General features: G+C 41.8%; 1 protein-coding gene across 7 annotated transcripts; it reads left to right on the top strand.

Annotated features, from left to right (window-relative positions):
- The first annotated feature begins 17,681 nt into the window (after positions 1–17,681).
- Positions 17,682–67,192, top strand: LOC138740708 (interferon-inducible GTPase 5-like). 7 transcript variants are annotated; one of them, XM_069893761.1, is made up of 4 exons: positions 17,684–17,895; positions 27,866–27,974; positions 36,552–36,627; positions 40,419–45,484. In XM_069893761.1, exon 4 carries the CDS (start codon positions 40,426–40,428, stop codon positions 41,608–41,610), a length of 1,185 nt encoding a protein of 394 aa, XP_069749862.1. In that variant the 5' UTR covers positions 17,684–17,895; positions 27,866–27,974; positions 36,552–36,627; positions 40,419–40,425; the 3' UTR covers positions 41,611–45,484. The 7 variants fall into 7 exon arrangements, 5 of the variants coding, with proteins under 5 accessions (XP_069749862.1, XP_069749859.1, XP_069749863.1 ...); XR_011343125.1 differs by lacking the exons at positions 36,552–36,627; positions 40,419–45,484 and adding an exon at positions 65,778–67,192 and having other exon boundaries at positions 17,682–17,895; XR_011343126.1 differs by lacking the exons at positions 36,552–36,627; positions 40,419–45,484 and adding an exon at positions 65,590–65,758 and having other exon boundaries at positions 17,682–17,895.
- The last annotated feature ends 4,897 nt before the right edge of the window (positions 67,193–72,089 follow it).

The raw sequence follows: 72,089 nt of genomic DNA, 5'->3' as shown, positions 1-72,089 counted from the left end.
GTGTGCCCTTTCTATTTCCATTTCTTCCTGTAATTCTGGCCTTCCTAGGACCCTGGGGATCCATTCTTTTATAAATCCTTTCATATTTTTGCCTTCTTCATCTTCTTTAAGGCCCACTATCTTTATATTGTTTCTTCTATTATAATTTTCCATTATATCTATCTTCTGAGCTAACAGATCCTGTGTTTCTTTAACTTTTTTATCAGATTCTTCTAATTTCTTTTTTAAGTCATCTACCTCCATTTCTATGGCTGTTTCTCGTTCTTCCACCTTGTCTACTCTTTTTCCTATATCTGTCATGATCATCTCTAATCTATTCACTTTTTCTTCTGTACTTTTAATTCTTCTTTTTATTTCACTGAATTCTTGTGTCTGCCATTCTTCTAATGTTTCCATACATTCTTTAAAAAAATATATATCCATGTACTTGCCCTTCCCTTCATCTTCCATTTCTCTGTGTTCTTACTCCTCTTCTTCTGAGTCCACTCCAGGATCTGTGTCCTTTACCTCTGTCTCTTCTGGTTTTCTTGTTGGGTTGTTTATCTCAGTTTGCTGGGTATTTTTGTTTTTATTATTTTTATTAGAGGTGTCTTGGTGTTGATCTTTTTCCTCTGGGTTGGTCATCTGTTGTTTCTCTGATTTCCTATTTTTATTCTCTTCCTTCTTGTTCCCGTTATTTTCTATAACGCTCCTGTTGAGAGTCTTGCTGTTGTGTTGTACTTGTCAGTTTCAGCTGTGGAGATTTACTCCTCAGCTGGTCCCCCCTCCTGTCAGTGTTATTTTTGTCTTGTGCATCGCGCATGTGTGAGGATTCGCGCATGAGCGGTTGCGAACTTTTGTTTGGCTCCATGAGACATCTTTGTAGTCCTGAGTTTGGGGTTTCCACTGACCTCAGGGAGCGGACTTCTCTCTCCACGGCGAGCCTCCTCGTACAGGTAAGGCCTTCACCTTCTTCTTCCGATGTCCTTCCTTCTTTTCTTCCTGTTGTTTTTGGTTTTTCTTTCTTTGCTGCCATTTTCTCCACACTTTCACTTTCAATTTGTTATGGTTTCTGTGTTAGTGACTTTGTTTTTTCTCTACCTTTTTTTAACTTTTCTGGAGAGGGCTGGTATTTTCTTACCGGTCACTACTCCATCACGTGATTTCCCCTAAAATTTAACATCTTGATAAACAGTCCACTATTATATTATTTAACCCTCTGATATGATCAATTTGCAGATTATTTTCTTGTAATATCAAACTCCAGTTTAACAATCTTCTGTTCTTGTTCTTCATTTTATTCAAAAACACCAGAGGATTGTGGTCAGTAAATGCCACAATTGGTTCTTGAAATGTACTGAGATACACATCAAAATTCTGCATAGATAATACAATTATCAATAATTCTTTCTCAATAGTAGAATAGTTCCTTTGATGTACATTGAATTTCTTTGAAAAGTAGGCCACTGGATGGTCAATTTCAATATGTTTTTGCAATAAAACTGACCCTGCTGCTACCTCAGTTGCGTCCACTGCTACAGAAAAAGGTTTATCAAAGTCAGGAGATTTTAACACAGGATAATGACATAGCATCTCCTTTAAATTTTCTAAAGCTGTCTGACACTCTAGTCCACACAAATTTCTCCCCTTTCTTCATAAGGTTGGTTAAAGGAAGAGCAATCTCAGCAAACTTTCTGCAAAACTTCCTTTAATACCCTGCCATTCCTAAAAACCTTCTCACTGCTTTCTAACCATTGGGAATAGGAAACTCAAGAAATTGCATTCATTTTTGCTTGAATAGTTGCAACTATGCCATGACCACCTACATGACCCAAGTATATCACATTGGCATTTGCAAATTCACTCTTTGCTAAGTTAACAGTTAAGTTTGCTTTGGATATAACCATATAACCACTTACAGCACAGAACAGGCCAGTTCGGCCCTACTAGTCCATGCCGTAGCAAATCCCCACCCTCCTAGTCCCACTGACCAGCATCCGGTCCATACCCCTCTAGTCCCCTCCTATCCATGTAATGATCCAGTCTTTCCTTAAATGTAACCAATGATCCCGCCTCGACCACGTCTGCCGGAAGCTCATTCCACATCCCCACCACCCTCTGCATAAAGAAATTTCCCCTCATGTTCCCCTTATAATTTTCACCCTTCAATCTTAAACCATGTCCTCTAGTTTGAATCTCCCCCTTTCTTAATTGAAAAAGCCTATCCACATTTACTCTGTTTGTCCCTTTTAAAATCTTAAACACCTCTATCAAGTCCCCTCTCAATCTTCTACGCTCCAGAGAAAAAAGCCCCAGTCTGCACAACCTTTCCCTGTAACTCAGACCCTGAAATCCTGTCAACATTCTCGTGAACCTTCTCTGCACTCTCTCTATTTTGTTTATATCTTTCCTATAATTTGGTGACCAAAACTGTACACAGTTCTCCAAATTTGGCCTCACCAATGCCTTGTACAATTTCATCATAACCTCCCTACTCTTGAATTCAATACTCCGATTTATGAAGGCCAACATTCCAAATGCCTTCTTCACCACACCATCTACCTGAGTATCAGCCTTGAGGGTACTATGTACCATAACTCCTAAATCCCTTTGTTGCTCTGCACTCCTCAATTGTCTACCATTCAATGTATATGACCTATTTAAATTTGCCTTTCCAAAATGCAGCACCTCACATTTATCTGTATTAAATTCCATCAGCCATTTCTCAGCCCACACCTCCAGCCTTCCTAAATCACCTTTAGGATATCTTGCAATTTGTCCAATTCCTTCAAATGTTCTTCCCATGTGTCACTTTTTTTGTGACCAAGTCATCAATATAAGTATCTGTATGTGTTAACCCTTGGATTACTAAATTAATCATCCTTTGAAATGTTGCAGGGGCATTTTTCATGCCAAAAGGTAACACATATAAGTCAGATGGAGTAACAAAAGCTGAAATATTTCTTCCTCTCTCACACACCAGTAACCCTTCAACAAATCCAACTTAATAAGACACTTAGCTTTTCCAATCTTATTAATACAATCATCTATTCACCGATTAAGCATTACCACTTACACCCATCCTGCTGGATGGCTCTCAGATGAAACGCCTACATAGACTCTTTGTTCCAGCAGGTTTTGGATGAGCTGTATGGGATGGGCCGAATGGCAGCCCACCACCCCTGACATCCCCATTCAACACTACCCCTTCCACCAACTGCTGATGGGGTGGGTGCTTCAGGAACTGGTATTTCCCTCCCTATAATTTGACCTCCACTTGAGTCTCGACCCTCCGCATCATCCCACACCCCCTCCATAAGCCAAAGGAGTGTTGGTGCAGCCTCCCGGACAGATACACCTCCAACCTCCCAGTCAGTGACAGTGACTGCCTGCACAGAGGGTACCCAGGCTCCGTACTCACCACCTCCAACAGTGTCGCCAAGCTGGGGAGCCCCCTTGACCTTGAATGGTACCCATTGGCTATGTGTCCACAATGCCTGTCTCTGGCTCCCTGCCATCTGGTACAGTGGCTGTTTCCCCATATTCACGGTGTCCTACATCCACTCTCTCGGCGACCTGGGAGTGCACCCAGCATTTGGTGACCACTGCATCAAGAAGGCCATTACTGCGGAGGAATGATTCTGGATGATCACTTTCCCTTAGTCTGGTACCGCATGGCTCTCCGACGAAATGACTCTGATTACTGCCCTCCTGGAGCCGTTTGCCAACGAGATGGCAGTGTCCTTCCATAATACACAGGACGCTCTGAACCAGACAGATGCAGAGCTGACGGCAGTATGTATGGTGACACTGCAAAATCGAATGGCCCTGGACTACCTGCTGGCGGTGAATGGTGGTACCTGTGCAGTCATTGGCCAGGAGTGCTGCACCTTCATACCTGATGAATCCTCCAACATCACCCACCTGGCTGACCACATTCCGGACTCACTGGCCTAAATTTTAAAAATCCAGGGACCAGGTCCTCCAGCATCACCACCTCGTGCAGACACTGGGGGCCATTCAGCTCCATGGGGGGGATTTGGGCAACTGGGGGATTGTCATCAGCATAATTATTCTTTGTTGTGCTTGTCAAATAATTGTGGTGACTGTCTGTCAAGCTCCCTGTCTCCACTCTGGTGAGCCTTGCTGTACTAACATTGCCTGTGCATTATCTCTACTGCTAAGGACACTCCCCTTGGATATAACTGTATATGCACCCAATATCTTTCATTATTGTACCATGAGTTTCTGCTAATAAAAGCCATGATTATTGTTTGACCACATTGTCTTTGTCAACTTCATCAACTGGCACTTCAATTATATGTATCTCGTCATTACTCCCTTAGACTGAGTTATTATCTGTCATATATTATTGGCGAGCAGTGTGTCTTCTGAAGAGGTGGATTGTAATGGAGAGGCAGCGTCCACAAATGGGTAGCCCCACTTGTCATGATAATGAATATGTGTGAGATGTATTCACCTGACCGGAAGTCAGATGGTATGAGAGAGAGAGAAGCACGAAACGGAGGAACAATGAAAACTGGAGAATAAAGACACGGAGATATTTAACTGGTAAAACCTGCGGTATTAGTGTTATTAACTTCACATTTCGGGCCACAAATGTGACATTGGCGACAAGGATTAAAACAACAACATTCTGGAACTTCAATGTGATAAGAATTTTGATTTTTGAATCGGTGGCTTTGGGCTGAAAAAGTTTCCTCATGGCAGGCGCAGAAGCTGACTTTCTAACACTTCGAGGTGTAACTCATTTTGACCCGACGGGTGATGCAAGCACTGTGAGTGTGAAGTGGAAGGCATGGCTGGAAGAATTTGAAGCCTACGCCGACAGTCGTGGCCTATTTCTCGATAGCGGTACGGTGGAACAAAAAGCGCAGAGGAGGGCGTTACTTCTTTTCACCGCAGGACCCGCAGTTCGGGAAACTTTTAAGACACTTTTGAATACAGGAAGGAAGGATGAATACCAGAAAGCGGTCGATGCATTGAATGCACACTATGTAGTAACACCGAATGCTACATTTCAATGCCATTTGTTTCGGAGAACGAAATAAGAAGATGGACAAACAATTGCTCAGTACATGACGATATTGCGACAGCTGGCTGTTGGATGCAATTACATGGCAGCTGATTTGGACAACCAATTATTGGATCAAGTCGTGCAGCACTGCAGATCAGACAAGCTCAGGAGATGTCTGCTGGAAAAAGGGAGTGAGTTGAAGCTCACTGATGCTTTAGCCATTGCTGCTGCATTCGAGGCTGTTGAGGGGAAATTTCATACCATGACCCTGAAGGACAACTCAAGCCAGCAAGTTAAGAGGTTCTTGCATCGCCATAACCAGCCAAGATATACGTCGACACATGACGTGGAGTGTTATCGATGTGGAAACAGAGGTCATTTTGGAAAAGACCCATGCTGCCCAGCAAAAGGCAAAGTTTGCAGAAAGTGCGGAGGTAAGGACCACTTTGCAAAGAAGTGCAAAAGCAAGTCCAATGCAGACCAGAAGGGGAAGAGCACAGCTTCCAAAGGCAAAGCTTGGGGGAAAGGAAAGTATCCTGGAAAGAAAGACACTATTCGCCATATAGACGGTGACCCAGAAAGTGACGATGATGATGATAACCAAGATGGACAGAGATATTATCAATTTACATTGAATGATGTACATCATGAGAAGGTCCCAGTGATAATTGGTGGTGTGACAGTTCAGGACATTGTAGACTCAGGCAGTGACAGTAATGTAATTGACCGACATTTATGGGAGAAATTGAAAAGGAAAATGATCATCTGTACATCAAAGAAGTGCTCCAAGAAACTGTATCCATACACAGCAACCAAGCCATTGCAGACCATTGGATGTTTTACTGCAACTGTTGAAGCTGGTGATAAGTACACCGAAGCAGAGTTTGTTGTCATAGACGAGAGGGGAGAACCATTGCTGAGTAGACGCACAGCGGAAGACCTGGCAATACTTCATATTGGAGCTCGTGTCAATTCAGTTCAGTCATACGATGATATGAAGCAAGAATTCCCTGCAGTTTTCCAGGGAGTAGGAAAGCTGAAAGGTCGACAACTAAAGCTAGCGGTGGACAAAACGGTCAAACCCAAAGCGCAACCGGTGCGCAGAACTCCGTTTGGACTTCGTGGGAGAGTCGAAGCCAAAATTAAAGAGTTGATTGTGCAAGACATTATTGAACCTGTGGTAGTGATTGTGCCCAAACCAAATGGCGACATAAGACTGTGTGTTGATATGAGGATGGCCAATGAAGCTATAATTCGAGAATGACACCCTATACCAACAGTGGAGGAAATACTTCAGGAGTTAACTACCAGTAAGATATTCTCAAAAATTGATTTAAAATGGGGCTATCATCAATTAGAGCTGGACCCAGAATCCAGAGACGTAACAACATTTGTGACTCACTGTGGATTGTACCGATACAAGAGACTATCATTCGGCATTAATGCAGCTTCTGAGATCTACCAGTATGAAATCCATCGAGTGATTCAAGGCATTCCTGGAGTTGCCAACATTTCTGACGACATCATAGTCCATGCGCCTACAAAGGAAGAGCATGACAGACGGTTGAGGCGTGTACTATCTAGACTACAGGAGGCAGGCCTTACCGTGAATGGAAACAAGTGCCAGTTCGGTGTGTCAGAAATGGACTTCATGGGACACAGACTTACACGGGAAGGACTAATCCCAGCAGAGGCCAAGGTGAAGGCTATTGCAGATGCACGTGCACCCCAGAATGCAACGGAGGTGAGGAGTTTCCTGGGATTGGTCAATTATTGCGCAAAGTTCATCCCTAATTTTGCTACATTGGCAGAACCACTAAGGAAACTAACCAGGAAAGGTGTACTATTCCATTTTGGATCTGAGCAGAAGAAAGCGTTCACAGCGCTGAAGCAAAGTCTGACGGATGCTGATACTCTTGGATATTATGATCCGGCTGCACCAACCACAGTCATAACAGACGCTAGTCCTGTTGGTTTAGGAGCTGTGTTGGTCCAGATGCATGATGTAGGACCAAGAATCATTGCCTACGCCAGCAGATTGTTGTCAGATGTGGAAAGGAGATATTCCAGACAGAGAAAGAAGCACTCGGACTTGTATGGGCCTGTGAGAGATTCCATGCATATTTGTATGGCATTGAATTTGAACTCATCACAGATCATAAGCCATTAGAGGTGATCTATGCCGCTAGATCCAAACCGTGTGCCAGAATAGAGCGATGAGTGCTCCGACTCCAACCCTACAAATATAAAGTAGCTCACATTGCCGGGAAAGCAAACATTGCTGATCCGCTGTCCAGATTGGTGAAGAATGGATGCCCACAATCCAAGTCAGAATTGGGGACAGAAGCAGAGAGCTTTGTACGCTTCGTAGCTATTCAGTCGACACCGAAAGCTGTGACCACAAAGGAAGTCGAGAGAGAGTCTGAACATGACCCAGAACTCATAGAAGTGAGAGAATGTATCCAGAGTGGACAATGGGACAAGTGTACTCACAAGGCTTACATTCCCATTAGAGACGAACTTTGTTGCATCGGACAGTGTGTATTGAGAGGTTGTAGATTGGTGATACCGCAGAGGTTGCGACCAAAGATCGTATCCTTAGCTCATGAAGGACACCTAGGTATTGTTGATACCAAGCAAAACCTCAGGAGTAAAGTATGGTGGCCAGGTTGTGATAAAGACGCAGAGAAATTAATCAAAACCTGCCATGGATGTCAAATCACAAGTAGGAGTAATCCTCCAGAGCCGATCTGGAGTACACAACTCCCGACAGGACCGTGGATCGACGTAGCCGTTGATTTTCTTGGACCTTTACCGACTGGTGAATCAATCATGGTAGTGATAGATTACTACAGCAGATACTATGAGTACGCTGTGATGAGGTCAACGACCACTGAAAAAACAATACAAGCATTAGCAGAGATCGCCGTAAGATATGGATTGCCTGTTACGCTATATTCTGACAATGGTCCACAGTTCATTTCAGAGACATTTGCTGAATACATGAGGACCACAGGTATCATAAAGTAACTCCAAAATGGCCGCAAGCCAACGGGGAAGTAGAGAGACAAAATCAGTCCATTGAAAAATGATTACGGATTGCTCACGCAGAAGGACAAAATTGGCGAGAAGCATTGCTATCTTATGTGGCTGTCTATCGGGCAACGCCTCATGCAACCACAGGAAAAAGTCCTGCAGAAGTACTTTTCGGGAGGAAAATCCGCACAAAAATGCCCGAAATAAAGGAAATCAGGGACGACCAGGAGATGAGGGACCACGACGCTGAAAAGAAAGGAACAGCAAAGCTGTACACAGATTTGAGACGTGGAGCCAGGTACTCAGACATCATGCCTGGAGATAATGTTCTGGTGAGGCAAGAGAGTGGTGGTAAGCTAGACACACCTTATTACCATCAACCCTACACTGTCGTATCCAGAAGTGGCAGTATGGTAACAGTCAAGTCTCCGCCTGGAGTCCTGTACAAAAGAAATGTGTCTGGTGTAAAAACGTACCAGTCCAGAGAGACATCGAGCAAGGTGGTTGAAAGTCCAATACGAGATGCTCAACCTGAGGGACCAGATGATGTTCCCGAGGCAGTTACCAGCATTCCTGATGAAGTGACCAGTCTTTGTTAAATTTATGAAAGAACAAATTAACTTTTTCTTTTCAACAAATTACACTACGGAAATTTCTTATGGAATATTGTGGGATACATTCAAGGCTTATATTCGTGGTCAAATTATTTCTTACTCAGTAGCTTTGAAGAAATGCATCAAAAACAAGATTCATCTATTGGTTGAGAAGATTAAAGACATTGATAAGAAATATGTGACTGATCCTACTGAAGAACTTTACAAACAAAGAATTGAACTGCAGATGGAATATAATTTGTTACTTACATCTTCGATTGAAAACCAGCTAATTAGATCTAAATCTGATTTTTATGTGCATAGTGAGAAATCGGGTAAACTGTTGGCTAATCATCTGAAGAATACTTCAGCTAGACGCCAAATTGTGGAGATTCGCAAACAGAATGGAGAACTGACTGCTAACCAGGAAGAGATAAATCAATCTTTCCAAAATTTTTATACATCCTTATATAGTACAGAATCCCCTCAAGACCTTAGTAATATGTTTAATTTTTTAGAACATTTGAAATTCCCAAAAGTATTACCTCAAGATAACTTAGAATTAAGTAAACCCATTACAGATTCGGAGATCAATAATACTATTTTCTCACTGAACTCGGGGAAAGCACCAGGTCCCGATGGATATTCTGTGGAATTTTATAAAGCTTTTTCTTCTACTCTCTCTCCCTGGCTGATTAAGATGTTTGATGAATCTATCACATTGGGTAAACTACCACAATCATTTTACAGAGCTACGATTTCTCTAATCTTGAAAAAAAATAAAGACCCGACCGAATGTTCTTCTTATAGACCTATTTCTTTGTTGAATGTTGATTCTAAGATCTTCTCTAAAATTCTAGCGACAAGGCTAGAGAAGATATTACCATATATTATCTCTGAAGACCAGACTGGATTCATTAAAAATCGTTATTCCTCCTTTAATATTAGAAGATTGATGAATATTATTTACACTCCTTCACATAAGTCTTCAGAATGTGTTATTTCACTAGATGCTGAGAAGGCCTTCGATAGAGTAGAATGACCTTATTTATTTACAGTTCTTGAAAAATTTAATTTTAGTCCGATATTTATATCTTGGATTAAACTTCTTTATAATTCCCCAGTTGCCTCGGTTTTTACTAATACCCAAAGATCGCCATATTTTCGATTATTTCGGGGCACCAGGCAAGGGTGCCCCCTTAGCCCTTTATTATTTAACTTAGCTTTAGAACCTTTGGCAATTGCTATCAGAGAAGCACCCAATATTACTGGTATTATTCGTTGCAGGGATATTCATAAAGTATCACTATATGCAGATGATTTATTGTTATATATTTCCAATCCTGAAAATTCTATTCCTGCAGTTTTATCTTTATTAGCCCAATTTAGTAATTTTTCGGGATATAAACTGAATTTAAATAAAAGTGAATTATTCCCTTTTAATGGATGGGTCCCTATTTATGATAGTTTACCTTTTAAAATAGCGAGAGACCATTTTATATATTTAGGGATTAAGATTACTAAAAAACATAAAGATTTGTTTAGGACTAATTTTTTCCCTCTATTGGACCTGATCGGCAGTTTACTTACCAATTGGTCACCATTATCCCTATCCATGATAGGCCGAATTAATGCTATTAAGATGATGATCTTACCTAAATTTTTATATATATTCCAAGCTATACCTATTTTTGTTCCTAAATCTTTTTTTGATAAGGTCGATTCTAAATTGTCCTCGTATATCTGGCAAAACAAGAATCCTAGATTGGGGAAAAAATATTTACAGAAATCTAAACTAGAGGGAGGGTTGGCATTACCCAACTTTAGAATTTATTACTGGGCAATTAATATTAGTTACTTAAGGTATTGGTTGAATTATTCAGAATTATCTCTAAATCCCCATTGGGTAAATTTAGAAATTAAACCGATACAAAATTTTTCAATTAGCTCTATTTTGGGAGCTGCTCTCCCTTTTACTCTTACTAAATTATATAAACAAATTGATAATCCAATGGCTAAACATACACTACGTATATGGTTTCAATTCCGGAGATTTTTTGGCCTAAGTCATTTTATCTTGGAAACTCCTATTGTACTAAATTTCCTTTTTCATCCCTCTCTAATTGATCAAGCTTATTTACTCTGGAAAGTTAAAGGTATAACATGCTTTTCGGATTTATTCTTGGATAACTCTTTCATGTCATTTGAACAATTATCCATGAAATATGATTTACCTCGATCTCATTTCTTTCGATATTTGCAGATTAGGAGTTTCTTAGTTCGACTTTACCCTCTTTTCCCAATCGGGAGACTACGACTGTTTTAGAGGATATACTATATTCAAAATTCCCTCCAAAAGGTGTGATATCTAAATTATATAATATAATTACAAAAATAAATTCTGGGACTTTTGAAAAGTTTAAAAATGATTGGGAAAGAGAACTCAACCTTCATATTTCTAATGAAAATTGGAATAAAATTCTGCGACTGGTAAACTCTTCTTCTCTATGTGCAAAACATTCACTAATACAGTTTAAAGTTGTTCATAGAGCTCATATGTCTAAAGATAAACTCCATCGCTTTTATTCTCATATCGATCCTATATGTGATAAATGCCAATTGGAAATAGCTTCCCTTACACATATGTTTTGGTCCTGTCCCTCTTTACAGAATTATTGGAAGGAAATTTTTTCCATTATATCTACTGTTTTGAATATTGATTTACAACCACATCCCATTACTGCAATTTTTGAATTACCTATGATAGATTTGACTTATTTATCTCTTCCTGCGGATCGTATGATTGCTTTTCTTACACTAATGGCTAGAAGATCTATACTATTGAATTGGAAAGAGGTTAATCCTCCCACTGTTTTCCAATGGTTTACCCAAACTATACTATGTTTAAATTTAGAGAAAATTAGAAACTCTGTCTATGAATCCCCTTCTAAGTTTGAGTTAACCTGGTGACCATTTATTCAATATTTTCATTTGTGGTGAGTTGATCTGGCTGTTTTCTTTTTATGATTATGTATGATAATTGGGCTGTAAGATGAGATCGGAGTGATAGGCGTGGTTTAGCTATACCTGTAGGTTTTTTTTTCAAGTTTTTTTAAAAGTTTTTTTTAATTCAGATTTGTTTTTTCTTCTTTTTTGGGTTTTTTTTTCTCTTTTTTCATATATTGTTATTTATTATATCTTTTTTTTTAGAGATAGTTCACACCCTAAACTGATCAAAAATTTCTTTTTTTTATGATATATTTTTATTCTGTAATATTATTGTTTAATTTCTCTGTATTAATTCATTACTTACTATGTATTTTTTATATCTCTTTGAACTGTATGTGTTTATAAATTATAATAATAATAAAAAGATTCAAAAAGAAAGAAAGAAAGAAGTGACCAGAGTGCCAGAAACACCCGAGGCCGTAGTGAGCAGTGTTTCCGACGCTGAGAGTGAAAAACCGAGTGGCGACGATATCACCGCTGGAAGGCTGAAACGAGACAGGAAACCACCTAAACGATATGAAGACTTTGTGCCGTATATCTAATTGTGCCCGCATTATCACGCAAGGGAAAGTTTGTGACAGTTGGAATGATAATAGAACATTGGGACAGTGATTTGGTCATATATCATAAAGTGTGTGTATGAGTGCTGTATGACATACATTTTTGTTTAATTGAGTTATTGTATTACAGTTGGTTACGACATGTTTATGTTACATTGTGTGTAGAAGGAGTTTGAAATTGTTTGTTGGTTCTGAGGGATATTGATAAGGTGACGGTGTTTACATTTCAACATTAAAGTGTAAAGTTTATTTCTGGTGAAAGGAGGGATGTCATGATAATGAATATGCATGAGATGTATTCACCTGACCGGAAGTCAGATGGTATGAGAGAGAGAGAAGAGCGCGAAATGGAGGAACAATGAAAACTGGAGAATAAAGACACGGAGATATTTAACTGGTAAAACCTGCGGTATTAATGTTATTAACTTCACATTTCGGGCCACAAATGTGACACCACTGTGCTCCTTTTCTGAGGGCACACTATGGAGCAATCAAGGTCAAAGACTCACCTGAAGCCTTCAAGGGGACCCTTACGAGTGGCCCACCTAAATCACCAGATGCTGCAGTCCAGGCAGCCTGCCCGGACTCAGTCCTGACGTTCACCCAATTGGCCCAGCTGAATCATCTCACCTGACCCCACAGCCATTGGCCACAGCAGCCAACAGGGCCCAGCCTGCTCTGAGTGATTGGGTCCCCAGTACTGCCTGCAGAACTATAAAAGACGATGTGCCCCTTTGTTCTGTCTCTTTGGACTCCTTATGGCTCCTTTCGCACTGGGTTGGGTGAGTTCCGAGGCCAGGTAGCAAGAGCAGTATCTGTAACGGTCAAGGAGTGGAGGCACGAGGTATCACCTTGATCCTGATTGCTGAATGTGCATGTTCATGTAATTTCCCCCAGTTTCTGTCAGTTTCTCCCTGGTTATCCGAAGTGTATATTTACCCCTTGTATATTGTGTGGCAGGCGGAGGCCCCTATCCGGGCAGAGAGTGGGAGGCGGCGGCCCCAGTCCAGGCACAGGGTGAGCTGCGGCAGCCTCGGCCCCGGTCCGGGCAGTATGGACCGACCTAGGAGGGGAGGCAGGCCCCTCCAGCCCGGGTAAGAAACCTGCATAGGAGAAGGCCACTCCGATATAAAACCTACGACCCAAGGACCTCGCTGCCACGTCCCAGCTTGCTTGGCCACGGCACACGAACCATGGGTGTAAAGGGTGGGGCCAGTACTGCGCGCACTGCACTCCACCTAAAAGCTCCTTTGCGCAGGCCCGGGGACAGGTCCACGTCCTCCCCCTCCACGTCCTCCCCCTCCACGTCCTCCCCCTCCACGTCCTCCCCCTCCACGTCCTCCCCCTCCACGTCCTCCCCCTCCACGTCCTCCCCCTCCACGTCCTCCCCCTCCACGTCCTCCCCCTCCACGTCCTCCCCCTCCACGTCCTCCCCCTCCACGTCCTCCCCCTCCACGTCCTCCCCCTCCACGTCCTCCCCCTCCACGTCCTCCCCCTCCACGTCCTCCCCCTCCACGTCCTCCCCCTCCACGTCCTCCCCCTCCACGTCCTCCCCCTCCACGTCCTCCCCCTCCACGTCCTCCCCCTCCACGTCCTCCCCCTCCACGTCCTCCCCCTCCACGTCCTCCCCCTCCACGTCCTCCCCCTCCACGTCCTCCCCCTCCACGTCCTCCCCCTCAAAAGATGCTCACAAACTCAAGCTAGCATGCTGGAACATCAGAACCATGCTGGACAAGGCTGACAGCCACCGACCTGAACGTCAGTCTGCCCTCATTGCACATGAACTCCTCAGACTTGACATCGACATAGCCGCTCTCAGTGAAGTCCGCCTGGCAGATGTAGGCAGCCTCCAAGAACGCGGCGCGGGCTACGCACTCTACTGGTCTGGCAAGCCTTCGGATGAACGACGCCTATCTGGTGTAGGCTTCATGGTCAAGAGCTTCATTGCCTCCAAACTCGAAAACCTTCCGACAGGCCTCTCGGACCGAATCATGTCCATGCGACTCCCCCTTCAAAACAAGCGTCACATCACCCTCATCAGTGTCTATGCTCCAACCCTCCAGGCGGAACCAGCAGAAAAGGACAAGTTCTACACCGACCTGCGCAACCTCATCCAACGCACCCCTACAGCCGACAAGGTTGTCATCCTGGGCGACTTCAACGCTCGTGTCGGCAAAGACTCAGAAACCTGGCCAGGAATCCTGGGCAAGCATGGCGTCGGCAAGTGCAACGACAATGGGCGCCTCCTGTTGGAGCTCTGCGCAGAACATCAGCTTGTCATTACAAACACCCTTTTTCAGCAGAGGGACAGCCTTAAGACCACCTGGATGCATCCCCGATCCAAACACTGGCACCTCCTGGACTACATCCCGGTGCGAGAAAGTGACAAACGAGATGTGCTCCACACCAGGGTCATGCCTAGCGCGGAATGCCACACTGACCACCGGCTGGTTCGCTGCAAGCTCAACCTTCACTTCAAGCCAAAGCCCAGGAACAATAAAGCCCCCAGAAAGAGGTTCAATGTTGGAAACCTGCAGTCAGACGAAGCGAGAGGAAACTTCCAGGCAAACTTCAAAGCAAAGCTCGACGATGCAACCCGCCTCACGGACCCGTCCCCTGAAACCCTCTGGGATCAGTTGAAGACTACCATACTGCAATCCACTGAAGAGGTACTGGGCTTCTCCTCCAGGAAAAACAAGGACTGGTTTGACGAAAACAGCCAGGAAATCCAGGAGCTGCTGGCAAAGAAGCGAGCTGCCCACCAGGCTCACCTTACAAAGCCGTCCTGTCCAGAGAAGAAACAAGCCTTCCGTCGCGCATGCAGCCATCTTCAGCGCAAACTCCGGGAGATCCAAAATGAGTGGTGGACTAGCCTCGCCAAACGAACCCAGCTCAGCGCGGACATTGGCGACTTCAGGGGTTTCTACGAGGCTCTAAAGGCTGTGTACGGCCCCTCACCCCAAGTCCAAAGCCCGCTGCGCAGCTCAGATGGCAAAGTCCTCCTCAGCGACAAGATCTCCATCCTCAACCGATGGTCAGAACACTTCCAATCTCTTTTCAGTGCCAACCGCTCAGTCCAAGATTCCGCCCTGCTCCAGCTCCCTCAACAGCCCCTAAGGCTAGAGCTGGATGAGGTTCCCACCCTGGATGAGACATATAAGGCAATCGAACAACTGAAAAGTGGCAAAGCAGCAGGTATGGATGGAATCCCCCCAGAAGTCTGGAAGGCTGGCGGCAAAACTCTGCATGCCAAACTACATGAGTTTTTCAAGCTTTGTTGGGACCAAGGTAAACTGCCTCAGGATCTTCGTGATGCCACCATCATCACCCTGTACAAAAACAAAGGCGAGAAATCAGACTGCTCAAACTACAGGGGAATCACGTTGCTCTCCATTGCAGGCAAAATCTTCGCTAGGATTCTACTAAATAGAATAATACCTAGTGTCGCCGAGAATATTCTCCCAGAATCACAGTGCGGCTTTCGCGCAAACAGAGGAACTACTGACATGGTCTTTGCCCTCAGACAGCTCCAAGAAAAGTGCAGAGAACAAAACAAAGGACTCTACATCACCTTTGTTGACCTCACCAAAGCCTTCGACACCGTGAGCAGGAAAGGGCTTTGGCAAATACTAGAGCGCATAGGATGTCCCCCAAAGTTCCTCAACATGATTATCCAACTGCACGAAAACCAACAAGGTCGGGTCAGATACAGCAATGAGCTCTCTGAACCCTTCTCCATTAACAATGGCGTGAAGCAAGGCTGTGTTCTCGCACCAACCCTCTTTTCAATCTTCTTCAGCATGATGCTGAACCAAGCCATGAAAGACCCCAACAATGAAGACGCTGTTTACATCCGGTACCGCACGGATGGCAGTCTCTTCAATCTGAGGCGCCTGCAAGCTCACACCAAGACACAAGAGAAACTTGTCCGTGAACTACTCTTTGCAGACGATGCCGCTTTAGTTGCCCATTCAGAGCCAGCTCTTAAGCGCTTGACGTCCTGCTTTGCGGAAACTGCCAAAATGTTTGGCCTGGAAGTCAGCCTGAAGAAAACTGAGGTCCTCCATCAGCCAGCTCCCCACCATGATTACCAGCCCCCCCACATCTCCATTGGGCACACAAAACTCAAAACGGTCAACCAGTTTACCTATCTCGGCTGCACCATTTCATCAGATGCAAGGATCGACAATGAGATAGACAACAGACTCGCCAAGGCAAATAGTGCCTTTGGAAGACTACACAAAAGAGTCTGGAAAAACAACCAACTGAAAAACCTCACAAAGATAAGCGTATACAGAGCCGTTGTCATACCCACACTCCTGTTCGGCTCCGAATCATGGGTCCTCTACCGGCACCACCTACGGCTCCTAGAACGCTTCCACCAGCGTTGTCTCCGCTCCATCCTCAACATCCATTGGAGCGCTTACATCCCTAACGTCGAAGTACTCGAGATGGCAGAGGTCGACAGCATCGAGTCCACGCTGCTGAAGATCCAGCTGAGCTGGATGGGTCACGTCTCCAGAATGGAGGACCATCGCCTTCCCAAGATCATGTTATATGGCGAGCTCTCCACTGGCCACCGTGACAGAGGTGCACCAAAGAAAAGGTACAAGGACTGCCTAAAGAAATCTCTTGGTGCCTGCCACATTGACCACCGCCAGTGGGCTGATAACGCCTCAAACTGTGCATCTTGGCGCCTCACAGTTTGGCGGGCAGCAACCTCCTTTGAAGAAGACCGCAGAGCCCACCTCACTGACAAAAGGCAAAGGAGGAAAAACCCAACACCCAACCCCAACCAACCAATTTTCCCCTGCAACCGCTGCAATCGTGTCTGCCTGTCCCGCATCGGACTTGTCAGCCACAAACGAGCCTGCAGCTGACGTGGACTTTTTACCCCGTCTGCGAAGCCAAGCCAAAGATTGTGTGTGTGTTTTTAAAGGTTTTCCTAACATATCAACCCTGTAGTCCCGTGTCCATCCCTGATAGAAATGTATGCTTTGTACCTCAACGTTGGTCTGGTTCTTAACCTGTGGGACCCACACAAACCCAAACAACATATAGGTAGGGGTTTTCCATTGAGGTGGGTAAGGAACGAACCAGAGGACGTTAGAAGAGGAAAAGTTCAGAGGAAACATGAGGGGGAACGTTTTCACACAAGAGTGGTGGGGGTGTGGAACTAGCTTCGAGGTGAAGTGGTGAATTAGGGCTTAATTTGAACAATTAAGAGGAATTTGGACAGGATGGGAGAGGGATGTCGGGCTATGGACTGGGTGCAGGTCACTGGGTCTTGCCAGAAAAATAATTCGGCAGAGACTAGAAGGGCCGAAGGGGTCGGTTTGTGTGCTGTCATGTTCTATGGTTCTTTGGAAACAGTTCAACTGAATATGAAACCAGAGAGAAACGGTTTCCGAGAAAGAGACGTGGAGCTGACGGGAAGCCTATCTGGTTGGAGCTGAGGGCGGGGCGGTCCCACAGCCCGGCTGGGTAGAAATAACGCCCTCCTTCCTCGCCTTGACCTAGACCTCGTCCCCGATAGAGAACGGCAGCCGGTGGAAACCCCCACCACGGGCCACTCTGCAGTTTAGCCCCCACCTCATTCTACTCCGACCTGCCTGGTTACAGGGCAAGTTCGAGGGGCAACAACCCACCTTCCTTCTGCGTCTCGTCGCCTCCAAACCAGGTCAGTCACTCTTTCCCTCCCCCTGTATCAGATCGAGTTATTTCAGCCTAAACATCGTGGTTCCACCCCTCGGTTGGTTTTCTGGGCTATATTTCTCTTCGTACCAGAAAACACGGGCAAAGACGGCTGCAGCGCTCCGCCCTGCCTCGACAGCTCGATGGTCTCATTCTGATCCCGTCCCCGTCCCCCCGTTCAAAGGAAGCGAGGGCGAGACATTTGGATCATTGCAACTTGCCACAGGCGTTGCTGGGCTGTTATATATTGGCCCTCACGAAAAGGGACTTGATTTGCTTGGCATTCCCACCATAAACGAGGGGAAGGGCGTTCACGCGATTGGGCAGCGAACAGCATCTCTGCCGATGGACGGAATAGCTTCGTTCTCTGGTTAATGAATGTGTTCCTCCTTGTTGCCCCCTCCCATCTCCTCCTCGCTCCTCCAGCCCCTCTCATCACTCCCGTTGCTGCCCGTTTCTGCTGCTTTTCATGGTGCCAACCTCCTCGTCGTTTGGCGCCAGGCTCTCGTCGGCTTCGAGTTAGAGGGGAGTTCAGAAATAGGACCCAGCGGAGCTGGGTTGTGGACGGTCCTGGCGCCTGCTCCTGCATGAACCACTTTCCATGGGCAGCAGCATCTCCGGGAATGTGGCCGTCAGTCGGGCCGGCCGGCAGCCCGGTGCAGGCAAGCGTCGGCCGGGACTGTCCAGGCTGCAGGCGGCTGGACGGGCCAGTGAAACCGCTTGGTCCTGACCAAGCCTTGTGTTCTCCCGCAGGGGAGTGGAGTGGATCAGCACAGCTGCAGCGACAGGTGGGTTCACAGAAGAGGTGGATGCGGGTGTTCCCTGGTCAGGAAGTTCCAGCCACAGACGGGCACCAGGGTTCCCTTCCCCGTCCACAGCCTGGTCACCACTATCACACGACCTGGCATCTGCAGACTTCAGCAGAACATCATGCACGAGTTTCGAGACCTCGGTTCCCACTGTGAGAAGCAAAGGTGTCTTCACAGATTTCACTCGAGACAAAAATTGAGAACAAAGTACATTTATTATAATTTTACAACAATGCAAAGTTGGGTGCTTCCCCTTACCCTGGGAATACACACAGATATTGGGGCTTACCCAACTTTTTATACATTCCATTTCAGTACAGAGGTACCTTCCCCCTTAACATTCTTCTGCCTCCTGGATTGGTTTAGCATTAGGTAATTCTACCTACGTGTATTCTAACTTCTTGTCAGTTTATGTGCCTTCTGCAAACTTGTTTACCAGGAAATGTCATGTCTTTGCTCTTACTCATTAATCAACCCCCAGGACTTGCTAAATCTATTTACTTGCTATCCTGTTTTTGAAGACCCCTATTTTATTATACTTGCTTAACCCTTGATTAACCCATCATAATTCATTCTTACTTAGCTCTTGTTTGACTCCTCAAATTCCATTCTTACTTAGCTCTCGTTTGATCCCTTACACCACGCCCCGCAGCCGCGCTGCTGAAAGAAAAGAATTTCTTTACAGAGTGTGATGTACTATGGTGACAGTAAGCAGACACCAGATTCAAAGACTGAACCACAGACTTTATTCAGCGTTAAGTCTCCGCTGTGGCGAGCTGTGCCCTGCACTCGAGTGACTGACCTCCAGAGGCGACGGATATGGTTTATATCCTGGGCAGATGATTGGCAGCTGACAGGGTGGGGTTTGGTCCATTCAGGTCGACTGACTGACAGCCGACCAGATGTCTGTCCTCCAGTGATCTTGCTGCAGGTACAGTGGTTTCCCCTTGCAGTAGGCTAGTGGTGTATCACCACATTCACCCCCTTCTTTAAATTGTCCCATTGTTCATATTCACCAGTTCAGATGGTCCGGCGGCCGTTGGAGTCTCTTTAACGGTCGCAGGGTTGGCTCTTGCTCAAAGGTCAGCGAGGATGCACAGGTGCTAGTTGGGGCTGGGACAGGGACCAGAATGGTTGGCATGGCACAGCATGGTGGGGTGGCCAGGCTGGCCAGAGTCAAAATGGTGTGAGATGTGGGAGGGGTGGGGGTGAGGGGCCGTCCCTGTGGTTTGAGTGTGTAAGTGGTGCCCAAGATGGGGAAAGCGTGGTTCTGGGTGTCCCATGAATATCTGGGGCAGGGGAGATGCATCGGGCCGATGTGGTCCTGGAGAGGTCGGGGCTGTTGTGTAGCAGTGGGTGATCCCATTGGTGCCAGATCCCTGGTCGAGGCTGCATCCTCCCTGCCGCTGGGGTACCTGACATAGTCGTAATTGTGGTTTGCGTGTAGGAGGAACACCTGCTCGACCAGGGGGTTGGCCTTGTGGGCCCGTGAAGGAGTGTCAGTCCCGGGGACGTGAGCCATGCTGGGAGGGAGATTCCAGAAGCCAATTTCTTTCGGAATGAAAGCAGGTGTTCGTGAGGGGTCTTGTTGGAGCCGTGCACAGGAGCGACCTGATGGCATGGAGCAGCTCGAGGAGGGTGTCCACAGACTAGCCTTTTGACTTAGTAAATATGCAGACGATACTAAGATAGGTGGAATAGTGGATAATGAAGAAAGTTTTCAAGGATTGCAGAGGGATTTGGGCTGCTTAGAAAAGTGGGCTGAAAAATGGCAGATGGAATTTAATGCTGATAAGTGTGAGGTGCTTCATTTTGGTAAGAAGAATCAGAATAGGACATATGTGGTAAATCGGAGAACACTGAGGAATACAGAAGAACAGAAAGATTTAGGAGTAACGGTACATCGTTCCCTGAAGGTAGAAACTCACGTGAATAGGGTGGTGAAGAAGGCTTTTAGTATGCTGGCCTTTATCAATCATTGCATGGAATATAGGAGTTGAGAGGTAATGTTGAGATTGTATAAGACGTTGGTGCGGCCTAATTTGGAGTTCTGTGTGCAGTTTTGGTCGCCTAATTATAGGAAGGATATAAACAGAGTGGAGAGAGTGCAGAGAAGGTTTACCAGAATGTTACCTGGGTTTAAGCATCTAGAGTATAGGGAGAGATTGGACAGATTAGGTCTTTATTCTTTGGAGCATAGAAGGTTGAGAGGGGATTTGATAGAAGTATTTAAGATTATGAAAGGGATAGACAGAGTGGATGTGGATAGACTATTTCCGTTAAGAGGAGGAAAGATTAAAACAAAAGGACATGAGTTAAGAATTAAGGGGCAGAGGTTTAGAGGTAACATGAGGGGGAACTTCTTTACTCAGAGAGTGGTAGCCGTGTGGAATGATCTTCCGGGAGAAATAGTGGCGGCGGAGTCAATTGTATTATTTAAGAAAAGGTTGGACAGGTATATGGATGAGAAGAAGATGGAGGGTTATGGGCATTGTGCAGGGAGGTGGGACTAGAAAGGGTTGTTTGGTTCGGTGTGGACTAGAAGGGCCTAATGGACTGTTTCCGTGCTGTAATTGTTATGTTTTTATGTTTACTTAAGGGCCAGGAGGACTGCCTTCCAGATTACCCTGTTTTTGCGCTCCACCTGTGCGACAAGTTGCAATGCCCCTTGCTGTCAGGTACTGACGCAGTTCCTCACTTGTGAAGCTGAACCCCCAGTCACTGTGGATGAACACGGGGTAGCCGAACAGAGTGAAGATCTGTGTCGGTGCCCTGATGACAGTTGCTGTGGAGGTGTCTGGGCGCGGGATGGCAAAGGGAAACCAGGAGTACTCGCCTATCACTGCGAGGAAGTAGAAGTTCCAGTTTGTGGAAGGCAGGGGGCCCTTGAAGTCAATACTGAGGCTTTCAAAGGGCTGGGTGGCCTTCACAACATGGGCCTGGGGTGGGTGGAAGAAGCGGGGCTTGCATTCCACGCAGACTTGGCATGCCTCAGTCATGGTGCAGACTTCCTGGACAGTGTATGGGAGATTCCAGAACTTTTTTTTTAAACTTTATTTAAAATTTTATAACATAAATAAAATAGAAAATTACATTTGAAAAGAATAAAAGTAAGTTAATAAACCCTCCCAATAATTATTACACAACATTAATGACCTAGCTTAAAATTAGTCTAACGCCCCCAAAATTAAGAGTGAAGAGTTAATAAAATGAACAATATTATATATAAGAAAAAAAAGCCCACTTACAAAAAAAAGATAAAACATAACAAGTAAAGATACTAACAAAAAAAATTATCAATACTAAAATATCACACTTAAAAACATATTTAAATCAACTTAAATGCATATATTTAGCAAACGGAGTCCACTTCAACCTATAAAAAGACATCATATCCTGAATTGAAAAAGATATCCTTTCCATAGTCAAACAGAACTTCAAATACCACCTATCTAAAGTTAATATATTTCTGTCTTTCCAAGTAAGAGCTATACATTTCTTGGCCACAGCTAGAGCTAAATAGATAAAGGAAATCTGATAATCCTTTAAACCTAAATCAATTAGTGATTGCATATTCCCTAATAAAAATATATCAGGATCTAATACAAGACAGATATTATATAAGCTATTTAGTGTAGATTGAATACCTTTCCAAAACTGTTGCAATCGATCACAAAGCCAGACAGTCTGCAAAAAAGTATTAGCCGTCTGGTCACAACGAAAACAGCCATCCTTACTAAGGCCAAACATTTTTAGTTCCTCTGGTGTTAAATATCACTGATGTATAAAATTATAATTAATCATCGCTAATCTAGCATTAATCAATTTCTGAATACTATTCTGACAAATTTCCATCCAGGCTTCTTCAGCTATTGTAAAACCTAAATCTTTTTCCCATTTTAACTTATCTTTATCCCAATCTTTTTTACTTTCAGTTTCTTGGAGGTTCCAGGAGCTCCATGGAGGTTCCATGGAGCTGTCTGCAGCTGGTCGGCCTGAGCCAACACACAGGTCTGGGATAGGGCGTCGGGGGAGTTGTTGAACTTCCCCGGTCGGTACTGGATGTCGTAGCTGAACATTGCCAGCTCGACTCTCCAGCGCAAGATCTTGTTTTTGATCTTGCCTTTGTGGATGGTGCTGAACATGAACGCCACTGCATGCTGGTCAATGAGGAGAGTGAATCTCCTGCCTGCCAGGTAATGGCGCCAGTGGCAGACCGCATCCACGATTGCATGGACCTCCTTTTCAATTGCTGAGTTCCCTAGCTTAGAACTGTGGAGGGTTCTTGAGAAGAAAGCGACCAGGTGCCCCTCCTGGTTGAGGGTAGCGTTGAGGGCCACATCGAAGGCATTGCTCTCCACCCAGAAGGGGGAGTCTTCATCCACTGCATGCATTGTGGTGTCTGCGACGTCCTGCCTGATGTGAGTGAAGGCTGTCTGCACCTTGGGTGGGAGTGGAAAGGTTGTGGCCTGGGTCAGTGGGTGGACCATGTCTGAGAAATGAGGAACCCACTGTGAATAATAGGAGAAAAGGCCAAAGCACCTGTGGAGGGCCTTGAGCATGTGGGGAGAGGGCAGTTCAGTTAATGGGCGCATCCATTCAGGATCCAAGCCAATGACACAGTGTGCCTTGATGTACCCCAGCATGGCGAGATGGATGGTGAACATGCACTTCTCTTTGTTGTAAGTGAGGTTCAGCACCTCAGCCATCATGAAAAATCTCTCCAGGTTGGTATCGTGGTCCTGCTGGTCGTGGCTACAGATGGCGACATTATCCAGGTACGGGAAGGTCACTTTTAGTTTGTGCCAGTCTACCATGCGATCCATCTCCTTCTGGAAGATGGAGACCCCGTTAGTGACCCCAAATTGTGGTGTATGGCTTGTCCCGTGCGTGGATTGGATTCTTGGATTGCTGACGGCTTTGATGGGCTTCCATGGGCTGGTGCTGGGCTTTATGATGCCCTCCGTCAGGAGTCATTTACATCTGCCTTAATGAATTCTCTATCGGCTGTGCAGTAGTGCCTACTTCTGGTGGCTATAAGTTTGCAGTCTGGTGTGAGGTAGAAGTGGGTGGGAGGGGTGATGTGCAATTTGGAGAGGCTGCAGGTGGGCTGGGGCTGGCCGGATGGGGTGCTGTGGATAGTGGCCCACCAAAGGCAAGGGTGATGCTCTGCAGGTGGCACTGGAAGTCTAAGCCTAGTAGGACCGGGGCACAGAGCTTGGGCTTGACCAGGAGCCTGAACCCGTCGTATGTCTCCCCCCCCCACCCCTCCACAGTCAGATCAACGGAGCAGCATCTGAGGGTATTTATAGAGCGGTCCTGGTCAATGAAGGTGATAGTGAAAGTGGTGGGATACATTTTAAGTCTCAAAGTTTGGGCCACGTTTGGGTGTATGAAGCTCTTGGTGCTGTCACTGTTGAGTAGAAATTTTGTTACCTGACTGTTGACAGCGACATCCATCATAAAGCACCTGAGGCCATGTGGAATGTCTCTCCTCAGTGTGGTGGCCACTAGGACCAGCTCGGGGTCCAAGTCGCTGCTCCCCGATGGTTGAGGTGAGTGGCGGCCGGTGGTGTCCTCTGTAGGCATGGGGTGCGGTAAGTGACGATCTTCAGGTGTGGGTTGCATCAGTAGCCTGTTGACCAAGTCATTATCATTGTTGTCAGTGCGGGTAGAGTCATTGGTGTGGGTAAGGTAGGCCCAGGTGGTCCTGGGTAGTGGTGGTACAGTTGCCACCTGGCACAAGATGGTGGCGCTGCATGGGGATATGTGGTGGCGGCATGGCTGGCCTTGCCCATCGATCGCACTGTTCGTGCGGGAGGAAGTGACATCATCACGTCATCTGTCGAAGGAGGTGACATCATCGCGTACTCAGGGGGTACCTGGCGTAGAGCACGTTCGTTGGGGCCTCCAAGGTGTCCATCGCTTCCAAGTATTCTGAGCAGTCCTTGAGGGCCTGGAAGGCTCAGGGACTTAATTTAGAGCGGAGGAGTACGAGCTTCCTCGTGTCAGAGTCTAGGATGTTGGGGTGTGCCTCGATAATAGCCTCGAGTGTTTGCCTCCAGATTTCGAAGTGTCTTTGCGCTTCTGGGTGACAAGGGTTGATTTCGAGGCTCCCGGCACTTTGGAGTTTCTCAGTAGCAGGTTAAATTTAATCTGAATAAATTGTGATGCACTGTAGTGACAGTAAACAGACAAAAGATTCAAAGACTGAACAATAGGGTTTATTCACTTAAATGTCTCTGGTGTGGCTAGCTGTGCCCTGCTCCTGAGTGACTGACCTCAAGAGGGACCAGATGTGGCTTACATCTTGGGCAGATGATTGGCAGCCCACCGGGTGGAGTTTGGTCCATTCAGGTTGACTGATTGACAGCCGGCCGGGTGTTGTCTGTCCTCCAGTGATCTTCCTGCAGGTACAGTGGTAAGCCCCTGCAATAGGCTAGTGGTGAATCACCATACAGACTCCAGTACTTGCCCATAAAAATATTATTTTTCATCCTTTTCTTGCTGAAATTTAGAGAAAGGAAAGAAGCAAATAAAGCAAATCTATACAATCTGCTGTAATCTACCACAAGTGGCTTCTGGATAGATATGTGAATATATTGGAGTGAACTGGGATTCACTAAAAGTGTCATGACCGCCTTCCAGCTCCTCCCCTGCGGCCCGTATACAACCCTGGTTTCCTGCCTAAACCCAGACCTCTCTGAAGCCTCTTCATGAATCCTATCTGTGTTGTAAGCTAATAAAAATGTTAGTTCTCCCTCCAGTCGAGTGTGAGCTTTTATCTACACCACATTTATATCTGGGTCACCCAGCAGTTTTAATTTCAATCAAGCATTATCTACAGCACAGATATAGACACATCTTTCTGCCTCTTCATCCAGGTTATTTATAAAAATCACAAAGGGCATACATCCCAAACAGATCCCTGCAGAACTCCACTAGTCATTTACCTCCAGGCAGAATATTTTCCTTCCACTATTACGCTCTGCTTTCTTCCCACAAGCCAATTTTGTGTCCACACAGCCATGGTTCCACTGATCCATGCCTCGTGACTTTCTGGACTAGTCTGTCATGGGGGATCTTGTTAAATGTCTTGCTAAAATCCATGTAGACCACATCTATCACCCTATCCTAATCTGTTAACCCTTCCCTGTAACTCGATTCCTGAAGATCTGTCAACATCCTAGTAACTCTCTGCATTATTTTGATCTTACTGATATCTTTCCTATAATTCGGCGACCAGAAATACACAAAATACTCTATATTTGGCCTCACTAATGTCTTGTAAAACTTTACCATAACATCCCAATTCCAATATGGAATACTTGGATTTATGAAGGCCAAGATGCCAAAAGCTTTCTTCACAACCCTGTCTACCTGTGAATTATGTATCTATTCCCAGATCCCTTTGCATGCCTCAGTGCTGACCATTCCCTGTACAAGTCCTACCTTGGTTTGTCCTTCCGAGATGCAACACCTCACACTTGCTTGCATTAAATTCCATCTGCCATTTTTTGGCCCATTTTTCCACTTGGTCCAGATCCCTCTGCAAGCTTTGAAAATCTGCCTCGCTGTCCACGATGCTTCCAATCAGTGTCATCAGCAAACTTGCTGATTCAATTTCCCACATTATAATCCAGACCATTGATAAAGAAACAAACAACAATGGTCCCAGCACCAATCCCTGAGGCACATCACTAATCACCAGTCTCCAGTCTGAGAAGCAACTATCCACTGCCACTCTCTGTCTTCTCCCATTCCGACAAATCCAACTTTACAACCTTTCCATGGATACCGAGAGTCTGAACCTTCTGAACTAACTGCCCGTGTGGGACCTTGTCAAAGGCCTTACTAAAGTCCATGTAGACCACATCCACAGCCTTTCCTTCATCTACTTGCTTGGTAACCTCCTCGAAAATCTCTATGAGATTCAGTAAACACAACCTACCACACACAAGCCTTGCTGACCATCCTTAAGCAGCCGATGGCTGTCCAAATACCTGTATACCCAATCTCTGAGAACACCCTCCAATAATTTACCTACTACTGACGTCAGGCTCACCGGCCTGTAATTTGGAACCTCCTGTCTTTTGGAACCTCCTGTCTTCTCCTTGCCTTCCTGATTTCCTTCTTGTACCACATTTTCTCCTTGTTGCCTATACCTGCTATACACCTTTCTCTTCTTCGTAACCAGATCGCCAATATCCCTTGAAAACCAATCTATGAGGAAAATAACACCACCATGGTGTTATTTTTTGGCGGGAAGGAGTATGTAACATGATCTGCTACAGATTCAAAGACATTTGATGCTCAGATTCAAAAATACTTTTCCCAAAAGCACTGAATCACTAGGAATCCATTTAGGATGAGGTGTCAGTGCATTGCAGAGGGCTGGGTGAAGGATGGGAGTTGTCAGCCTGATCACATTGCCTGAGTGTGAGATAGGGGCAGATAAATTGGATGATATTAAGAACCACTTGGATGGCCACTTGATTTGTGGAGGCATAGAAATCCACATATCAATTATTGGTGAATGGGTTCAGTGGAGAAAAGGATGATGGTCAGCATGGAGATATCAAAGAGAAGGGACTGTTTCAGCCCGAATGGCTTGATGATTCTTTAAGTTGAGGAGAATGACCTATCTCAGCCACATTGATGATGTAGAAGATGTTGGTGAGGCCACGTTTAGAGGATTGTGTTTACTTTTGGTCACCACGCTCTGGGGAACATGTCTAACTTGTGAGGGTGAAGAGAAATTTTAAGTTCACGTTTATTATCATCAGATTACACAAGTATAACCTGACAAAACAGGGCTTCCTGGTCCTCGATGCAAAAACATGCAAAAGCACAAGACATAGCACACGTACAAACTAATGAATCATGTGTAGGGATTGATGGCAGAGAGTTTTCTGATCAATGAAGGGAAATCAGTAATCAGAGAACACAGGTTGAAGGTTTGGGGAAAAGATTTGATAGGAATCTGGGAGGTAACTTTTTTTTTTACAGAGGGTGGTTGGTGAATGGAATGGGCTGGCGAAGGATGACAGGTCTGTGCTGAAAACCAGAGGCTCATTGGATCATGGGCACGTGTTTGACTCACACTGTTATGAACTACAAAGAGCCCTTTCTATTTGCTTTTTGAAGGATATATAACTCTCACCTGAAGACAAAGAGGGGAAGCATTAGAACAAGTTCACCCATCACATAGCCCACGCAACGAGGTAGAGAACGAAATGGGGAATACCTCATCCAGGTGAGTCAGAACATGGTTCAGCACAACCTGTTCCCGCTGGCCATGGTCAGTGCTCCTTTTCACCACGGTTACAGGACACCACTGGCCATAGAGTTACTGTATTATCTTTTGTAATACCCTGCTCTCCAGACCGTGAACTCAGAGGTAATTCTTGTTCCAAATTCTCACCCAACAATGCCTTTACCCCATTCAACACACATTCCCACTCATACTTGTATACGCACTTGTACACACACACACACACACACACACACACACACACACACACACACACACACACACACACACACACACACACACACACACACACACACACACACACACACACACACACACACACACACACACACACACACCAGCTTTTCATTTTGCTGTTACAGTTTAGGTTCTGCCGCGATCCTTGGCTATTGATCTCCCGAACCCTGCAAGTGTCAGTTCGTCGACTGTAGATTCATACCAAGCTCTCCATTCTCCTTCAAATATGCTATTTTATATGTGGCCATGTTTCCCTCAAGGACCCCTCCAATCTGTTAGAGGACAGCTAGAAATCCACAAGACCATAAGGAGTAGGTTCAGAATGTGACCATTCAGCCCATCGTGTCTGCTTGATGTTTGAATCACAGTTGAAGTATTTTCCTTTCAACCCCATTCTTCTGCCCTCTCTTTGTAAACTTTGATACTGTTATGAGCCCAGAGGTCCCAAAAACCCAACAGTAATAGATATTCACCAAGACAAATGGTTACTTAAGCAAAAGTTGATTTTAATTATCTTTAAACATGAAAACAGGATCAAACTCTAACTTTTTATAATGAACTTAACTAAACTAACTTAAACCCCTTCTAATTCTAAGCGCACATGTAATATGTGTGTAAGTTCAGAAAACTTCTTTGGTTCACAGTCCAATCTCACTTTCACACCTCCAAGTTCACTGGTTGCAGGTAATTCTTATACTGTGCACAGAATTTAACATTTATGAAGTTGACCAGGCTTTGGTCCATGAAAGGTAAATGGTTACCGCACAGGAAGGTTCTTGTCAGTTTTTAGAGATTTGTTGTTTGCTGGATATAAACTGATCCCTTCTAATCAGCCGCATTAGTGTTTTGCCGAAGAAACTTGGCCCATCAGGGTTTTCCAGATAATAATCTCTTTCTTTCAGGTCATCACAGAGTACCTTTTTGTTTTACTTATTTCAAGCAAACATTAGGCTTCCAGTCCCCTCCTCTTGTATGGACCACCAGGGCTTTGACCAGGCTGGTCTGTCTTCAAAATGGGGGTTTTCCACAAGCTTCCCAGCTTGTCTGTCTTCAAAATGGGGGTTTTCCACAAGCTTCCCAGCTTGTCCTGTTCCAGTGCCAGCTGCTGCTGCTGAACCTTAGCAGTCCAGAACTGATCTCTCTCTCTCTCTCTCTCTCTCTCTCTCTCTCTTTCTCTCTCTCTCTCACAGAGAAAAGCCAGTTTGACTCTCTCTGCTTGCAAAACCGCATGTCCCTCTTAGAACAGCAACCTGCCCTCAGACAGCCTGCAGCTCAAATGAGTTATTTCATCTGTTGCTTTTCGAAACAACAATCCATTAGTGAAGTCTCTATAGGCACTCCCCACAGCTTTTGCAAAGGCTTTCAGAGCTGCCCTGTCTAGCTTGAGCAGAGCTCCAGTACTTTAAATGAGATCAGTTTTAAAGAGTTTGTATGTGACCTACACAATTTTTTTCATAACTTTATTTATTTGTTCATCAAAGTTATTACATATAATAAGAAAAATACACATTATGAATGATAACATTTTTTTAAGAAAAAAAAAGAACCCCCCCTCCCCCTCTCACCCTCTCTTTAGGAGAGCCAAAGAAAAAGAAAAGAAAATTAAAATATATTTACTAAAATCTAATCAAGGTAAATCTAAATGTAAATATTCTAAATATAAATACCACTTATTTAAAAAAAAGAAAAATTATCATGTAAAACATACATAATTTTTTCCATTACTAAACAAATTTTCATCTCATTATGCCATCTATTAATATCAATCATGTTAGCATTTTTTTGCAACAGATAAAGCTAAATACACAAAAGCAATCTGAAATTTATCTAATCCTAAATCTTTCAAAGGTTTCAACTCACCCAACAAAAAATTTCAGATCCAGAGGTATTTTGATCTTATACAAACGTTCCAAAAACAATTGAATTACTTCCCAAAAAGATAACCAAACAGCATGAAAAAAAGTTCCAACCAAATTACCACACCTAAAACAAGAATCTGATTCACTAAAATCATATATTTTTTTAAATTTTTCAGGTGTTAAATACAATTGATGTAAAAAAAAATTGTAATTAACCATTGCATAACAAACATTTATCAATCTAGTAACACTATCATGACAAATATCTAACCAGTCATCCTCAGAAAAAGTAAAGTTGATAACCTTTTCCCATTTAATCTTAGATCTATCCCATCCCTTTTTTTTCCATACTTCCCTGTAATATTTGGTACATCAGAGAAATATATCCCTTCTTTGGTACAATCATAAGAAAAGATTCAAATTTAGTCAATTTAGGTAAAATCATATTTCTACCAAATATTTGTTTTACTAGAGATAGAAGTTGATAATAAACGAATAAAGAATTCTCATTAATACCAAAATCTTCCCTCATTTGATTAAAGGATAAAAATTTACCTTCTTTAAAACAATCCCCCAAATTTTTGTACCTTTAGATTTCCAATGCAATAAATATTGATTATACATTGAAAAAGGAATATGTTGGTTATTATATAACAGTGTTAAAGTCAATAATTTACCCTTAGAACCTATCATTCTATTTTTCTTCATCCATAACTTCATTAAATGTTTTAATATAGGCACATTATATTGTAATAAATTTATATTCCACCAAAACAAAAATTGATGTATTTCAAATTCAGAAATATTCGCCATCTCAATTTTAGCCCAACTAGGGGGCCATTCCAAATCCATTAATAAACTAATAAATTTAAATTGAGCTGCCTCATAATAATTTTGAAAATGTGGTAAGCGTAATCCCCCTAATGCATATTTCCAGGTTAACTTATTCAAAGCTACTCTCGGAAATTTACCCTTCCATAAAAATTCCATAACCATTTTATTTAAATCTCAAAAAAAATTCTTATTAAGTAAACATGGAATTGACTGAAACAAATATTGTATACATGGAAAGATATTCATTTTGATTGTATTTACTCTTCCAATTAAATTTATAGGAAGATCCTTCCACTTAATTAAATCAGCTTTGATCTTTTTCATTAATGGTACATAATTTATATAAAGATTGATAATCAACATCCACATTTATACCCAAATATTTAATTCGATCAGTCCACTTCAAATTAATAGTATTCTTATAAACTGAATAATCTCCTTCACCTATCAGTAAAATTGCACTTTTTTCCCAATTAACTTTATATCCAGACAAAGATCCATATTGTGTTAAACATTCCTTTAAGTGTAAAAGTGACTGAGCTGGGTTTGTTAAATACACCAATACATCATCAGCAAATAAATTAATTTTATACTCCTCATCTAAAACTTTCATACCTTGTATCTGTGTATTTTGTCGTATCAACTGTGCTAAAGGTTCAATTACTAACACAAACAAAGCTGGAGACAAAGGACAACCTTGTCAAGTTGAATGAGTTAATTTAAAAGGTTCTGAGATCTGACCATTTGTCAATACCCTGGCTATTGGTTTATTATATAAAGCTTTAATCCAACCAATAAAAGATGGACCAAACTTAAATTTCTCTAAGACTTTAAATAAAAAGTTCCATTCAACTCTGTCAAAAGCCTTTTCTGCATCAAGAGATATCTCCATCAGATGGTCAGAGCACTGTCGATGTTTATTAATCAAACTAATCACTCTAAGAATATTATATGAAGCATACCTATTCTTTATAAAACCTGTTTGATCAACATGTATCAGCTTGGGTATAAATTTAGCCAATCAATTCACTAATACTTTAGCTATTATTTTATAGTCTACATTCAACAAAGAAATTGGTCTATTTGAAGACATCTTTAACAGATCTCTATCCTTCTTAGGAATTACAGTAATTAAGGCACTATAACATGATCATAATGTAAATCATAATATTCTTTAATCTTTCATAACACATCTCCAAACACCGTAGATAAATCATAAAATACCTTATAAAATTCAACCGAAAACCCATCATCACCAGGTGATTTTCCATTTGGCATTTCCAACATAGCCGATTTAATTTCTAAATCAGCAAATGGATTCTTCAGCTCCAATATTTCTTCCTCTCCTAATACCGGTAATTTCAACACCAATAAAAAGGGCTCTCCTGTTTTTCCAGAGAAGTATGTAATTTCTTATAAAATGAGTAAAACTCATCATTAATCTCATGAGGTTTGTAAGTAATAATCGAATTCTGTTTAACTGCATTAATAGCCCTTGATACTTGTTCTTTCTTTAACTGCCATGCAAGTACCTTACGTGCTTTCTCACCCCATTCATAATAATGTTGTTTAGATCTATCAATCAAGCATTCAAATTGATAAGATTGCAATGTATTATATTTCAATTTCAATCTAGACAACTCTATCTTCTGATTTTCTGTCGCATCTCTCTGAAATTCCTTTTCTAATTCATCAATCTATTTCTTTAATTCAAGACTCTCGGTGAGATAATTATTTTTAATCTTAGAGGTATAACTAATTATTTGACCTCTCAAATAAGCTTTCATAGCATCCCACAATATAAATTTACTCTGAACAAAATTAACATTTTCTTCCAGAAAAAGATTAATTTGTTTTTTAAAAAATTCAATTTTTTTTTAACATCATATTAAATCTCCAACGATAAGCTGCACGAACTTTCTCAGAACTCTCATAAGTAAAATACAACAAAGAATGATCTGAAATTACCCTACTTTTATATTCTGCTTGTAATATTTTCCCCTGTAAATGTGCCGATACTAAAAAAAAAAAAAAAAAAAAATCAATTCTGGAAAAGGATTCACGTCTAAATGAACAAAAAGAGAAATCCTTCTCTGTTGGGTTAAGATGTCGCCAAATGTCTACTAAATTAAAATCTTTCATCAAAGCTCGAATTTGAATTGCCATTTTAGATTTTAAAACATTTTTTGGAGATTTATCTAATAAAGGTTCCAAAACACAATTAAAATCTCCTCCAACCAGAACATTTTCATTAGCTTGTCCCTGAAGCAGAAATGCATCTGAAATAAATGCTTCATCATCCACATTTGGTGCATAAATGTTAAGTAAAGTCCAAAATTCATTAAAAATCTTACAATTCAACTTAAGAATATGTCCTGCATTTATTTCTATTGATTGTAATTCAAAATATAATATTTTGTTTATGTATCAAAATTGCTACTCCCCTAGCTTTGGAATTAAAAGAAGAAGAAAAAACATGTCCAACCCAAACCCTCTTCATTTTCATACTTTCTTTTTCATTCAAATGCATCTCCTATAAAAAAGCAATATCAATCTTCATCTTTTTAATGTAAGCCAAAACTCGCTTACGCTTGATCGGGTTATTTAATCCCTGAACATTAAAGGTAGCAAATTTCAAATTTCAATCTAATACAGTTGCTAAATACCAAAAATAGTCACAAACTTAATAATAACAAAGAAATAAAAGAATTTTTTTATACATACCCTCAAATTAGGCCCTCCAAATGAAAATAATATTCGTTAATAAGAGAGAATTAAAAAAAACTACCAAAAGGTAGTAACTCCCTATAAAACTTGGGTGTGGATTACCCACTAGTGACTGATGACTAACAAAGAAATTAGTGTAATCGCCTCCTCCCCAGCCAGACAGTCAGAGATACTAACATATTACAAAAAAAATTCGGCCTTGAGATTCCAGTCCAGATGGTGAACTCATTTCAAGAGTAGATAAACTCTTTCCATTCCTGCCATTTTGTCCATTTCCAAGTCTATCAGGTTTTCTTTTGGGAGATAATGGTGGACTTCTTCTTTGTCCTCTGACATCTGGTAACAAATTAACAAAAACCATTGCCTCATACTCACTCTAAAGAATTGAGACTGATATTTTCCATAAAATACTTTCAACACAGCAGGATAACAAAAATCAAATTTGTAACCTTTATGCCATAAAACATCTTTAACTGGATTAAATTCATGTCGGCGTCAGATGATATCTTGACTCAAATCTGGATTGAAGAGAACTCTACTATTCTGAACCATCATTGGAGCTTGCCTTTGTCTTGCATTTTGAACTGCAAGTCGAAGAATTGTCTCTCTATCCAAACAATTCAAACAACGAACAATCACAGCTCTTGGCGGCTGACCAGATAAAGGTGGTCTTCTTAAAGCTCTATGTGCTCTTTCTAATACCAGTCTGTCAGGAAAGGACTCTTCCCCCAACATCTGGGGAATCCAATTTTTAAAAAATTTGACAGGATCTTGACCTTCTATACCTTCTGGCAAACCCACAATTTTCACATTATTTCTTCTGCTTTGATTTTCCAAATAGTCCATTTTTTTATTAACTCTTTTTCCCAGGCTCTTAGATCTTTAACTGAATTTTCCACCTTTACTATTGTTTCTTGGATTGTACCTGTTGTTTACATTCAGAAAAAGAAACTTCAAATTTTTTGAAGTTTTCCCGGTTTTCTTCAACTTCTGCCTTAACCACATTTAAGTCTGAAATTATATCAGTATTCATTTGAACTACCTGGTTCAATTGATCATTAATAACATCCAAATAGGAAGCAATACCTTCAAACATCATATAAACAAGCTGAAGTGCGGTTTGAATTACAGGATCTGGTTCCATAATTTGTAATTCAGTTTCTTCCAGCTCTTCTTCCATTTCCCGCACAGCAGTAGAGTAAGGTAAGTCCTCTTCTTGTTGCTCTTCAAAAGGTAGCATTCTAGTTGTTTTACTGTGAGTTTGGACACCCAACGACAACCCCCCGACTTCCTCAGGAGGTCATTGCTGCTATCCCCCCACAGATCATTTTTAAATAAAATTACAGAGTTCTCCGTAATTAACAGCGCCACCCAAGCGCATAGTCGCTGCAGACTGCTTGTCTTCCGTCGGAATCTTCTTCCTCCGCACTCCTGTCTCTTCCAATGGGAGAGTTCTTTGTAGCAAGCCTTCAGGCTCATGCCCGACATCTCGGGAGCGCGCTCCTTCCTCCGCAGAACGGGTCGAACCAGCACCATCTTGAGACTGGTGAGTAACTGTTACCTTTGCTTTTGTTTCCACCAGCGATTGTTGAAACTTGGGGATAGCTGAAAACTGATCCGAGGCTGTTCCAAGATGTTTAGGCCCAATTCTTGTGCACTTCGAAACTGTATTTTCTTTTGTAACTGAAGAAGCCATAATGGCTCACCAAAATATCAAACTAAAAATTTAAGTTTTAAAATTAAAAATAAAGGGTTAAAAAACAGGAATTTAAAAGTCTGACCAGAGAGGGCAGGGATTACACATCTGATCTCTACGCCATCTTGCCATGCCCCCCACCTACACAATTTATGTCCAAAAAACATATCTATAAATTGTAACATATTTTGTCACAATACTCTTGCTCATCAATAACATGTCACCCCCCATTTTAAATCTACCCAGTGACCTGACCTCCACGACTATGTGGCAATGAATTCGACAGATTTATCATTGTCTGGCTGAAAAAATTCTCATCATCTCTGTTCTAAAGGGACCTCCTTTTATTCTGAATATTGCACTCTGGTTCTAGATTCTCCCATTGCTGGAAACATCCTGTCCACATCCACTCTATCCTGTCCTTTCTATGTTCAGCAGGTTTTATGAGATATTCCCCTTCCTCCACTAAACACCAGCAAGTTCAGTTACAGAGCCATCAAATATTCCTCATGAACAAACCCTCGGACCAAGTGCTTGAATGAGAGAAAGTTCAGGAGAAAGATAATATGCAGCAAATCATTCTGGAGACAGAAATGTTGACAATATTTTGCCATGATTGAGAGTTATAAAACCATAGGGCACTACAGCACAGAAACACACCCTTCAATCCTTCCAGACGGCCGAACCATTACCCTGCCTAGACCCACTAACCTACACTCATTACATATCTTTTATACCCCTCCCATCCACGAATCTGTCCAAATTTTACTTCGACGTTAAAATTGATAGTGAATTCACCACTTCAGCTGGCAGCTCGTTCCACACTCCCTATATGTAAGTAATAATCAAATTCCATTTAACTTCATTAATAACCCTTGATACTTGTTCTTCTCCCTATATGAAGGAATTCCCCCAAATGTCCTCACCATGGTTGGTGTAACCAAGCAGATCAACCAACCTATGAGCATGTTAAAGACCCCGATGTTTCTTGGTTCATTGCCTGTGACACTGTAAAGTTATTATTGGGTGGAGTGTTGACAACTTCCTTTTCTTTAAAAAAACATTTTTTTTTTACTGAGTTTTATCAGAAAAAAACAAACAAAAAAGCAGTAAATCAATTGCAATGAAACCTTTGCAGATTTACAAATAATAACATATGGTACAGTAGCAACATGACTTAATTCTTAATATAATAAATGGTTATAGATACAAGATTGGAAGAGATGAGAATGAAAAAATGAAAAGAAAAAAGAAAAAACAACTCAAAGGCACAACAATCAAGGTTAAAATTCATATTGTGTTAAATTCGAACAAGTGGCCTCAGGGGATCTGAACACGCATGGCCAGTGACATTCATTGTAATTGGTCAAATGATGGAAATGAGCTGTATGTGGGCCCTAAGTCTGCTCAAAAGAAATCTTGATTTTTGTGACATTATGCCTAATTTTAAAATCACAAAAATAGCTGATTCATTAAAAGAAGGAGGTAATTTTCCTTCTCTGAAAGAGTCGTTTAATACCAAGTTCAAATGTGGGAATAATTGTTTAGAAAAAAGTTTTGTAAAACTCACCTGGATAAACATCCAGTCATGGAGCTTTACTTGACTGCAATTCCTCTTGTGAAATTAAAGCTTCGAGACATTCTTTATTTTCCTGAGAAATTTTTGGTATATTTAAATAGTCTAAAAATTCATTCATTAAATCATTTTTGTTATTAAATTCAGAGGAATATGAAATTCATGTAGAAATCTTTAAAAATATTATTTATTTTGTATTGATCAGTAGATGATCAAGGAGATGATACATTTGCTTATTAGTTGACACGGATTTCAATTGGTTAGCCAACAGTTTAGCAGCTTTCTCTCCATGAAAATAAAATTGGCCTTTAGATCTTAAAATCCGTTGTTCAAGCGGGTGTGTAGAAAGAATGTCAAATTTAGATTTTAGTTCAGTTTTTCTTCTGAATAGTTCCAAGTCTCTTGTGGGCAAGGTTTAAATCAATTTGGTTAATTGGATAATCAAATCTAATCTTTCTTCCTGAGCCCTGTATAAGAAATGATTTGGCCACGTACGTAGGCTTTCATAATATCCTGGACCACTAAATTTGAAACACCTGGGGTTTAATAGAGATTTTTAAAAAAAAATGAATTTAGTTCTCTTTAAAAAAAAAGTAAAAAAGCCCTTATTATTAAATAATAGAGTATTAAGCCACCATTCTTTTTTAAATTCAGAGAATTTTGGAATTCCAAACTTAGAGAGACTGGAGTATGATCTGAGATGACTGTTCTTTGATATAAGCTTTAACCAAGTTAATTAGCTGGCTGACTATTTAAAAATTAATCATTGCTGGTATAGGCTTTATGAATCGTTGAGAAAAAAGAGTAGTCTCTAGAGGTAGGACCTCAGATACCTCCACATTAGATAAGGAGTGTATTGTTAATGCTAATTGTTGGGAGATTAGTCTTTTCGAAGAATGGTCTAAAATTGTGTTCAAACAACAATTAAAATCTCCAGCTAAAATTAGTGAGTATTGAGAAAGATCAGGTAAAGATCAAAAACCTTTTCAAATAATGCTGGGTCATCCAGATTTGGAGCATAAATATTGGCTAAAACCACCGGTAGATTAATGTAACACCCCATTTTATCTATGCAGGATAAATGGTTGTATTAAAATGGAGACGCCCCCAATTTTGGCTTCAGAGGTTGAGTGATAACATTGACCCTTCCATTTAATAATTGGTCTGTCTTTATCTGTCTTTTGAATATGTGTTTCTTGGAAGTATGTAATATTTGCCTCCAAATGTTTATTGTGCCGCTAAACTCCTTCTTTGCTTTATGGGCCCATTAAGTCCCTTCACCTTCCATGAGATTATTTTAATAGGTCCTAACTTTAACAATGAATTTTAAGATACAACAAACTAGATGAAATCTCAGGGTCATGCTTCCTCGTCACCCCCAAGACCACAGTCCAGAACCCCCACGATACCACGCAACAAAGGAAAGTAAATTATTGAATGTGACCTTGTTCCATACAAACCCAAATGAACCCTCCACCCATACCCCAGCCCATCCTTGCATGAAGGTCACAAGAAAAAATAGTGGCCAGCTTAAAAAAATGTAATGAACCCTCTTTGACTCCGCAATTGATTTTCCTGCTGTAATTAATTGAATGGTATAATGTAGTTCATCCCAATGAGAAGGATAAGAAAGTTAGCCAAATCACAGAGACACAAGTGAGATCTAAGAACCATTCCAGTCTTCCAATGCGCATGATCTTCACAATTGTCAGTTTACCATGTAATATCCTGTTTAACTTTAGTTTAAAAGGTAAAAGGAATCTACATGATTGATGATTGATGATTAGTCATCTTTTCCAACAGTACTCTTTACTTTAGTTATAAGCCAGTATAGCGAGTAAATCTCATCTGAGCAATAGAGAATACTGAACGCATGCAAGCAAAGTTTAACAAACACCAAAACCGGACCGATACTTATATTCCCATCTCAAGGTCAATAACATCCAAGTTCATATTAATTAAAGACATTTAATGCTTGAAACAAAACCATTTCTCCACAATTCCCAGCAGTGATTTTTCTTCACTTTACTATTCCTGATTTCTACCCAGATGCATTCAATAATATTATGCTCTTCGATCTTGTATCATCTCTCACTATTGTCCTCATCCTTAAATATCAGCACGATCCTCCTCCCTTACCTTCCGGCTTGTCCTTTCTTATTACCTGATATCCTTGGATATTTAATTCCCAATGAGCTCCACCCCTGCAACCACGTTTTTGTAGTGGCCACTAAGTCCTAGCCCTTTGTACTGATGTAATTACAGGTTCACTGACCTTGTTCTGAAAACTGTGGGCATTTAGATAACGTGCCCTTGAACCCATTCTGTTTTTAAAATCTGGTCATCTTTGCCTTTTTTTCCATGTGATTTTTATCCACTCAGCTCTTCCTTGTTGCTTTTGTAACTTTTGCTTTTAATTTATCTACTTTTCTCTTTCACTTCATCCATCCTTCTCCAATCTGTTGAACCCACCCCCTATTAGTTTGAAGCCCTGTCCACAGAGCGAGTTGCCTGATTTTCCTGCACCTTTTGCGATCTCCCTCCTCCAATTCTTGCTGATTATTGGGTTGTATATAATACAACCCCATGACTGTGGTCACACCTTTCATTAATGCTAAATCTTGGTGTGTGGGAAGATCTGGTGTGTGCACCAGCCCCCCCCCCACCCCCAACGCCCACCCCACTACTGCTGGCCATCCATATCCTGTGCCCCACTCTCCCAAAAGTAATGAGCAACATTACTTTTGATGCCTGGAATGCTAAATGCCTGCTGGGTTCCAACTGTATGTTTCTGAACATATTAGATATGATATTTATGATTCAAACATCAGGAAGTCTGATTGCTGAAAGAGGAGTTACCCTGGGAAGGGTGATCATGCCTCCCATCAATGAAATGGAAACCTTGTGCGACGAGCCCATAGATACCAAGCACAAGTTCAGTCTGATCACCTGAGAACAGTTTCATGGAGTGTGCGGTGAAACCTCCCCAGGCAGATTCCTCGGGCAGTGGGCAAATGATAGGAGGAGAGAGTAGAATATGTTGCTTCACTAGAGTTCAGCAGGAATTAGACGTGTCATTCAGATGTACCTAAATTCTTGTATGACTTAAATGTTAAATGAAGAGAGGTAGTTTCTCTGATTGAGGTGTCTAGAGCTACAGGTGTCACAGTTCAGAATAATTGGGAACAAATTCATGACTGAATACCCTATCCCTGTGTGATGAACCTTTTCAGAGAGAAAGCACGTTCCACATTGAGGTGCAGGGAGCCCCACAAAGGTCAGGAGTGGCTTTGTATTTCATGAGTAGGGATAACAGACAAGGGCTGGTGACCTTCGTGAGGGAGATGGTCCTTGGTCACATGCATCTTCCTGACCATGTTCGTGTGGAATCCCTCCCTCAGGTATTTCTGCTTTGTCAGAATTTCACATGATAGTCCCACTGAAGGAAGGAAACTGGAGAAATAGTGGGATTATAACATTTTAATTTCCTTTAATAGGGAGAAGATGGATCAAACTTTGCGAGCTCCATTCTTTCTTGCCGAAGATGTGGAAAGACTGCAGTCTTCTTATAACTCGGGTGGGCTGGAAGCGATAATGCCTCTGATCCAGGAGAAAATAAATGCTTTAAATAACACCGAACTTCACATTGCAGTGACCGGAGAATCGGGCACAGGGAAATCCACTTTCATCAACGCGATGAGAGGGCTCAAAAACACTGATGAGGGAGCTGCTGAAATCGGGAACGTGGAAACCACGATGAAACCAACAAAATACCAACATCCCAGCTTTCCTGAAGTTTACTTCTGGGATCTGCCAGGAGTTGGGACGGTAAAATATCCTGCGAAGAAGTATTTGTCCGAAATGAACTTTCAAAAGTACGATTTTTTTATTCTTCTCTCAGGTGATCGGTTCAAAGAACATGACACAATCCTTGCTAAAGAGATTAACCTGCTGGAGAAGAAATTATACTTTGTGCGATCTAAAATCGAAAATTCATTTCATGTCCAATCTGGCATTGTTGACAAAGAGACAGAGCTGGAGAAAATCAGGGATAATTCTGTCTACAACTTGGAAAAAGCAGGGATTTCACAACCGGCAGTTTTCCTGGTTTCAAGTTATCAAACAAGAGAATATGATTTTCCAACATTGAATGAAACTTTGGCGAATAACCTTAATGATATAAAGAAAGATGTTTTCGTAAAATCACTTCCAAACACAACGGTAAAGGTTTTGGCCCAGAAGCGAGATCAGCTGAAGAAGCGCATCTGGATGTTAGCAACACTTTCAGGAGGAGTTGGAGCAGTGCCAGTTCCTGGATTGTCCTTTGCCTGTGACCTTGGGATATTGGTCACAGGAATCATAGAATTCCGCACATATCTTGGTCTGGATGATGCTTCTCTTCAAAGACTGGCCAACATCACAGGAAAGCCAGTGGAATTTCTGAAAGCAGAAGTGAAAACTCCTCTGATGGGTGAAATAAATAAGGAATTTATAAAAAGAATAGTTGTGGGTTCCACTTTTGTTGGAATTTCAGTTGCAGAGGTAGTTCTTAATTTTGTACCTGTTATTGGATCCATCTTCGGAGCAACGTCGTCATTCGCTCTTACATACAGTTTGTTGAACAAAGTTCTGGATGAGCTCACAGAGAATGCACAGAGAATGGTTACTGCAGCATTTGCCACCAGTTAATATGATCCATGTATTAAAGATTCAGTTAACCGAGTTCCTGAAAATCATTAGAAATTCCACAAGAAATTAAACATTGAAAAATTGCAAATGCTGGAAATCGAAGTTAAAAACTGGAAATGCTGGAGATGTGAATTCTTATCAATGTACATTGGACTGAAATATTAACTATTCATTTTCACAGATTCTAAGTATACTCAGTACTTCCTCTTTTAGTTTAAAACTCTTTTAGTTTAAAATGATGAAAGGGAAGTTCCCACATCCCCAGGACATTCAATAATTTCCCTGTTCCAGAATTTTTTTTCAAACTCAGTCACCATTGCTACATTTCCAACTATGGTAAACAATGTGCACAAACCAACCTTCAGAGTGGAAACAATTAGATAAATACCCAGAGGAAACATTTCTGATCGACAAATGTTGGGGAAAATATGGTGAGCTGTCCTGTGTGTCACCTGACTGAGTACATAGAACATTGCAGAACAGTACAGGCCCTACAGCCCACACACCGTGTTCTCCCTGTGTAAACTTACACCATGACATCTAATCTTTCTTCCGCCACCCATAACCCTGTATTTTTTCTGACCCTAATCAGACTTAAATATCCCCATTGTAGCAGCCTTCACCACCAGAGCCCGTGATGCATTCTACTCACTGAGTAAAAACACATGCCTCTGGCATCTCCCTGATACTTTCCTCCACTCACGAGAACAGGTGTCCTCTGGTATTTGCTGTTTTTGTCTCAGGAAAAGGTGCAGATTGTTCCCCTTAATCTTTCCCCCTTAAAATTGAATGAATCGCTATTAACCCAATTCTCACACTTAGTTGTTCAAGAGAAAAGGCCAAGCTATCAACCTTGCTTCATAAGGCATGTTCTCTGATCTAGGCAACATCCTGGAAAATCTCTGCACCCTCTCCAAAGCATCGACATCCTTCCTATAATGAGGCAACCAGAACAGAACTATAGTCTGAAAATGATTGCTTCATGCAGACCACTGAGTATCTGAAAATATCAGACAAGGTTGTTGTGCTCTTGGTTCCAACTTTTGGATCGTACTACTGATACAGAGGTCAACAGAATGCCCCGTACATGTCATGGAACCCAAGATTTTTTCTAGCCACTGGACTGCAGAATTCCACAATCATCTGCAGCACTGATTTCTTCAAAGGATAAATTGGAAACTATAATGACATAATGTTGAGAAACTCGAGTTGGAGCTGAAGCTCAATCTCCATTCACCACGGCTGACACAGCGCTGCCGTGTTTACTGGACTATGAAAAAGAACAACAATGGATTGTTTTAGACACCCAGTGAATTCAGATTGAGTATAAACTGAAGATCAAATATTGAGTATCTGATCTACCACAAATGTCAGGTCTAGGTTGGAAATTCCACTAGGCCTGAACATGAAAAAAACGCACTTGAGGCAACTGAGGGACCAACAGAAATCCTGAGATGTAAAAGGATGGGAAACGAGGTGGGAAGCATGCTAAAGTGGTTATAACTCACTGCCTTCTCAAAAATATTGAAGATCTATATATTCAAAAGTCATCGGGACAAGTGACGAGAATTGAGGAGAGTTGTTCAAGGACGGACACAGTGAATGTTGGTTGGGAAAAGAAAAACATTGAGCAACTTTACATCTTCATGCTTGTGACTGTCCTTGATATGTCTACTCAACTCCATCCCATAACAACCTCCCCATTCCAAACTTGCCAGCACCCCGAATGATAACATATCTGAAAAGGGCACAAGGCCTTGGTCTGAACAGATCCCTGGTTGAAGTTGAAAAACCTGGTGGAGGAATTTCAGCCTCAAGTTCACGGCCTGACTTCCCACATATGGCAAGCAGAAATCATCAGCGATGACCGTCTATAAATGAGGAAACAAATCCAGCTGCAGTAATAACAAAGATCTTGCTGTTGGCAAGGGCCACCTCACACATCCAATTCCTCACATTGCACCTGAGGCTTAGTCGCAGTAGCATATTCAATAGTGTCAGGATGATCAGTGTTAGTGAATGATGTGGGCATATGTCAATTGAAATAATATCTCATATTATGGAGCTGTTTGTAGCATAGATTCATATTTATAGAGTCATAGAGACTAACATCTTGGAATAGGCCTTTTGGCTTAACTCATCCATGCTGACCTGGTTGGTGTTCTGGCAAGTTCCATTTGCCTGCATTTTGAACACGTGTTCCTGATCCCTTCCTATCTTTAGATTTTGAATCTCCAAATCATACCCGCTTCCTCCGTCAGCTCGTTCTGGACATGGCTGTTCCTCAGGAACCTCTCAAATCTTGCCACTCTCCCCTTGTCTTGGGTAAACTTATACCTCTCATTTTGTTCATTTTAGATTGGTCACAGTGTTTGAGCTACCGAAAGAAAATAGACACACCCACCAAGAGCAGTTCAGTTTATACAAATGTTTATTACTAATTCAAAAGCTGATTTCACACTACAATGTGCAAGCCCTTCCCAACTATACTTATCAACGCTTGGACTGGTCCCAACTGCCGAAGCGAGGCAACGACTGCACACTTGTAGTAGGTTGTCAGGGCGCTGGTAGCAGCTTCTCCACCTCCCCCGACCGGGACATTGCTCGGACTCTGGCTGTTCTTCCTTCTTGACAAGGGGTGTTCCCACCCCTCGGAGAGTCTAAACTTCAGCAGCAGGACCACAGGCTTATATACCCCAAAAACAATTAATCATGCGCCTACTCCTTCTAATATTTGTCAGTCAAAATCAAAATTGAACATTATATTCTACAATTTAGAAGATTAATTATTATGGAACCAGGATGTTATGATTTCCTGGTTTATCTCGTAGATACAAAGACTTATTAAAACTTCTCGAGCAAGACAGGTTGTGACCAATTCGTCAATTTCAGAGTGTTGCATTTGACAACTGCTTTCCCTGGGCCTCACAGTGGAATTCCATTTCAAAGTGTATCTTCAGATAAGTCCCCATGGCTGAGTTTAATTACATCTGCTAGTTCTGAAAGTAAGGTGACCTGCGTGTGGACCCAGTGTCGTCAGTTCCACATAAGCAAAAAGCATCTGGGTACATGGTTTTAATCCTCCATTACACCCCTTAAACCTCTGTTCTCTAGTTCTAGAATCATCTCCCCTTGCAGAAAGACCCAGAGAATTCACTTTATCCCTGCTTCTGGTATCTCTTGGATTTAGAGTATCTCTTTAAACATACTTCAACAATGTATAACAATGGGGGGAACTGAAACATGATGTGACAGACATTGCTAATTGGTGCAAAATCTAATAAGAATTACAGAATATAATCCACTACTATTTTCATTATAATCTCATGGTAAATACCATTAGCTCACTGAACAATGTTGCCAAAGATTAATAACATATAGATTTTAGGAGAACCTCATACTTTAGAGTTAATTGCATTATATTTTCTGGGGTGATTAAACCATATTTGAATGGTTTAGGTAAATGCAGTAATGTTGTGCTCCTTGACATAGTCCAAATGTATAATGTGGTTCTCATTGCTTTGTAATCGAACAGGATAGAACAAAATGATTGATATTTCAGATTAGAGGAATTTACTCCAGAAGTTAATTGTAATGGAGAGTATTAAAGAATAATCAAAGAGGGCAGTGCTAATTTTAACACAAAGTTATTTAATTTCAATTTGATTTGTACATATTGTAAGGATTTGTAATGATAAAGGTGTTTGAGCATATAGGGATAACCTTATAAATTGTATCAAGAAATTTGAGGACCAGCAAGAAATATGGGACAGTTGATCTGAATATCTTTGATTGCATTGTTCTTAAATGTTCACATTGGAAATTAACTTCTTCTTAAACCATGAAATAAAGTTCCCATTGGTCTCTCATTGAACGGTTTCCTGTCCAGTTTGCGGGGTCACTCCAATGGCTGTGTTTAGAGTTCTCCTTGTCCAAGTTGCCCCATCATCTGTTTATAGGCAAGGACTCTGCAGTGAATTCAGTTAAATTCCAATGACATCATATGCCCATTAACTAAATTCAGCCTCACAGGATGACTGGAATATGGACCCCACACTAGCTTATCTTTTTAAAATAATCTCGATGATTGACAGAACCAAGAACGTTTCGGCACAGTACAAGCCCTTTGGCCCATGATGTTGTGCCAGTCATATAAACCTGCTTAGCAATTTAAATCTTCTGTGCTTCACACCCACCACCCCCATTACTCTTGTAGAATATCCCTGTCTATGTGTTTAGAATGTTCCTATTGTGCCAGCCTCTACCACCATGCCTCGTGATGCATTCCAGGCACCAGCTACGCTCTGGGTTAAAAAAAACACACCTGATTCCTCCCTTCACCCTAATCAGATATCCACTGCTGTTTGTTACTGTCGCCCTGTAGAAAAAGTGCTGGCTGGCCCCCATCTATCCTCCTTCTAATCTTGCAGACCTCCATTAAGTCACCTCTCCATCTTCGTGCCATTGCTCTGTTAACCTTGCCTTAAAAGGCACTTTGTCCAATCCTGGCAACATCGTGGTAAATCTCCAATCACTGCAAACTTTCTTGTAATGAGGGACCCAGAACTGTATGCAATATAACAAGTGTGATCTAATTAGGGGGATCCAAGATGGAAGTGAGGGACTTGTAAGGTGATCCAAGAACTCGCAGATGAAAAGAGAAGATGTATTAAAGATCTTGTAGAGGGCCGAGCGACTGTGTGGCTGAATCACCACACCAGTCGGCTGACTCAAGATGGCGTGTGTCTCCCTTCATTCCTGAGGAGAAGCCCACGGTTGATGCCATGTGTTGCCTAAGGGAACTCCCCGCTTCCGGGTGGTGCACAGCAGGCCAAGGAGTGATGCCACGACACACTGACATCGTTTCCGGAGGCCGGCGGAAGCATCGCCGAAGTGTTCAATCCCCGATGCACAGCACTACAGCGGTGACCCAAACAGTTCCAACATTTTTTGACCGCGAGAAGATGCAGGATACTGCTACCACTACAGTCACAGCAGCGGCGACCAACATGGTGGGCGTGCATATGCCCCCCTTCAGGACAAATCAGCCCAGGAACTGTCGGCAGCTGGCCAAGTCCAGGTTTCACATCAGAGGCATTGTCTCGGAGGACACCAAGTTCTGGCACATCATCATTGCCCTGGACATTGCCACTGCAGCAACAATAAGCTCCTTCATGGAGAATCCTCCCATGGAGTACAAGTCCTAGAAATTCTGATGTTTCCTCCTCGATTCCCTGCAACTCAGCCGTCATGAGCGACCCGTTCAAATCCTGAGCATGCAGGGCCTGGGAGACAGGAACCCCTCTGAACTCATGCACAAGATGGTGGTCCTAAGGGGGCATCATATTGCTGTCATGGGGAAAACCACGCACCCTATCAACTCCCTAGGGATTTAACAAAAAAGTACTTTTTAAGAAAAGTTAAAACTATTTTGAAGTGTTTTACTATCAAGAAAAAATGTCTCTGAAGAAAGTAAAACTAACAACCACACCAAAAGAAAAAAGTGAACACAGAAAGGAGAAAGAATTTGGGCCTAACTTGTCAATGAAGCAGGCTGTCGAAGTTCATCCTGCAGCTGCTGGAGACAGCCCTGGTGAGGGATTGTCTTCTGGAGCCATCCCTGTGGCTCTCCACAAAGATGGCACCACTGGATGAAGCAAAACTATACCGTGCATGCACGAGAAGTCACGTATGCACATTGTAGATGGAAAAAGCTAAAAAAAATCTCCACAGTTCTTAAAGGGCCAGTCCAGCATTCCAGTTACTGAAGAAGAAAGATTTTTTTCAACGTGGCCGATGAGTATAACAACTTATATATTTTCAAAGTTTGGTGGTGTGGACAGTGAGGAAGATTATCACAGCTTGCAGGGGGCAGTTAGAAGAGTGGGCTGAAAGATGGCAGATAAAGTTTAACACTGATAAATGTGAGGTAATACATTTTGGTCGGACAAAGGAAATTAGGGGTCATGGTACATAATTCCCTGAAAGTTGAATCACATGTGGAGAGGGTAGTGAAGAAGGCATTTAGTATGTTGACTTTTATATATCGAGAGTGTGGAACACAAGGGTTGGGATGTTATGCTAAACTTGTACAAGACATTGGTGAGACTAAATTTGGAATATTGTATGCAGTTTTGGTCACCGAATTGCAGGAAGGATATAAACTGTATAGAAAGAGTGCAGAGGAGGTTTATGAGAATGTTGCTGGGGTTTCAGGGTTTGAGTTAAAAGGAAAGGTTGAGCAGGCTGGAAGTTTATTCCCCGGAGCATAGAAAGTTGAGGGGTGATTTGATAGAGATATTCAAAATTATAAGGGGGAAAGAAAGAGTCAATGTGAATAATCTTTTTCCATTTAGAGTGGGGGAGATTCAAACAAGAGGACATGGATTGAGAGTAAAAGGAGAAAAAGATAAGGGGGAATTTATTCACGCAGAGGGTGGTGGGGGCATGGAATGAACTTCTGACCGAGGATGTAGGAGCGAGATCGATGTTAATATTCAAGGAAAAGTTTATGGATAGGAGAGTTGTGGGACGAATGCAGGTCAGTGGAACTAGGTGGTAGAAAATGTTTGGCATGGGCTGTTTTTGTTCTGTAAATGGTTATCTGGTTAACTCTGCAAGTGAAGAAGAAGAGACAAGTACAGAGGAAGAAGGATTTAAAGGCAAGGAAAAGACTTTTAAAAAGAAAATGGACAAATTTGAGATTAAAATTGATAAACTTTCAGATGCAAAGGAAAACCATGTTAAATTTTTAACTGTAGAGTTAAAACAAGTTAGAATTGATTTGACTAAATTGATAAATAATGTCCACAAATTGTTGATAAATTTGAAGAAAAAATTCAAGAAGTTCAACGTATTGCAGAAAGAGAAAATGTTAAATGAAGATTCAGTTTCTACTTTGGTTTCTATGAGTGAAAAATTGCTTGAGAAGGCTGATATTATAGAATTTGAATTTTTTCAGGAATGAATACCAGAAATATTTGGACCAAAGAATTTTGAGAGAAGATTTTGATTTGAGAGGCCCATAGAACTCTTAGACGAAAACCAGGTCCGAACCAGAGTCCCCATTCTATTTTGATCAGATTTTTAAATTATCGATATAATGAGAAGATACTTGGTTTAGTGATTAGAAGAGCTAAAGAATGTGGACCTTTGAACTACGAAAGGGATAAGATTTTGTTTATCTGGATGTGAGTCAAGCTCTACTGAAGAAAAGAAACAAGTTTAACCCGGTTAAGAAGGCTTTTTATGATAAAGGCTAGAATTTTGTTCTTCGATATCCAGCCATGTTTAAAATATTTATGCCAGATCAGAAGAATGTCTTTTGCACTAACTATGTCCAGGCTGAAGAATATGTTAAAGACCTCCCGAAGGTTCAAGCACCTGCGCAAGAGAACTTGCTAAATGAATTTTTGATGAAGAATGGGAGTGTATTCTCCCCACTTTTTTTCTTCTCTTTCTTTTGAAGAAGAAATTTTGTGTGGGCTAGTTTTGTTGTTTTAATGGAATGTTACTTTTTCCGCCGGGGTCAGGATTGTAGTTGTTTTCTGACGACTACATGTGTTTTCATGGTCTGACCATGACCTGTAAAATGGAGAGTGGTAATGGTAGTTTTTCTGGAATGGGGCAGGGGAGGCGGGGGGGGGTGGGGGGGGGGGGCGGTTATTATTTCTTTTTTTTTCAGTTTAATAATCTTTTACAATGCTTTTATTTTGAATAAAATTAATGTTTTTGGATTGCAGATGATGGCACCTGAGATTAGACTAATTTGTGGGGATTCTTCCTGAACAGGAATGATTGATAGTGATTTTTTAAAGTATATAGACAAAATCATTTAAAATTTTGAATTTTAATATTAATGGGATAAACAGACAAATAAAAAGAAAGTGATTTTATCTTATATTAAGAAATTAGGAGTAGATATTGCCTTTCTACAAGAAACCCAACTCCTGTATTCTATGCACACTGTTAAGAATATGATCATTAACCGTATACTCCACCTTCAAGTTAAAAAGGCTTATGGGATGCTGGTCTTCATTAATCAGGCATTTGAGCTCAACAGCCTTGAGGCAATGTTGCAATTCAATAAAACTCAGATTAGCATTTGCATCAGTTCTGGCTACCTCATTACAAAAAGGATGTGGAAGTTTAGCAGATGTTCAGAGGAGATTTAGCAGGATGTTGGCTGGATTGGGAAGGTGTCTTTTGAGGCAAGTTTAACAGTGCTAGGGATTTTCTCTTTGGAACAAAGAAGAAGGAGAGGTGACTTAATTGAGGTCTGCAAGATTATAAGGAGCATAGATGGGGGATAGTGGCAGCCAGTACTTTTTCTATAGGAACAAATACCAGTGGACATCTAATTAAGTTGAGGGGAGGAATCAGGTGAGTTTTTAAAAAAAACCCACAGTGTAGCAGGTGCCTGGAATGCATTGCCAGGGGTGATGGTGGAGGCTGGTACAATAGGAACATTCTAAAGACGGAGATGGGGAGATTCTGCAAGAGTAATGGGGTTTGTGGGTGTGAAGCATGGAAGATTTAAATTGCTGAGCAGGTTTATATAACTGGCACAACATTGTAGGCCAAAGGGCTTGTACTGTGCCGAAATGTTCTTACTTCTGTCAATCATCAAGATTATTTTAAAAATATAAACTAGTGTGGGGTCCATATTCCAGTCACCCTGTGAGGCTGAATTTATTTAACAGGCATACGATGTCATTGGAATTTAACTGAATTCACTACAGAGTCCTTGCCTGTGAACAGATGATGGGACAACTCGAACAAGATCACACACACACACACACACACACACACACACACACACACACACACACACACACACACACACCCCCAGTCACACCTACACACACACCCAGACCCACACCCACATGTACACTCACACACACACACATAAACCCACACACACGCAGACACACACAAACACAAACAAACACACTCCAACAGACACACACCCCCCCCCACACACACACACACACACACACACACACACCAAGACACACATACCCACACACACCCCCAGAACAGTGGGCAAATGTAAAGGGAGAAATAAGTTAATTATTTGAGGCTGTTAATAAAATTAAGAATGCAAGAAGATATGCAACAGTAGAGGAAAGAGAAACTACAGTAGAAGACACTACGACTGCTTAAACTATGGAGATAAAGAAGTTGCAGCAAAGGGGGGGCGTGGCCTGATGGCAAAGGAATAAGTGTAATTCTATCTTCCCCCAGTTGGATTAATAAATACCTGAATTAAAATACTTTAAAAAGTCTTTAAAGTTTGCTCTGAAGTTGTCTGAATGTTAAAAGACTACAATGGCTGTTAATACAAAGAAATCAAAAGCACAGATTCAGAAGAAACTTCCTTTTAAGAGTACAGAAGAAATGAGGCCTACTTACCAAGTGGAATCCATGGAACCAATTGGACAGCCCCCTAAGCAGCAATGCCCTCCAGCTTGTTTAAGTATTACCCTGGTACCCTCGCAAGATGGCGCTGGGCTTCCAATTTTGGCAGCTGGGCGCTATAAAGTTGCTGGAGTCAATAGTGTCACGCCCGATGCACGATACCACTGTGGGTCCCAGTGGCGCAGAGGCCCGAGGCAGCACGTCGGAGGACACGTATGCACGGGCCCCGGCACTGCCGGGCATATGCGGATCTCGAGTACGCAATCTTTTGGACAGGGTCTGCAGCCCAGAGGCTGGCAGTGAAGTAAGCCGGCAGCGGCCTGAACATGTCAGGTCTGGGTCTGCAGGTGTGCAGACCAGAAGCAAGATGATGAAATTGATGGCAGAATCAAGGGAACAACCAGGAAAAGCTTTTCAAACTGAAGAAATGGAAGAAGAGTCACTGACTGTTACTGAATTGAAAGAAGGTAGGCCTCAAGGAGAGACTAGTGATACTACTTTTGATGCTGTTTTTACAATTTTGGAATCTATAGCTCATCAAATGGGTAATATGTCAACACAAATGTCTACTCAGATTAATCATGGATTTATGAATATGACTGAAAAAATGAATAATATTTGTGAAGAAGTTTCTTCTGTTAAGAAAGATATTTCTGTCATTAAAGCTGAAGTTAAGAGATGCTTGAATATGGTGGATACAGTTCAAGACAATTTTAAGAAGATGGAAGGTGCCTTTCAAATTTGTAAAAAACAAGTGGTTCATAATAAAGAAAAATAGAAAAAGTGGAAGATTCTTTTATTGGATGGGAAATTCAGAAGAAGGTCTTATTGAAGAAGATAGATTTTTTGGAAAAATCAAAGCCTCTGCAATAATGTTAAAATAGTAGGAATTCCTGAAGGAATTGAGGGTTTGGATCCAATAAAAAAACTTTAAAAAGTGGATCCATGAAGCACTGGGATTGGAATATTTTTTCCAGAAGGTTTGGAATTAGATAGGGTACATAGGGCCATATCCGGGTATACCATATATACCCGGTATACAAGTATACCATATCCGGGTCAACTTCCATGAGCTGTTTTGATTCGTTGTTTACGGTACCAAGATAGGGGAACTATTTTGAGAGTAGCAGTCCAAAAAGCACACAGTTATCAGTCCCTGTTGATGGTACAAGGAAATAAGGTTTTTTCTATCTGGATTTAAGTCAAGAAATTATTAAAAGGCATGAAGAATTCAATTCTGCTAAAGAGATGTTTTAGAGGAAGGGTTATAAATTTTCTTTTTGATCTTTAGTTTTGAAGATCTTTTATGGTAATTTCCAATCACAGTTTTTTGAGAGTGATCATGAATTTTTGTCAATTCTTTGCCAGACAGGGCTACTTAAAGGCACTCTTCACCAAAGGGGAAGATATCTGATAAGAAGAATGGAAATGGGAACAGGAAGACAAATATGTCAAAGAGCTTGATTGATATTGATGATCTGGAACAAGCTTTGGGATTGAATTCATTGGGGCTGTGAGCTGATTTAGACTTGTAATTTTATGTCCGGTTGGGGGAATGGAGGTCGCTGAAGTTTTCGAAAGTTGTCCGCCACCTGTGGGAAGGATTTTATTTCTTCCCACACCCAGTTAAGTGGGGAGTTACTAACTTTGAGGTTTCCTTTTCTAAAAAAATACCTTTTTATTTGTGTAAGTTTTACTTTGTTTAGAGAGGGGTTTAGTGATTGTTTAATTTAGATTACTCCATACTGCCCGGACCGGGGCCGAGGCCGCCGCAGCTCACCCTGTGCCTGGACTGGGGCCGCCGCCTCCCACTCTCTGCCCGGATCGGGGCCTCCGCCTGCCCCACTCGACCGAGGCCGGGGCCGCCGTCTCCCCCTTGCTCCTGCCCGGATCGGGGCCGCTGCCGCCGCCTATCTTTCGCCCGGACCGGGGCCGAGGCCGCTGCTGCTCTCCCTGTGTGACCTCACCAAAGCCTTCGACACCGTGAGCAGGAAAGGGCTTTGGCAAATACTAGAGCGCATCGGATGTCCCCCAAAGTTCCTCAACATGATTATCCAACTGCACGAAAACCAACAAAGTCGGGTCAGATACAGCAATGAGCTCTCTGAACCCTTCTCCATTAACAATGGCGTGAAGCAAGGCTGTGTTCTCGCACCAACCCTCTTTTCAATCTTCTTCAGCATGATTCTGAACCAAGCCATGAAAGACCTCGACAATGAAGATGCTGTTTACATCCGGTACCGCACGGATGGCAGTCTGTTCAATCTGAGGCGCCTGCAAGCTCACACCAAGACACAAGAGAAACTTGTCCGTGAACTACTCTTTGCAGATGATGCCGCTTTAGTTGCCCATTCAGAGCCAGCTCTTCAGCGCTTGACGTCCTGCTTTGCGGAAACTGCCAAAATGTTTGGCCTGGAAGTCAGCCTGAAGAAAACTGAGGTCCTCCATCAGCCAGCTCCCCACCATGACTACCAGCCCCCCCACATCTCCATCGGGCACACAAAACTCAAAACGGTCAACCAGTTTACCTATCTCGGCTGCACCATTTCATCAGATGCAAGGATTGACAATGAGATAGACAACAGACTCGCCAAGGCAAATAGCACCTTTGGAAGACTACACAAAAGAGTCTGGAAAAACAACCAACTGAAAAACCTCACAAAGATAAGCGTATACAGAGCCGTTGTCATACCCACACTCCTGTTCGGCTCCGAATCATGGGTCCTCTACCGGCACCTCCTAGATCGCTTCCACCAGCGTTGTCTCTGCTCCATCCTCAACATCCATTGGAGCGCTTTCATCCCTAACGTCGAAGTACTCGAGATGGCAGAGGTCGACAGCATCGAGTCCACGCTGCTGAAGATCCAGCTGCGCTGGATGGGTCACGTCTCCAGAATGGAGGACCATCGCCTTCCCAAGATCGTGTTATATGGCGAGCTCTCCACTGGCCACCGTGACAGAGGTGCACCAAAGAAAAGGTACAAGGACTGCCTAAAGAAATCTCTTGCTGCCTGCCACATTGACCACCGCCAGTGGGCTGATAATGCCTCAAACCGTGCATCTTGGCGCCTCACAGTTTGGCGGGCAGCAACCTCCTTTGAAGAAGACCGCAGAGCCCACCTCACTGACAAAAGGCAAAGGAGGAAAAACCCAACACCCAACCCCAACCAACCAATTTTCCCCTGCAACCGCTGCAACCGTGTCTGCCTGTCCCCCATCGGACTTGTCAGCCACAAACGAGCCTGCAGCTGACGTGGACTTTTTACCCCCTCCATAAATCTTCGTCTGCGAAGCCAAGCCAAAGAAAAAAAAATTTAGATTACTTAGCAAGGGGAGCTTCCAAATTTTTTTATTGGAGAAGGGTTTTTTTTTGCAGATAGAAGAAATAGAAAGAGAGTTTTTAAATTTTGCTTCTATTTTATTCTGATAACAATGTCTAGTTTGAACTTCGCAGCATTTAATGTGCAGGGTTTTAATAACCTGATTAAGCGAAAACATGTTTTAGTCTCTATAAAAAAGGTGAAAGTTGATATTGCTTTTTTGCAGGAAACTCATTTAACTGAAAGAGAACATTTGAAATTGAAGAGGGATTGGGTCGATCATGTATTTTTATCTACTTTTAATTTGAAAGCAAGTGGATTGGTGATCTTGATTCATAAGAAAATACAGTTTGAACTTGAATCTTTGGTGGAATCAGCTGGCTGAATTTTAATGATTAATTGTAAATTCTTTGCTGAGTCATGGTCTTTGTTGAATCTGTACGCACCTAATGTCGATAATGAACAATTTATGTTTGAAGCTTTTTGAACTTTAAGTCAAGCTAAATAGAATATTTTGATTGGGGGAGATTTTAATTGTGTATTAGATCCACTATTTGATAAATCTCCAAAAATCGTGATAAAATCAAAAGTAGTGGTCCAATTGGTTTCCTTGATGAAAGACTTAAATTTGATAGAGGTTTGGAGAAGGTTAAACTCGACTGAGAAAGATTTTTCATTTTATTCCTCGCGCCATGATTCATTCTCAAGGATTGACTTTTTTGGCATCAGCACATTTACAATCCCGATTTATTCAAGCTGAATATAAAAGTAGAATAATTTCTGATCATTCATTGTTATTCATTTCTTGTGTTGGACCGGAAGTTATTCAACCTTTCAGTGGAGGTTTAATATAATGGTATTGAAAAAAACTGAATTTGTAAAATTCATTAAGGATAAAATTGTTTCCTTATATTTGAATAGGAATAGAGTTCAGAGTAATTTCACTGTATGGGATGCTTTTAAGGTGTTTTTACGTGGTCAAATTATTAGCTATGGATCAAAGGAAAAGAAGAAATTTTTGGCAGAGACTCAATCATTGGACAAACAGATAGCTGATTTGGAAAAAGAATTTCAGAGGAATTGTATGGAGGATAATAAGGCAGTTTTGACTACATTGAAGTTACGATATAATACATTACAAGCATAACAATTTGAATGCTTGATTCAAAGATCTAAATAACATTATTATGAGTTAGGGACAGAGCCCATACAGTTTTGACCTGGCAATTGAAAACAGAACAAGCATCAAGAACTACTAATGGTGTGAGGAAAGATAATTCCGTTACTTTTAAACCTCAGGAAATCGATGACTAATTTTTATCATTTTATCAGAAATTATTTGCTCCTGAGGGAATTCGAGAAGATTAATCTTTTTTGTCAGAATTAAACTTGCCAATATTAGGGGAAGATGATGTGAGGAAACTGGATTCTCCTTTTACAGATTTAGAAATAAAGGATGTTATTCAACAAATGCCTAATGGGATATCTCCAGGAGATGATGAGTTCACTGTTGAATTTTATAAATTTTTTTATGATGATCTGTCCTCTTTATTTATGGATGTTTTTCATCAGGTAACCCAGGAACAAGCCTTACCAGATTTGTGTTTAAGTGCAATAATAACAGTTATACCAAAAAAAGATAGAGACCATTTGAAAGTAGCTTGATATCAGCCTATTTATTTATTAAATGTGGATTATAAAATAATAGTGAAATTATTGGTGAATAGACGTGCTAAGTATTTACCACAATTGGTACATGCTGATCAGGCTGGTTTTATTAAAAATAGGTATGCTTCTGACAATATTCTTAAGAGTGATTTCACTGATAAACGCTTCATGTCAGCAACCTAACTTACCAATGTTAGTTGCATTAGATGCTGAAAAAGCTTTTGATAGGGTCGAATGGAATTTTTTATTTAAAGTTTTGGAGAAATATGTTTGGACCCTTTTTTATTGGTTATACAATAATTCTGCAGCTAGGGTGATGACAAATGGTCAGACCTCTTCTTTCTTTAAATTATCACGTTCAACTCATCAAGGTTGTCTTCTGTCACCAGCTCTATTTGCGTTGGTCATCAAACCGTTAGCTCAAGCTATTAGACAGAATTAGAATATTAAAGGTATAAGAATAGTACATGATGAATATAAGATTAATCTATTTGCGGATGGAGGGACGTGGCAAGATGGCATAGAGTCGAGACGTGCAATCTCGTCCTCTCTGGCCAGACTTTTAAATACCTGTTTTTAACCCTTTGTTTTCAAGTTTAAACTTTTAAAATTTTAGTTTAAAGTATTAAGGAATTATTATGGCCTCTAATGGTAAAAAGACTAAACCTCAAGTTCATAAGAAGTTACATTTTCGAAGTGCTGAAGTTTGGGGCATAGACAACTTGATACAGCCCCAGGCTCAATCTCTTCATTGTCTAAACCCCAAAGATTGCCTGTGGGGGCTGGAAAAAAATTACTCACCAAATGAAGGATGGCGCTGGAATTACCCGTTCTCTGGAAGAAGGTGCGTGTTCCCAAAAAGTGGACCCCGATTTGGAAAGCCTTTAGATTTCAATGGAAAGAGCACACAGGAAGACTACTCCATTGTTGAAATGCATGAGGTCGCATTTCAATCTGAAGAAATTGTTTTTATTCGTGAATTGATGAAAAAAACAATGAGATAAGGGAGGAGACCAGTGGTGACTCCCTGAGGAAGCCGGAGTGCATTACTTGGAGTCCAGACCTGCAGTAAAACTTTTAAAATGCCTTCTGTTGAGTTGTAGCAGGAGCTGCAGTTACCTAGTTCTGCCACTATGTCAGAGAGAGCAGACCTGAGCTTTACTGAATCACAGTGTATGCAATTAAATAAAGTTATTCAAGCTGTTATAAAACGTTTGTTGACATCTCAAATGAATGAAATGGCCCAAATGAATGCTGGTATGTTCAGAATTGAATATGGTTAAGACACGAGTGGATGAAGAATTTAAAAAATTTCAGTCTGCTTTTTTGGACTGTAAACAACAAGTGACTTCTATCACAGAAAAAGTGTTGAAGGTGGAAAAATCAATCATAGAATTAGGAGAACGTGTGAAGGAGCTAGAAAGAATAATAGATTATTTGGAGAATCAAAGCAGAAGGAATAATGTGAAAATTGTTGGTTTGCCAGAAGGTATAGAAGGACAAGATCTTCTTAGTTTCTTTAAAGACTGGATTCCGCAAATATTAGGGCAAGAATTTTTCTCTGGTACTGGAAAGAGCCCATAGAGCTTTAAGAAGAACACCCTCAGCTGGTCAACCACCGAGACTGAGAATAATTCGACGTTTGAGTTATTTGGGTAGAGAAGCAATACTTTGACTTGCAGTACAAAATGCGAGACAACGACAAACACCATTATTGATTCAGAATAGCAGAGTCGTTTTTATATCCTGATTTGAGTCAAGAGGTCATTCAACGTCGACGTTGATTCAATCCAGTTAAAGAAGTTTTGTGGCGTAAAGGATATAAGTCTACTTTTCGTTACCCTGCAGTGTTGAAGTTATTTTATGGAGACTATCAATTTCGGTCTTTTGAAACTGATCACGAAGCAATGATTTTTGCTGATTCATTGCCAGATACAAGAGGACAAACATGTAGTCCATCATTATCTCCTAAAGAAAAATCTGGTTGCTCTGGAAATGGAACAAAATGGCAGAAATGAGAAAAACCTCCTTCAGAAATGGGATCTTCGAGATTGGAATCTTCTGGATGAAAAGAAGAATTTTCTTATTCTATTTTTTCTTTTGTTATTATGATATTTTGATGTTATTGACTGTTTGTCTGGGGAGGGGGAGATTTGCACTAAGTTCTTTACTATTTATCAACCACTGGTGGGTGAACCACACCCAATTTTTGTTTAGGGGATTATTACCTTTTGGTAGTTTTTTTTTGGCTGGGGTTTCTTTTTTTCTTTATTATTTTATATTTTTTTTATTTTTTAATTTGTGATTTTTTTTATTTGGGCCTATATACATTGATTTGAGTTTTTATATAAAGATATTATTGGTATTTAATAATAACAGTAGATATGTCAAAGTTGAGGTTTGCTACTTTTAATGTTCGAGGATTAAATAGTCCGATTAAGCATAAGCGAGTTTTGGCATATATTAAGAAAATGAACATTGATATTACCTTTTTACAAGAAACACATTTGAATGAGAAGGAAAGCATGAAATTAAAAAGGGACTGGGTTGGGCATATATATTCTTCTTCATTTAATTCTAGAGCTAAAGGTGTAGCAATTTTGAACATATAAAATTTATCTTTTGAATTACAATCAATGGAGGAAAAGGCAGGATGTATTCTTAAATTGAATCGGAAGATTTTTAGTAAATTTTAGACTTTACTTAATATTTATGCCCCAAATGCAGATGATTAAATATTTATTTCAGATGCATTTTTATGTTTGGGTCAGGCTCATGATAATATTTTAGTTGGTGGTTGTGATAGTACAGATCTATCACCAATGTATATATTGTATATAGTTACAGTATCTAGACTGTGCTTACAGCGATTGGCTGAGAGCTAAACCACGCCTACTGTCTGGGCCTTAAAGGGTTATATCCCGAGCCAGGTCGGATCATTCCGGATTGGTCGGCCACCTGTGAAGAGCTCCTGTCTTTTGCTAATAAAAACCTTGGTTTGGATCAACAAGTCTTTGATTCTTTCGACGAGCTCTACAATTTTATTAGCAAAAAGAAAAAAATAATATTTTTTGAAAGGGAGGGAGCATTTAACTCGGCCAGAAAAACTTGATATCGACCCACAGTCAGCTACAGCCTTCAAAGCCTTTAAGTTCTGGCTGCTGAACTTTGAAAACTTCCTGAGATTCATTCAGGTAGAGAAGGATAACCAGCATCTAACAGCATTGCTGTCTATGCTGTCCTTGAGACTCCACGAGAACATCCAGGATGAGATCACTTACACCGCAGCCATAAAGGTACTGAAAGAACTGTATGATCAACCGGTGAACAGAGTTCATGCCCGGCTCGTGCTTGCGTCGAGTAAGCAACAACCCGGCGAGTCAAGCAGGGCTTATTTACAAGTATTAAAGGGGTTGGGCAAGGACTGTAACTGTGTGGACAAAACTGCTGCCGAGATCTCGTCCAGGATGCCTATGTGGCCGGGCTCCGATCGAACGAAATGAGGCTGCGCTTGCTCGAACAAGGGATAGAAAAACTAGAGGACGTGGCCCAGATTGCGATCACAATGGAGGATGCAGCCTTAAAGTCCAACGAGTTCTCTAGGGACTGGACCCCTTGTTCTGATGTGAGTAGAGTGCCCTTCTACCTTACCACCCCCTTGAGATACTGACGGCCTGTCGGCTGCTGCTACACTGCCCCCTGCGAACCCAAGATGTTATTTCTGTTGGAGAGACAAGCACAGCAGGTCCCAGTGCCCAGCAAGAAAAGCCAGGTGCCTTAAAGTGCCTTAAAAACAGCCACTTTGCTGCAGTCTGTAGGTATAAAATGGCCGCCAGCAAACACAGTGCCTCGTGTGAAGCCCAACCGCCACTATCCCATTCAAACTCTTCTTCCCCAGAGCTCTCGTCCAATGAGAGCAAGGGCTCCCCTGCACGGCAACACCTGACGTCACTGAGACGCCAAACCCGGAAGGATCAGCCCACCCTCGCAACCATGGTGTTGGCCCGCCTCTCACCCCTGTGCGGAACACTCGACTGTGGCAACCGCTGCTGCTGTCGCCGCCACAGCCACCCCCACGGCCAACACTACTGCTGCTGCTGCCCGCTCCCCTGCTGCCGCCGCTGGTGCGGCCACCACAACTGACTGGGGACCCACCGCGGAAAACCAGGTACTCACCCTAGCATCCATCGCTGACGACCGCTGGGGCCCGACAGCCGCGACCGACGACCTACCATGAGGAACTACAAACCCCACTACTTACCTTTCATTTGCCGACGCCGCCACAACAGCACTTCCGGGAGGTCCTCCAACCTGCTTCTCCAGCATTGACTACGTCTATGACGTCATCCCATTGCGTGATGTCATCCCGTTGCGTGACGTCATCATGCGGAACTCCCCTGTCAACTGGATCAGTGGCTGCTTCAATAACACTAAACCAGCAATGCTCTCATCCCCTCACTAAAGCAATGGAACTGATTAAAGTGCATGGACACTACACCAATTGCTTATTTGACTCTGGGTCAACTGACAGTTTTATCCAGCCAGATCTGGCCCTCCGTTGGGGACTTGACATTATCCCCACTACCCAGAGGATCTCATTAGCGATGAGGTCGCACTCGACCGGGATAAAGGGGTATTGCATCGCGACACTGGAAGTACAGGGCGTAACGGTCACCCACTTCAAATTATTCATCCATCCCAAATTTTGCGCTCCAGTGTTGCTGGGATTAGACTTTCAGTGTCAGTTCCGAACGGTGTCCCTACACGTTGGGGGACCCCACGCCCCCCTCTCGGTCTGCCATCGCCCCACCCCCGAAGCACCCGAGCAACCCGCCCCCGTGCCCCGGGGCCAATCCTGCAGCCTTTCCACACTCCGGATTGCCCCGCCAGCACTCTTCACAAACCTCACCCCTGGCTGGAAGTCTGTGGCCACCAAAAGTCGGCAATATAGTTACGAAAACAGGCAATTCATTAGGAGTGAGGTGTGTAGATTGCTGGATGAGGGCATCATCGAACCCAGTTCAAGTCCCTGGAGAGCCCAGGTGGTGGTTGTCAAGAATGGGGAAAAGCTACAGATGGTGGTCAACTATAGCTAGACCATTAACTGCTTCACGCTCCTGGATGCGTACCCCCTGCCACGCATCACGGATGTGGTGAACCAGATCGCCCAACACCGCGTATTCTCCACCATTGACCTACATTCGGCCTACCACCAGCTCCCGATCTGCTGTGAGGACCGACCATTCACAGCCTTTGTAGCGAATGGGCGACTGTATCAATTTCTCAGGGTACCATTCGGGTCACGAACTGTGTCGCGGTCTTCCAGCGGGAAATGGACTGGATGGTAGACCAGAACGGGCTAACCGCTACCTTCCTGTATCTGAACAATATCACCATCTGCGGCCACGACACGCAGGACCACAACGCCAACCTAGACAAATTTTCTCAAACTGCCCGTCGGCTGAACTTGACTTACAATTTGGACAAGTGTGTCTTCCGGACCACACGACTTGCGATTCTAGGTTGCGTCATGGAGAACGGGATAGTCATACCAGATCCTGACCACATTCATCCCCTAATGGACTTACCCCCTCCCACCCCATACTCAGAAAGCGCTCAAACGCTGCCTGGGCCTTTTCTCGTATTACGCCCAATGGGTTCCAGACTACGCCGACAAGGCGCGTCCTCTTATGAAGACCACCTCCTTTCCCCTCTCGATCGAAGCCAGAGCTGCTTTCGATCAAATCAAATCCGACATTGCCGCTGCGACGCTGCACGCGATCGATGAGTCTGTACCGTTTCAAGTCGAGAGCGATGCATCCGACTTCGCCCTGGCAGCCACTTTGAATCAGGCCGGTTGGCCTGTAGCCTTCTTCTCCAGAACCCTCCAGGGTCCAGAGAGTAGACACTCCTCAGCCGAGAAGGAGGCCCAGGCCATAGTTGAAGTGGTGCGTAGTTGGAGACATTACCTCGCTGGGAGGCGCTTTACACTGTTGACTGATCAACACACGGTCTCCTTCATGTTCAGCAACACCCAGCGTGGTAAGATAAAAAAACGACAAAATCGCCAGATGGAGAATCGAACTCTCCACCTTTAACAATGACATCCTGTACTGGCCTGGTAAGCTCAACGACCCGCCTGACGCGCTCTCCAGGAGGACGTGCACCAGCATACAGATGGACAGACTACAGAAACTCCATGAGGCGCTCTGTCATCCAGGGGTCACTAGGTTTGCCCACTTTGCGAAGGCATCCAACCTATCCTACACAATCGAGGAGATCCGCTCCATGACCCGAGCCTGTTCAGTGTGCGCTGAATGCAAGCCCCAGTTCTTCCGTCCGGATAACTCCCACGTTATCAAAGCCACCCGCCCCTTCGAGTGTCTTAGCATAGACTTTAAGGGGTCGCTACTGTCGACCAACCGTAATAACTACATCCTTACGGCCATCGACGAGTACTCCCGCTTCCCGTTCGCTGTGCCCTGCCCAGACACCACTGCCACCTCAGTGATACAGGCCCTTCACAGTATTTTCGCCATTTTCGGGTACCCCAATTCCATCCACAGTGATAGGGGGTCCTCATTCATGAGCGCAGAGCTGCATCAGTACCTTCTGGAGTGTGGTATCATTTCAAGCAGGACCACGAGCTATAACCCACGCGGTAACGGCCAGGTCGAGAGGGAGAATGCCACCATCTGGAGAGCGGTTACACTGGCTCTCCGGTCTAAAGGTCTCCCCATCTCTCACTGGCAGGAGGTTCTCACTAGTGCCTTACACTCCATCCGCTCCCTCCCATGTACCGCAACAAATGCCACCCCCCACGAAAGGATGTTCCTTTTTTTGAGGAAATCCGAATCAGGAACCACTGTACCGGCATGGCTCACCGTCCCTGGCCCCGTCCTTTTGTGACACCACGTCCGACACTCAAAGAATGACCCCTTGGTCGACCGAGTGACTCTACTCCACGCGAACCTGCATTACGCCTATGTTGAGTTCCCAGACGGGCGGGAGGTCACTGTTTTGGTGCGGGACCTAGCTCAGGAAACCCCCCAACCCAGCCTTCCCCAACTCTTTATTCCCCAGGCCCCATGACGCAACAGAAGGACCAACAGCATCCCAACGACCCGGGCCACCCTGCCAACAACACGACTGGGGAATTGAGCGAAGGAGCAGTCGTACACGACGAGCCCGCTGGCGACACCACTCCAGCCACCCCAATCCCGGCACCACGGCGGTCACGCCGGATGGTCAGACCCCCTGACCGCTACAGTCCTTAACCTACCCCTTCCTTTCAGTCTCTCCCTTGTTTTTTTTCTGTTTTTTTTTCCAGGGTCAGTTCTCCAAGAAGGGTGAATGTGATAGTACAGATCTATCACCAATGTATATAATGGATATAGTTACAGTATCTAGACTGTGCTTACAGTGATTGGCTGAGAGCTAAGCCACGCCTACTCTCTGGGCCTTAAAGGGTTGTGTCCCTAGCCAGGTTGGATCATTCCGGACTGGTCAGCCACCTGTGAAGAGCTCCTGTCTTTTGCTAATAAAAGCCTTGATTTGGATCAACAAGTCTTTGATTCTTTCGACGAGCTCTACGGTGGTGATTTTAATTGTGTTTTGGAACCTTTATTAGATAAATGTCCGAAGAAAGTTAAAAATCCAAGATGGCAACTTAGGTCCAAGTGTCGATGAAAGATCTTAATTTAGTAGATATTTGGAGACGTGTTAATCCGACAGAGAAAGATTTTTCCTTTTATTCATCTAGACATGAATTATTTTCAAGGATTGACTTCTTTTTAGTATCAGCACATTTACAAGGGAAAATACAATAAAAGTAGGGTGATTTCAGATAATTCTCTGTTATATTTTACATATGAAACTTCTGAGAAAATTCAAATAGCTTATCATTGGAGATTTAATACAATGTTGTTAAAAATATAGAATTTATTGATTTTTTGAAAAAAACAAATTAATTTTTTTTGAAAGAAAATTCTAATTCTGTTCAAAGTAAGTTTGTATTATGGGATGCTATGAAAGCCTATTTGAGAGGACAAATAATTAGTTATACTTCTAAAATAAAAAAAGAATTGATTAAATCAGAGTCTTGAATTAGAGAAACAGATCGATGAGTTAGAAAAGGAATTTCAGAAAGATGCTACAGAAGATCAGAAAATAGAATTATCTCGGCTGAAGTAGAAATATAATACTTTGCAATCTTATCAATTTGAATGTGTGATTAATAGGACTAAACAACGGTATTACGAATGGGGAGAGAAAGAACATAAGGTATTGGCATGGAAATTAAAGAAAGAACAGATATCGAGGACTATTAATGCTGTTAGACAGAATTCTCTTATTACTTATAAACTTCATGAGATTAATAATGAATTGTATTCATTTTATAAAAAGTTATACACATCTGAAAGAAAACAGGAAACTGGATCGATTGATCTTTTTTTTATCACAGTTGAATTTACCGATATTAGAGGATGGAGATATACAGGAGTTAGGAGAACCATTTACTGATTCAGAAATTAAAATAGCTATGCTGGAAATGCCAAATGGTAAATCACCTGGTGAAGATGGATTTTCGGTTCAATTTTATAAAATATTTTTATGATGATTTATCTACAGTGTTTGGGGATGTATTACGTCAAGACTCTTACCTGAGTCTTGTTCGAGTACTTTAATTACAGTAATTCTTAAAAAAGATAGAGATCCTTTGAAAGTATCTTCATCTAGACCAATTTCCTTGTTAAATGTAGATTATAAAATAATAGCTAAAATATTAGCAAATAGATTGGCTAAATTTTTACCAAAGTTGATTCATATTGATCAAACAGCTTTTATAAAGAATAGATATGCTTCAGATAACATTTTGCGCGTGATTAGTTTGATTAATAGATTTTGACAATCTTTAGATCATCCGAAGGTGATATCCTTTGATGCAGAAAAAGCATTTGATAGAGTTGAATGGAATTTTTTGTTTAAACTTTTGGAAAATTTAAGTTTGGTCCTTCTTTTCTTGGTTGGATTAGGGCTCTATATAGTAAACCAGTAGCTAGAATATTGACGAATGGTTTGATTTCAGAACCTTTTAAGTTAAACTTGATCAACTCATCAAGGTTGTCCTTTATCACCAGCTTTGTTTGCATTAGTGATTGAACCTTTAGCACAGTTGATAAGATACAAGGTATATTGTATCTTTATTTAGATGAGGAGTATAAAATTAATTTATTTGCTGATGGTGTATTAAATAAACCCCCAGCTCAGTCACTTTTGCATTTGAAGGAATGTTTAATACAATATGGATATCTTTCTGGATATAAAGTTAATTAGAAAAAAAGTGAAATATTACCGGTAAGTGAAGGAGATTATTCAATTTATAAGAATATTATTAATTTGAAGTGGACTGATCAAATTAAATATCTGGGTATAATTTTGAATGTTAATTATCAATCTTTATATAAATTAAATTAATTTAATGTTAATGAAAAAAAATAAAACTGATTTGATCAAATGGAATGATTTACCTATCAATTTCTTCTCTTTTTTCTTTGCCTTGGCTTCGCAGACGAAGATTTATGGAGGGGTAAATGTCCACGTCAGCTGCAGGCTCGTTTGTGGCTGACAAATCCGATGCGGGACAGGCAGACACGGTTGCCGCGGTTGCAGGGGAAAATTGGTTGGTTGGGGTTGGATGTTGGGTTTTTCCTCCTTTGTCTTTTGTCAGTGAGGTGAGCTCTACTGTCTTCTTCAAAGGAGGTTGCTGCCCGCCGAACTGTGAGGCACCAAGATGCATGGTTGGTGGCGATATCAGCCCACTGGCGGTGGTCAATGTGGCAGGCACCAAGAGATTTCTTTAAGCAGTCCTTGTACCTCTTCTTTGGTACACCTCTGTCTCAGTGACCAGTGGAGAGCTCGCCATAGAACACAATCTTGGGAAGGCGATGGTCCTCCATTCTGGAGATGTGACCCACCCAGCGCAGTTTGATCTTCAGCAGCTTTGGAAGACTACACAAAAGAGTCTGGAAAAACAACCACCTGAAGCAACACACAAAGATCAGCGTGTACAGAACTGTTGTCATACCCACGCTCCTGTTCGGCTCTGAATCATTGGTCTTCTACCGGCATCACCTACGGCTCCTGGAACACTTCCATCAGCACTGTCTCTGCTCCATCCTCAACATTCATTGGAGTGACTTCATTACCAACATCAAAGTACTTGAGCTGGCAGAGTCCCCAAGCTATTAATTTAATGGGAAGGTTAAATACAATTAAGATGAATATCTTTCCACGTATACAATATTTGTTTCAATCTATTCCATATTTACTTGATAAATTTCTTTTTGTGATTTGAATAAAATGGTTAGGGAGTTTTTATGGAGGGGTAAATTTTTGAGAGTAGCTTTAAATAAATTAACTTGAAAATATGAGTTAGCGGGACTACGTTTATCACATTTTCAAAATTATTATGTGGCAGCCCAACTTAAATTTATTAGTTCATTGATGAATTTGGTATGGCTTCTTAGTTGGGCTAAAATTGAGATGGCAAGTATTTCTGAATTTGAAATACTTCAATTTTTGTTTAGGTGGAATATGAATTTATTACAACAATATAATGTGCCTATACTAAAACATTTAATGAAGTTATGGATAAAGAAAAATAAATTGATAGGCTCTAGGGGTAAATTATTGGCTTTGACTCCATTGTATAATTATCAACTTATTTCTTTTTCAATACATAATCAAAGTTTATTGCATTGGAGATTTAAAGGTGTGAAAATTTGAGAGATTGTTTTAAAGAGGGAAAGTTTTTTATCTTTTAATCAGATGAGGGAAGATTTTGGTATTGATAAGAATTCTTTATTTCTTTATTATCAAATTCGATCTTTGGTAAAATGTATGTTTGGTAGAGATATAATTTTACCTAAAATGACTAAATTTGAGACTTTTCTTATCAAGGTACCAGAGAAGAACTATATTTCATTTATGTATCAAATATTACACAATGGTATGGATAAAAAGGGTTGGGATAGATCTAAAATTAAATGGGAAGTGGATATTGGTTTTACTTTTTCTGAAGAGGATTGGTTAGATATCTGTTATGATATTGTAACTATATTGATAAATGCACATTTTGCAATGATTAATTACAACTTTTTACATCAATTATATTTGACACCTGAAAAAATTTTAAAAATATGGTTTTAATGAATCAGATTTGTGTTTTAGATGTGGTGATATGGTTGGAACTTTTCTTAATGTTGTTTGGTCATGTACAATCTTTTTGGAAGAAAATTCAATCATTTTTAGAATACCTGTATAAGATTAAAATAGGTTTAGATCCAACAGTATTTTTATTGGGTAGTTTGCAACCTCCGAAATGTTTGGGATTAGATCAATTTCAGCTTGCTTTTGTATATTTAGCTTTATCCATAGCAAAAAGATGTATTGCTAGTAAGTGGAAAGATACAAATATGATTGATATTAATAGATGGCATAATGAGATAAAATTATTGTTTAATAATGGAAAAAATATGTATTTTGCATGACAATTATAATTTTTTTATTAATAAGTGGCTGTTATACTCAGAATATTTACATTTCAATTTATATTGATTAGATTTGCCTTTTTCTTTATTATTCTTTTTTCTTTTTTATGGCTCTCCTTGGGAGAGTTGGCTGAAGGGGGGGGGTTCTTCTCTTTTTATTTCGTTCATGTTCATGTTCATGTTTAATTGCTGTCTATGTCATGTTATTAGTTTTTTGAATGAATAAATAAAGTTTAAAAAATATATATATTTGCAGATGATGTTTTGATGTATTTAACTAATCCAGAACGATCTGTAATTTACTTGCAAGAATGTTTAGAACAATATGGCAAATTATCAGGATATAAAGTGAACTAGGATAAAAGTGAAATATTACCAGTTTCTGAAGGAAATTATGACCAGTGTAGACAAATTACTAAATTCCATTGGACTGATAAAATTAAGTATTTAAAGATAATGATTGATATAAATATTCAATTTAAATTATGTACTGCTAATGAGAAGGATTAAAGCCGATTTGATTAAATGGAAGAATTTACCTTTGTCATTAGTAGGTCAAGTAAACTGTATAAGATGAATATCTTTCCATAAATTCAGTAACTCTTTCAATTGATTCTTTATTCTCTTTTGAAATCTTTTTTTCAAGACTTAAATAAAGTAGTTTGAGAATTTCTATGGAAGGAGAAACTAGCAAGAGTAGCGATGCATAAACTGACTTGGAACTACACTTTGGGAGGTTTGCAATTACCACATTTTCAAAATTATTATAAGGCAGCTCAATTAAGATTTATTAATCGTATGTTAGATGTTTCGTCTCCCCCTAATTGGGCCAGGGTAGAATTGGCTGGTATACTGGAACCTTGCCCACATCAATTTGTATTTAAATGGAATTCTGTTTTATTATAGAGATATAATGTACCAGTTTTGAAACATTTATTAGGGATTAATAGGCTCAAAAGTTAAAATATCGGCTCATGCCCCAATTTATTGAAATGAATTAATTCCTTTTTCATGGAATAATAGATTTTTAGGAAATTGGCAGATCAAAGGAATAAAGTTATTGCAGGATTGTTTTGAAGAGGGTAAAATTTTTATCATTTAATCAACTTAGAGAGAAATTTGGGATTTCAGGGAATTCTTTGTTTGCTTATTATCAAATTAGAGCGTGAGTGAAAGATAATTTTGGAAGAGAAATGAAAATTCCCAAGTTAACGAAATTTGAGTTTATGATTTCTCATTTTTCAGATGAGGGTTTTATTTCAGAGATGTATGCGTTGTTACAGGATTCTATGAATAAAATGAATTTAGATAAATCCAAGATTAAATGGAAAAATGATTTATCGTGATATCAATCAGGCCGACTGGGAGACGATGTGTTTTGATAGTGTGAATAAATTGTTTAATGTAAGATATAGTATGATTAATTATAATTTTTTGCATCAGTTATATTCAACCCCTGAAAAACTGAGAAAATATAGATTTAGTTAATCAGAGCTGTGTTTTAGATGTGGATCATGTGTTGGAACCTTTTTACATTCTGTTTAGCTTTGTGATAAAGTTCAATCATTTTGGTATAAAATTAGGGATTTTCTTCAATATTTGTTTAAAATTCAATTTTTATTAGATCCCCAAATTTTTTTGCTGGGTTATATTGTTCCATTTATGGACATGGGGTTAGATAAGTTTCAGACAGCATTTATGCATTTAGCATTGGTGATAGCACGTAAATGTGTTGCGACTTCTTGGAAAGACGAAGTTAAGTTAAATGTAAATCATTGGCATAATGAGTTGAGGTCCTCTATTTATATGGAGAAAATCACATATAATTTGCATGATAATTATGATTTTTTTTGTTAAGCTGTGGTCACCTTATTTAATATGTATGAATTTAGTAATAGCATAAGCTGTGGTATATATATTTTTTAATGCTTCCCTTCTGGGGTCTGTTGAGGGTGGGGGAGGGGTGCAATAGTTGTAGTTCTCATTTTTATATTATGGAATTTGTAAAAGTTTTTGTTTGGAAAATATTAAACAAAGTTTAAAAAAAGAAGTTGCAGCAAAAAGTAATTGTATTGGAAAATTTTAGTGGGAAAAACAACATTAAGATTGTGGGTCCCAAAGAAGATGTAGCAAAAAGAAGGATATGATTGGTTTTCTCCTGGAATGGCTCTCCAAAACGTTAGGCCCTCAACATTCAGATCATCCCAAAAGGAATGAAAGAGCACATAGAGCTCTCAGACCCAAACTATCTCCAACTCAAAATCCACGACCTACACCAATTAAATTTCTTCAGTTCCAAGAAAAAGAGGTTTTACCTTTGGTAGCAGCAAAGGCAAGATCGATGAGAGGCCCACTTGAATATGAAGGTGCCAAAGTTTTATTTTACCCTGATATAAGTGTAGGTTTAATAAAAAGAAGAGGATTCAATCCATTTGAGAAGACTTTAGAGAAGAAAGGATATAGGTTTGTTCTGCATCATCCAGCAACTTTGTAGAGCTTCATATCGGGTGAAGGAAGCAAGTTATTTTCGAGCTTTGTGAAAGGTGAGGAATTTGTACAAGATCTCCCAACTCTTCAGAGGAAGCAAAGATGCAAAGATTTTTCACAAGCCCTTGACTTTCGTCTTGACTAAAATCTCAGACTCATGGTCAGCCCGCCAGAAACAACACCTGCCTTACATCTTGGAGTGCACCACAGATGTAAGGCACGTCTCTGGCAAGGTCAATGTGGTGGCCAATGCACTGTCCAAAGTATCCACATGCTATCAAGGGGAGTGAACTTCGTGGTACTGGCAGAGGTGCAGCAGAGTGATGAAGAAATATCCCAATACAAGACTCCCATATTAGGACTGCAGCTCCAGGATATCCAAGTCGGCACAGGTAACACCACCTTCTTGTGCCGTGTGGCCACTGGCTAGGTCAGACCTATCGCCCGGTGGCTTGGAGATAAGATGACAGGTTTTTGATTCCATCCACTTACCCATCCATCAGGACCACGGTCCAGCTGGTGGCAAGCAAATATGTGGGGCATGGATTACAGAAACAGTTCAGCGGGTGGGCGAAGGCGTCCACGCCATGGCAAATTACCAAGGTACAGTGGCATACCAAGACCCCGACTCAGCACTTCGAGCCAGCAGAATGAAGGTTTGACCATGTCCACATGGACATAGTAGGACCCTTACGAGTATCCCAAAGTTTCTGCTACCTGTTTTTGATGGTTGATTGCTTCAGCAGGTGGCCAGAAGCAGACCTGCTGGCAGACACATCCACAGTCTTGTGCGCCAGGACACTCATCTCATCCTGGATTCAGGTTACTGACCCACATGACATCCGACAGAGTGTCCCAGATCACTCCAGCCTGTGATCTGACCTTGCCAGCCTGTGGGACACCCAGCTACACCACACAACAGCCTACCACCCACAGTCAAACGGGTTGGTGGACACTTCCACAGGCACCTCAAGGCTGACTCATGACCAGACTCCAAGGACCTAACTGGGTAGATGACTACCATGGGCACTTTTGGGTACCCGCACAGCACCCAAGGAGGACTTCAACACTTCTTTGCCAAACATGTCGATGGAGCTCCACTGGTGGCCCTAGGGGAATTTGTACCATCCCAAGTGGACAGCAGGAAGACTTGGCAGCATTCCTCTGCAGGCTGATGGAAAGAGTCAGCAACCTGGCCCCGACTACACCTTTCAGGCACATACACGTGAGGGCCAACATACCCAAAGACCTACAAGATTGTGAGTATGTTTTTATTCACAGGGGTCCACATCATCCACTGCTGCAGAGGTCATACAAGGGTCTATTCTGGGTCATCCGCAATAATGGGGCCACGTTCGAACTAGAGGTCAGAGGAGAGATGGAAGTCTTCGCCACAGACATACTGAGGCACACCAGGTCAAGACACCAGCACCACGTCAAAGAGGCAGGCCACTAAAGGCTGCAGAGACATTGCCTCCAGGCACCAATGACAATAACAAGGATAATACCGCTGGTTCTTGGGGGGGGGGGGGGGGGGGGGGTTGGACATGTTGTGGCCTTATGCCATGGCGATCAAGCTGGCAGTCCGGGAGGTAAGTGCAGTCAAGGCCCCAACATGCAAGCTGGTGGGTGAATGGCAAGGGCAGCTTAAAGGTCAGTGACCCCAAAATAGTGCTGGCCATGCTGTGCAGCCAACAGAATGGGATAGCGTGCAGAGAAGAAGGGTATTTTTATGCAGGAAAGTTCCTGCGCATGGGAAACCCGCTTTTGTTATGCATGTTGTGACATCAGCCAAGGGGGGGTCTGCGGTGGGAACAGTGCAAGTATAAATGTCGGGCCTGAGCCCTAATAAAATAGAGCTTAACCTAACTACACTACATGTGAGTGTCTTCTTTAGAGGAGTTCACGGCTACAACATTGCATCCATCAACCATTGAAATTATTGAGCAGCGTTCTTTAATCCGAATGGCACTCGTAAAAATTTGAACAACCCACACAGGGTAACCCAAACAGACCCTCTTAGCTGTTTTTT

This window comes from Narcine bancroftii, chromosome 8 (assembly GCF_036971445.1).
Source record: "Narcine bancroftii isolate sNarBan1 chromosome 8, sNarBan1.hap1, whole genome shotgun sequence".
Taxonomy (NCBI): Eukaryota; Metazoa; Chordata; class Chondrichthyes; order Torpediniformes; family Narcinidae; genus Narcine; species Narcine bancroftii.
Note: the sequence above shows the minus strand (reverse complement) of the source record. Positions and strands in the feature narration are given on the sequence as shown.

Bases quoted from the DNA above. Each gene is read 5' to 3' on its own strand.
- LOC138740708 (XM_069893757.1), top strand. From the start codon at position 40,297: ATGTTCGTGTGGAATCCCTCCCTCAG. The intron at 40,323-40,418 runs GTATTTCTGCTT...TTCCTTTAATAG, and splicing joins GTGTGGAATCCCTCCCTCAG to GGAGAAGATGGATCAAACTT.